Here is a 60948-nt window from a genome sequence, read left to right as displayed (position 1 = left end):
AGTTCGTACTTTAATTAGTGATCATAACCATGATTTAACAACTTCATTTATGACTTCTATGTTAAGGTCACATCGTAAAGTAACTGAAGCACATGCTGAAATAGCTGATAGCACCGACATTGCACTAAGGAAGATATACAATTTGTGCACGCATATAGATGGTGGTTGCGAAAATGTGTCATTCACACCTATAGATCTAAGAAACCACTTGAGAAAGAAGATGACAGATAATATGAAGAATGGAGAAATATGTTCTTTGGTTGATTACTTACAGAAGAAATCAAACATTGTCCCTGGTTTCTTTAGTATAATGCAACTGTATAAAAATGGATATGTTGTGAATATGTTTTGGGCAGATTCAAAGTCAAGAATTGATTATGAATGCTTTAATGATGTGCTTATTTTTTATACTACTATGAAGATTAATACTAAACAATGGTCATTTGCGGAGTTTATCGAAGTGAATCATCACTCACAGAGTTGTATATTAGGCGACACTTTTTTGTATTATCAGACTAAGGAAAGCTTTGAGTGATTGTTCATAGTATTTACATAGACAATGAATAAGAAGCAACCTGAAGTTGTACTTATAAATGGTGATCACGCAATTACGACTGCAGTGTCTCATGTATGGCCAAATGCATATCATCGCCTATGTTTGTGGCATATCTTTCAAAATGCAGCAAAAAACATAAGACACATATTTAATCAGAAGACAAGGTTTGACAAAAAGTTTACAAGGTGTGTACTTGAGAGCATAGACGAGGTCACCTTTATATTTGATTGGGGGAAAATGATTCAGATGTACGACTTTGAAGACTGAGTGTGGTTACAAAATTTATATGCAGAAAAAGAGAAGTGGGCATTGACATATGAAAGACAATACTTTTGTGCAGGTATGATAAGCGCACAAAGAGCTGAATCTATGCATGTCACACTGAAGAAAACCCTGTATTCATGCTTAACAATGTTTTGCTTCATAGAATAATATGAATTATTTGTAAACGGTCTTAGACAAAATGAGCTTGAATAAGATGTGAAATACTTCAATACACGCCCTGTAACTTTGGGCATGAAAATATTGATGCGACCTGCAGATCTATATACACTAACTATATTTGAATGGATTAAGAAGAATGTTATACATGTTATGAATTGCAACATAGAAGGACACATGCAAACCGAGAATATGCACAAATACCATATTGTATAGGAGGGCAAAGAGCATCCGAAAAGGCAAGAAGCACATGTTATGTATAATGTTGACAACAGAATAATTGAATATATATACAAAATATATGAATTCAAAAGTATTTTATGTCATCATGCATTAAAGGCACTTAATCAAGAGAAGATACAAGAAATACTTGAGTCATATTTAATGTGAAGATAGATGAGACAAACAAATATTGAACTGCTAGATACAGATAATGACAATCAATCTGGTGTTGATGAGAAATGCCATATAGCCTCCCATTATCAACAACTATGTAGGTCACTTATGCATGTTGCAGATTTGGCATCGAAAAGTGAAGAAGCCTATGTATGCATGAGAAAAGTGCCAAGGGATTTACTTGAAAATGTATAATTAATTCACCATCAGTCCGTTGCAGGTCATGAAGACTGGGCCAAGAAAATGAGAGCAAACAACGAAGGTAAAAATCATGCTTCCCTTGACACTCATGAGAAGTTGCGTCGAAGCGTAAGTATCATCTTCAACAAATCAGGAGTAAACATTGTAGATTATGATGAAAAAATTCACCTAGCGAAGAGTATCAAAAGAAAACTTGTCTTTGATCACAATTGTCAGAGGACAAATGGTGCACTAGAATTGGTTGACAAGAAAAGGTCTAAGAAACAACCAACCTCTAAGCAAAAGCAATCAAGCCCTTCTCATGAACAGATATGTAATACATTATATTGCTTTCCATGTAAATTACATTAGGTGCAGCTTATCAATATCTAACTTGTGTAATTTCCAATATGCACCAATAGCCCATAGACGTGCACTATAATGTTAAAATCTTCAATCCTCCCGATCAGTTTTTCTGGAATGATAGCTTCAGTTTTACAAGTCTTTTGGTATGCAATCAATCTATGGAGGATGTTTGCATTTCTTGTGAAACTTAATGTAGTGTCTTATATTGTTCTGTTTCATGACAGACTCAAATCAATTCGAAAGCGAGCTATGAAATACAATAATCATGCATGAATTTTGTTTAAGTCTTACCATAAAGTTAGTTGTTATGCCTCTTTGCATGACCCAATTTCCACATTGTCGAATTTGTTAAGAGTTTAACAAAGCAGGAGGTGAATATGCTTATACACTGGATGGTCTTATTAAGAAAAAGTTTTTGGATGAATCCATTTTCATGAATCGTGAGCCACAAAAATAAAATTGTTAATATTTTTGTGAATCACCGTTCATGAAAATGGCTTCATCCAAAAAGCTATGGAACACAAGAATGACGTATGAATTTTGTTTAATAATGTATCTTTCACATGTATAAATTGTTATAATATGTATCATTCACATGTATAAATCGTTGTCTTATCTAGCCTACAAAGCTATAATTTTGATACTATAGGTAAATCACTGTTGCTCAGTGTTTATACAATTAGTGAAAATCGTTGTCTCATCTAGCCTTCACATATACAAATTGTTATATATATACTGTAGTTGAATCGTTGCACAAAAACCATACTTCGTAGTTAGAAAAATATACACCTAATCTTCGATATAATTTATGACAAATATGCTACAGTCGTACGACCTGTTGACAAGAATGCTTGTTCACAGATGCGAGGAAGGGACTCTACCCCATCCGGTATCGTCCATTCACTCAATATATGCAATGTATCACAAATTGCAGTTATAGTAACATATTACTGATTTGTGAGATATTAGGCTGGAGGAGACAACGACTGTTATGTTGTTTATATTACTCCCAAACCCGAGCACACAACCTTTTTTGGGTTCAATGGTTGCAGTCACCCATGCTGCAGGATCAAAAGGCGGATGCTGAGTGGAGTCACCACCATATCACTATACTATCTACTGCTCGTATGACTCCTACAAAGTAATGATTATAGTATGAATTAAGAATTAAATGTTTATGATAATATAATTTATGGTAACTTATATATTATAATATTTATTAATATAATAAATACATATCGTTATCACTTTCGCCTTTTCTGATACAAACTCTCCTGTGCTCTTACATTTATGTGTTTCAACAAACACATCTTTGTAAGGCACAGGGCCTCATTTTTTGGCTTCCTACAAGGTTAGATGATAAAAAAATCAATTAGAAAGTATGCAGAAATACTTATAAATTTGATAATATATATATATATATATATATATATATATATATATATATATATATATATATATATATATTGATGAGTTACCATTTTCTTCTGGTGGCTTCCAAAAGTCCTAGAACCACCTACATGTAGATGAACATTGAGCATCTTTGCTCGGTTCTGTGCAGTCTTTGCTGAGCAGTTTTGAAATCCATGACTCACCCACTTGTCGCACATTGCATCCCAATAATCTGTCCTGATAGTAGAAGGGTCATGGCCCTTCCACTGCAGTGGATCATCTATCCCACCAGCTACTTTTATTGCTACAGTCTTCATATTATGAAGCATGTCGGCAAATCGACAACATCCACCTTCTGTCATACTAGCCTCGCGTCCTGCTCCTCCTTCGCAGTCGCGAAGTGATTCGAAGACTACAAATAATTTCAGAAAGTTAGTACATATGACTATAACAAAAAATTAAATATGAAACACATTAACTATGATAAATGATTGTATACTATGAATGAGGGCCATAATATGTCCAATACCTCCTTTAGGTCTATTTTCATTGAGCGACCGATCTTGGAAGATACTGAACTAGTGACTTCCTAATTTTGTGAATCACTTCTTGTGGCTCGAACCTCGTGTTGCATATGAATTGGTACACATTAACAATCGACTATCGATATACACTATTTATAAGATAAGTATTTGACAAGTGACAATGAAATACTTACGGTCGACTATCATTATATACTATTCAATGAGTCATTGTGTGTCAGACTGACAAGACCCAGCATCCGTACGACTATCTTAGACTGTTGTACAAAAATAAGAAAATCCATGTACACATTCTATCTACATGTTGAGTAAATAACTTTAATCATTATGGAACTATACATATAAACCAACGTTGACTCGTGATGTGTATGAGTAGCTGGTGTAGGTGGGTCATGTGCAGGCAAACCATTATTTATAGAACAATGAGTTAGAAATTCACACAATGCATATTTAAACTAATCAAGTATATAATTATTTAAATAATATACTTATCGAAGTTGTACGTGAAGATGAAATCTGAGTCTGGCGATCACTGAGCTGAGATTCTATAAAGATGATTAGCAAGTAACAATTTTTATATCAACATATAAACAAAAAACATAATGAATGCTTATATTTAAATATAACACAAATACATCTACCTAATGTTGTCCCATGATCTTCACTTGGTGCTCGACCACTGGGTGCTCGACCACTGCGTGCTCGACCACTGCGTGCTCGACCACTGGGTGCTCGACCACTGTTACATCCATGAACTATATTCTAACAAATAAAAATGTTATTTGGATCAGTTACATAACTCTTGATCTTAGCATGACATGCATGGACATGACATATGCATGAAATATAAAGATTTAAAGGTCATACATGAACCAGTTTTATAACTATGCATGAACTATGCTTGTACATGCTAAGTATGTATGGAATGTAACATAATATGCAAGATATAATGTTAAAATAGATGGTGCATATGAGAAACTGATGTGGAATGATATGTAAAATACATTGCACAACTTTGGTCGAATTATTTTGTAAATCACATATTCACGGTTTGCAGTCATTTTATCGTATGATGTTACGAATATTATCTTTACCAGTTAAAAGAGAATCATAATAATGTTATGATGAAGAAAAGGGGGGGGGGGGGAGGATAAAAGGGAGGCCGGAGGGCCAATTTCCTCCGATCGATGCCAAAAGAGAGAGAAAATAGGGAGGGGCCGAGCCCCTCCCCTGTCAAACGAGAAGAGGTAGAAAGCGAGGGGGGTGGGCTTGCCTGAGCCTGGCCCAGAGCAAGCGAGGGGGAGGGCAGTGATGCCCTCCCCTCTGTCGCAAACAATCAGAGAAGGAGAAGAGAGACGAGAAGAAAGAAGATGAAGAAGAAGACAACAGAGAGAGGGGAAGATATCACCTGAGAGGGCCGAATGCGGAGTGGGGGTCGCCAGCGTTGGGTGGTCGGAATACGACGAGCGGGAGAGAAGGCTCACCCGAGGTAAAGGGGCGACAGAAGGGAAACAAGCGAGGGAGAAGAAAAGGAGGTGATCGGCGAGGTCTCCGACAACCTGTAGGTCGGAGCTCGTAGGTTGGACAGGCAGGGAGCAATCACAGAGGGAGGGGGAGAGCTGCATGAGAGAGGGAGGGAGTTGTCGGATGGTGGGTCGCCGGAGAGCAGGGGCGTAGAAGGCGAGCAGCGCGGGGGCGATCGGTGGAAGAGGAGAGAGAGAGCAGGGGAAGGAGAGAATTTTGTGCCCTAAATGGGCCATTTATATAAAAAAGTAGCGACAAAAACATTTCGTCTCAAACACCGCCACAATTTAGCGACGAAAAAATTCTGTCGCTCATCCATCACAAAGTTGCGACGGAGTTTGAGATAGAATGTTTCCGTCGCTAATTAATGATAAATTTTGAGACAGAATTTTTTCGTCTCTAATTACGCAATTAGTTCCAATTTTAGAGACGATTAGTTTTCTCTAGCTAATCTGTCACAAATTTGCGACATATTATTTATGTCATAATTTTTCATCGCTAATTAACGTTTTTCTTATAGTGTTCGCTTTTCTAGATAGAGGGCATTTTTGTCCTTTTCTTGAACTATAGTTTCATAGTGAGAATGGTGGAAAAGTGTAGTTAAGTCTTTGCAATCGCACCGGACTTCGATGCTAAGTGATGCAGACACACACGGAGATACGAGCCCCACATGCTTATATACGTGGCACTCATTCAGACCCCCGAACACACACTGTAGCAAACAGTGCATTTTTGGGAGGGGGGGGGCATATAACCTGCTTTGATATTTTATAGTGTTAGGATTCCACGAGAGAGAGAGAGAGAGAGAGAGAGAGAGAGAGAGAGAGAGAGAGAGAGAGAGAGAGAGAGAGAGAGAGAGTATGGATCGGGTCCAAGTGGGTCATGGGTTGGATTCATTTGACCGTGGGTACCATAGTTTACAGCTATTAACTTTTTTTGAAGGGCAACTTATCGTCCATGAAAATCATGATATTTTAAAAATTTTGGTTTTTCTCATGTGAGAAGGAGAGAGGCTAGAGTATGATCTATATCACCATGATCATAGATCTCAGTAGCAATGTTACGCCTTATTCTTCACCTACCGTCTCCCATGAGAAACAAACGTTCATTAATATCGTGAAAATATCAGGTTAATATCAGCAGCAGCACCTGCAGAGCAGATATAGTATGACATAATATTGACCGATTTAGGTAGCCACTAAAATAAATTTTTTATAGTATTTTCAAAATATCGTAGATATTTTTCCTATATTAAGCTTATTTGTGTGAAGTATAATATCATAACATTTGGAAAATATCATAATATATTGACAGTCTTGGACAGCAAGACATTTGTCATACGATCGTTAGTGGTTTCTATTCTCATAACCGACATTAAATTTCTTTGCAAATTCTGATCGAATCGGCCCAGATGAGTTTTTTTTAATTAATTTTTTTAATATTATTTAATTTTAAATATTAGTTTAGCCCTAAGGAGGTTTGGCCAAGTAGGGTGGGGGAGCCTTGGCTGCTAGACGGGCAGTCAAGGTTCAATTCTCATGGGCATCACTTCTCTGCACAAGTCAATGCATTACATAGGCCTCGGGACAGGAGTCTTATCCTCAGAGTTTTAGGCACGACAATCGTAGGTATGGCAGGCTGAGCCAGCATAACTAGGTCTTCGTGCCGGGTTCGGTTTCTTCGGGTGATTAATTCAAAAAAATATGACACATGCAATCTAATTAGGGATGACAATGGACCAGAGAAAAACCGTCTTGCCTCATTTGGATCGGGGATGGAGGACATGAAATGGATATGGAGGTGGGGATGGAGGTTTAAATCAAAATCCGTGAAGGGATGAAAGTGGGGATGGACTTATGCTTTTCCCCGCCCTGCTCCGTTCACAATCCCTGTTAGTAAAATAACTAAAATGCTTTTAGGGATGACAGTGGACTAGGGACCCACCCGGCTTCGTCCCGTTTGAACCCAAAATGGAGGACATGAAACAAGGATGGAGGCTAGGATGAAGGTTAAAATCAAAGCCCGTGCTGAGATGGAGAGCCAAATTTTGAAACGGGGCGGGGTGAAGAGCTTGTCCCCCACCCCGATCCGGTCCACTGCCATCTCTAAATCTGATGGCAAAAACTTATCAATTGGCAAAAGTTTCGATTCTTATGTTTTTCGTGGCCTAGTTAACCGAATTTAACAACATTGATATTGGGTAGAAAGCTTCAGAACTAATGGACTTGTTTCTCAAACGCATTTATTGGTCACGATATCATTATTCAAACAATGTGAGTGCGATAAGTTTTGAGGTCCACACAATCTATATCCTTCCACAACCCAACCCACTGACACAAATAATTATTCTGACAGATATACCCTCCAGGTAGCTTCAAAAGTTTCAAGATCACCACTCACTAAAAGTGGCCTTGAGGATCAGGTGCAAATGACATTGCACATTTTTTATGTGCTGCTGCACCTGAGCACCCAACATCTTTCTCATACAGCTTGTCAACTGTGGGGCCCAACAGAAGACGGTGGGTGCTCAAGTGCAGCAGCACATTTGAAAAGAGCAATGTGATTGCACTGATCTTTTTTCCCCATATATACCAAATTCCAAAATTCAAGGAAAATATTTTGGCAATTTGATCTAAAAATTATGGTTAGTTTTTTTATCACTCATCTCCATTCCATCAAATTGCCTTGAAAGACACCCCCAAAAATGAAGGAATGGATCCCACAATTAGCAGAATGTCTTATGTGATGTCTCAGTTTGGAGGAAAGCTCAGTAGCTTCAATGGTGTCAAGATGGTAGGAAGAATTCCTCCTCTGGATGTTGGTTTTATGATTGTCACAAGCAGAAAGAGTACAATAAATGTGGAGAATGTTGGTGTTGGTTGGATGGAGAAGAAGAACAAGGGAGTAGCAGAGAAATGGGTTTCATTCTCAAGTAATGGCAGTTCACAGAAGATGAGGGTCAGAGCAGAGGGTGATTGTGTGATATCAGATGAGGATGTGAGAGTTGAGAGTGACGAGGAATGTGGGGTTCCCCTGCTGATTGAGAATGGGTGGAGGGTGAGAAGGTTGGTTCAGGAGGAGGGAGAGATGAGGAGGGTGGCTGATGTGCAGACTGAAGCTTTCTACACTCCAGTGCAGTTCTTCAATGGCTTCTTCTTTGAGCTGTTTAAGGTCAGTTTCTGCTCTCCTCTTTATCATCCTTTTTCCTTTTATCAAGAGAAATGAACCAAAACAACCTTTATAGCTGCAGAAATAAGCTTCATTGAATGAATTCTGTTCCTTAATTTGCGTCTGGATATATGTAAACGTTTATCAGGATAAATAGGAAAACTGCATCGATGGAGGAAACATAACAAAGTACGCAGTAATCCCAACAAATCCCGCTTTTCTTAACAAGAGCAGGCAAAATGACCCACAAAGGGTTCTGCAAAATAATTCCAATAGAAGAAAATATTTGTGGGAATCTTAAACCATGTATAGTCCACAAAACTCTGCGAGATTTTGAAATTTCTCGTGACCGCAAGCTGTGAAAATGCTGATAAATGGACGAGAAATTCAAAATATTCCCTATCATGATTTTTGATATTTTTTTTAATTTTGTAGAGTTTTTTTTATTTTCCTTATATTTTAATTGTAAATATTTTCAAATTTCCTGGATATTTTCTCTCTAAAAATTTAAATATAAGGCACGATTTTTTTTTTTGGTGCTGCTGACATGTTCAAGAGAACGGACTTATGATTATGTCTTAAAGGAGGCAAACTAAATAAATTAATTTAACATAATTGGTTTTCCATAACGTTGGCAATATTGTTTTGTGTCCTGCTTAAAATTCCATTGTTATGCCCTTTGTAAGCAAATACAAGTGTACAACTCTAACCCACGAATCTCAGAAGACAGAAACTTAGAAATAGGGATGGCAGTGGACTCGGGGTAAACGGGCCCCACCCCGCCTCGCCCCATTTAGACTGGGGATGAAGGACATGACAAAGGGATGGAGGCCGGGATGATGGTTAAAATCAAAACCCATGCGGGGATGGACTTACGCTTTCCCCCACCCCCGCCCCCGCCTTGCCCCGCCTCGCCCCATTTAGACTGGGGATGAAGGACATGACAAAGGGATGGAGGCCGGGATGATGGTTAAAATCAAAACCCATGCGGGGATGGACTTACGCTTTCCCCCCGCCCCTGCCCCCGCCCCGCCTCACCCTCGTTTGGATCGGAGATGGAGGATTAAAATCCAAACCGGTGCAGGGATGGAGGTTCGGATTTCTGAAATTCCTGATACAGTCCCAAGTTTTCCTGACAACTGTCAAATAAGGACCTGTTGTAACCTATCTTAATTAACCAGAATTAAATATTTTAAAAATACCAAAAACACCCCTTCACCCTTTTCTTTCCCCATCCCCATTCCCATTTTTCTTGGTCGATCTCTACTATAGAGAACGAACTGGTCCCTCCTCTCATGTTTCAAACACGGAACAATCATGTGCAGGGCTGCAGTGTCCTGCCTGCTGCACGGGATTGTTTCGCAAATCAAACACGGCCTTAGGGAATGAGACCTCCGTAATATTTGATCCACTGAAAATGAGTTAAACCTATTGATTTTCAAGTAAAAAAAAAAATGGGGCGCACTAAACCCAATTCTGGTCGAAACCCAATTCAACTGGTACTAGTGTCGGAACAAACCCAAATATATTCTGTAATGATCAAACCCAAAATTCATATATATGCTATCCAGTATGAAAATATGGGACAGATCCAGTTCTTGATTAGATTTTTAAAGATCGGTTATAGTTTTTATACCTGGGTGCAACTCAGATCTCATAATAAAGTTTTGAATTTGGTTGAAAAATGAGACCCTGTATGATACTCATGAGATCCGCTACAACGAGTTAAAAACTGTTAGGTTAGCCTGAATTTGTCCCAAATCAGCCACAGGCCCACAATACGTATTTGGTTCAATCCTCGATCCTAATAAACCTTAATATGTTTATCCTAGATCTGAACCAAAAACTGATCTACATTATCCAAAACCAAAAATCTGGGTCGGATCTATTTGATTCCAAACTCTAATCCATTTTGGTCATTCGTAAGGTTCTTTAACATGCATTATGTAAGGGTGGGTGGACGATTAGTCCTTTGTATAGGATAGCTAGGGATTTCTGTGTTTTAAAAAGGCAATCAAGTACTTATAAAAATAGAAATTTTATTGCATTTTGAAAACGTTTTGTGGGATGGGGTTAACCTAAGGTTCCACAGTTGTCAGGAAAATTTAGGTCAGGAATTTCAGAAAAGGTGATACCTGATATGTAATATCAGTTAAACGGTAGGTCCATATCAGAAAATTACCCTAACAGATATAGTCTGACAATGGCAGAAATTTTCCTCCTTGGTGACATACTGAAATTGCTTAGCCTAGAATTTAAACGCCTCTCTCTCTCTTTCTCTCTCATATATATATTCAGTCTGACCTTTTTGTTTTTTTTGAGGTTTGCCTGAAACCCGGAATATAATGTCGCCCTCAACAATAGCCGGTGAAGACTGTCGTCCCACGGCGACAATCTGTAGCTAATCGGTGGTTGTCGCCCCACGACGACTCTACCGACGCCAAATTGCCGAAACGGCCTACACAGCCACACGCAGCGGTAGCGTGGTAAGCCCATAACCCAATGTTGGGCGAAACCCTGCGAAAAGAACATGACAGGGAGCGTACCTGGATTCGCCATTGTCCATGTAGGTAGTTCAGCGTTCTCCTCAGTAGGTCGACGCCCACAATGAGCCCAAGCCTTATGTCGACGGTGAGCAGGACCCTTTCCGCAAAGTCTGAATGCGGAACAAAAATTGGTCTGGGAAGTGTTATGAATTCTCATCATCTTCGTAACCTCTAACTCCCTTATATAATGAAGGAATTGGGCAGTTACGTGAATGTGGTCTCTCCACATTCACGTAACTCCCACCCACTATCTCCATTCTCCCACCCACTATCTCCATTATTCAGCCACTCATGTGACCCACTAAGATGGTGTCAAACCGGGTCAGACTGTGGGTTGGACCCGTAACCCAAAATGTCCAACCCAAAATGTCCAACAATACTGACATTGCTTAGCCTAGAATTTAAACGCCTCTCTCTCTCTCTCTCATATATATATTCAGTCTGACGTTTTTGTCTCACACAGGCTGAAGTGCTCTCTGGTCTCATCTACAGGATCAGAAATTCAGCACCAAACAGGTAAGAATGGAAAGCATTAAAACCCTTCATGCGTCAGCGTGCTTTCCTCCTCTTTTCTTCTTATTTAGCCCTGTTATAGTAGATGACTTAGAAAAGGATTAAAATACTGTCGAGACTGCTGGCCTATGTCACAGGGACACGCAATGATGTGTGCAACCTAAAGTAAGGCTGCAAGAAAGAATTACACAGCCAAGTTGCTAAACCAAGGAACAAGTCTGTACATGGCTTGAACTATGATGACTTACGTTGTTATACAGCAAAGTTTAATATAAAAAAGTTTTACAATTGCGACTTTCAGATACCAAACAAAACTTTCACAGTTTTCAAATGATCCCTAACATCTATAATTTGAAAGTTGAAACCCCAGGATGCATCTTGTGGGCAAGCTGAAACACAAGGGAAAACTTTTCCTATGGGCAGCTGGGAGTACCCACAGAATTTTACATCAAGGGAGCCAGAACAGGGTAAGGTCAAACATACTGTAACAAGAAGTCAAGGTTTTTAGCCATTGTTGGTTTTGCTGTTTGAAACGAAGTCAGGGTGGGGATAAGCTAAAATATTTATAGCTAACTTTGGTTTACTAGGTTTGGATTTTGGAAGGTATCACGAAATTAGGAACCTTTGTGATAAAATAAATAAGACAGAAATTTCGGTGTTCATTTGAACTTCACGTTCAGCCTTTGTTTTGTGTTTCTACATTAAGGCTTTGTTTGGGAGCCAGTGTTAGAGACAAAAGGGACGATGAGAGTTGAGAGGGAAATGGGAAATGAAAGTGGAGTTATCAACAACATCCTTTCTTAGGATGGAGTTGAAATGAGAATATGGGTGGTTATGTCCGCTGTCAACTCCGTTCCCAACTTCTAAATCCAGACTACCAAACAGCAGGCAGGTAGGAGATTCATGAATTTCCTTCTCCCCACCCATCCCCATCTCAAATATGGCACTCAAACAGAGCCTAATTGCTTCCTATAGTCTCACATACTATTGGGTTTTGGGATGAGGTGTGCACAGTGAGGGAGGAGAAAACTGAGAAAGAAGAGGGAAGATGGAGATCAAGAAAACGGCCTGTGTTAAAAGAGATCTGCACTTAGATTCTTAGATTCTTTTTTCTTTTGTGTGCAGTTGCTGGGCTCTTAAAGCATCCCTTGGTGCTGTTCTCTTACCCAGTTATAACTGTTTCATTGGATTCTCAAACATGTTTGAAATCCAATGAGATGTGGGCCCACTACTTTAGTTGTGGCTCACATTTCAAGGGTTCACTACTCCGAGCCATTCCAATCTCTTAAAATAGACTCAACACATGAATCCATACTTTAGATACAATATCTAGATCCAGAATATATATCTGATATAGGTTCCATATGTGAGACCCTAGGACCACATTGGATCCAATACTAGGATCCAAACACATCTGCTAACAATAAGCACCATTGTTTCAGTTTCCTGGCCAACAGAGCTTGACATCCCATGACTGCAGGTACGCATGTTTGGTTGCTGAAACAGTGGGTGAACCCAATTCACAGGAGGAGTCACATCCTAGGCTCTGTGGTGTGGTGGATGTCACAGTTTTACAAGATGAAGCTGTTCTTCGGTTCCTCCAAGGTGCAGATGAGTATCTCTATGTTTCAGGCATAGCAGTGCTCACAGAGTTCAGGTAATTACTTGTTTCCTCCGCACCTACAGTTTCTTTTGTTTCACCAAGAGCTTCATCAAGCCTTCACCACCACTGAAACTGAACAGAAGAAGAAAGGCTGCAACAGTGCTGCTCAAAGCCTGTGACTTGATTGCCACACTATGGAAGTTCGACTATCTGGTTCTTCGAGCCTATGAGGATGACATGGGTGCACGGAAACTATACTCAAATGCAGGCTACAAGATTGTGTCCAAGGACCCGCCATGGATGACCTCTTGGATCGGTCGAAAGCGGCGTGTTTTGATGATCAAGAGGGCTCCCATACAGCATTCGGATGCTTGATGCACATCATGCATTTAGCAAATTCTTCACAAGGAATTCACCACAAATTGGATACCTGTTCCCTTTCCATAATTTATTTCGAATATAATTTCAAATAACTTGTAGAATTTACTTTAGTTTGAATACCCAACTCCATATTGAAAATTCCTTGTCCCTTAGACCAAATTATAGGACAATTGGTAAAGAGTGCCAATGGGTAGGTTTTGACCCTTACCAAACCCTATAGGGTCAGCCTTTGGATTATAATCCAGGTCAGACCTGAAGAGTCCGATTAATATAGGGAGTGGGTATTGTTTGTAAAATTTCATACCAGACCTGGGCCCAACCCGAGTTTTGACTAAGATCCATAATTTTTCAATGTTAAAATGATAAAAAAGATATTATTTTACCAGGTATGATCCAGATCTAATTCATGTAATTCTTATAATATCCAAGTATGGTTTCCCTTACCAAACCCGAAGCGTCGACACTCCTAACAATTGGTACTTGAAAGCATCCACGAGATTACCACTTTATCGAATGGTTTAATCATATCGGGGTATTTCAGCGTATCATGGCAGTGTTGAAACAAACAGGGCAATATCATAGTACTTAGAATATGGCACAGTTTCATATATCTGCAATCCAAATATACAATTCACGACAATATCATTATAATCTATCAAGGCTAAGTTGAGGCGGAACATCACAACATTTTGATTTTTGAAGGTCCACCAAACTTTAATTCACTTCATAAGTGTTCCATATATCTAACAGTGTTATACCGCAACCAACATTCCAATCTCACAAGAAAGAAAAAGGGGAGGAAAATCCCAGCCATGTTAAGTGCCCACCACTGCTTCACCAAAGTCCAGTAAATTTGTCAGTCCTCGTGCATTCACCATTCGCGCATGCAAGATCCAAGTGTAACAGAAGCCAAATTTAGAAATAGCATTCAACCATTGAACATTCAAGGCCATTACATAATGAGTCTCTGGGTCACCCACCGGTTTCACAGCCATTAGTGGGTTACATTAGTGGCCACATAATGGGGTTAGTGGGTGGGAGTTACATGAATGTGGAGAGACGTAACTGCCTATTTCTCTGGGTAGGATGCTACGGTCCTACCCAAATCTCACATCCAGTTTACTCGGTATAGGGTCCTAGGGTCCTTCTCATCGTCGACCTAAGGCCGGGGCTCATTGTAGGCGTCGACCAGTTGAGAAGAACACCGAATTCCCTACGCCTGTGTTTGTTTTACAAAAAACACCAACATTGGGTTATGGGCCCACGTTCCACGCATTCTATTGGGCGTGCTGTCGCGTAAGGCCTTCCAATGTTTTGCTGCCATTGTCGCCCTGGGTGACTTAACTTGCAGGTTGATGGCGATAGCCACAGTGAGGCGACTGTTAATTATTCCCGACAAATTGTCGCCATGAAGCGACAGAGTTTCCGGCATACTGTCATCGTGGGGCGACAACCTTCATTGGAAACAGTCATTCTAGTTGATGATCACCCGTTGCCATATATATATATATATATATATATATATATATATATATATATATATATATATATATGTGTGTGTGTGTGTGTGTGTAGAGGGTCAAGGGTTTAACCTGCGTCGTTGGGTAGCAAGATAGCCTGTCGGCCTTACCTGTTGCGCCGGACGCTGGAAAAAGCAAGGTTGAAAAACCTCTTTTCACCAAAACCTTTCAGTCGTCGAGCTGGGGATTTCGGCCGGTGGGTTTTCGCCGAAGAAGTGAAGGGGTAGTGGCGGCCTTGCCGGCACCGTCGGTTGCCCGACGGCATCGTCGATTTACCGACGGTTCCGATGGCAGATCCATAAACAAAAAATAGTAACCCTTACCTGTCGTCGGGGGTGAGTTCGCCGATGGATCAGGCTGATCGTCGTGGGGCGATATGCCGGCAGGGGCGATCGTCGATCACTGATGGCTTTGTTGGCGCCGCTGGGGTGACGTTGGGGGGCATTAGTGCTCCTCTGGTGCACCAACTGTCGTCGCCATATGGATTTGCCGGTGTCGGGGGTGTCGTCGCCGAGGGAGGGGACTGTCGTCGGATGGTCACCGGTGTCGATCGTCGTACAACAACGTGGGTCGTCGTACGATGTGGGTCGTCGTGGGGCGACGAAGAGGAGAAACCCTTCGGTTTCTCAGTAAAATGAAAATGAAAACAAAAACCCTCGCTTTCTGTTTTTCGTTTTTAAGTTGTTAGGGCCAGACCCAGGTCCCTATTTGACCCAGGACCACCAGGTCCAACCCGGGTTCACTTAGAATCGGGTCAGACCCGGGTCCCTTGTTCGGATTGGGTCAGACTCGGGTCCCTGTTCGACCCAGGGCCACCGGGTCCAACCCGGGTTCACTTAGGATCAGGTCAGACCCGGGTCCCTTGTTCGGACCGGGACTACCTGGTCCACTTAAGACCGGGTCAAACCCGAGTCCTTGTTCAGACCGGGTCCAATCCGGGTCCACTTAGGACCCGATCAGACCCAGGTCCCTTTTCAGATCGGGTCCAACCTGGGTCCACTTTGGACCGAGTCGGACCTGGGTCTATTTTAGATCGGGTTAGACCCGAACCCTATTTGGACCGGATTGGATCCATACTTTTGCAGGATTCATGCACTATTTGGCCTGAACCAGATCATGTACTAATTCGACCATTTTTGGGACCGGTTCAGAGTCATTTTGACCAATTTCTTGTAGTTTTTCACTGGTTTCGAGATGCTAAAACCCTATTTTCATAAAGATAAAGAGGTACAAGGATTTTGGCATACAGTTATAGGGTTTTATGAACTTTTGTTCATATTTGGTACCGATTCATAAGGTTCAGAATCGATTCAGACTCTTAAATGACCGGTTCAGGGCCGTTTCAGACTGGTTCAAAGTGTTTTCAAATCGGTTCCTACTTGAGGACCCTGGGTTTTACCCATATGAGCATGCTTTTGTTATTTTTCATGCTTTATAAAGTGTTTATTTTAAATAATGCATGACTTGTACATGTAAATTCATGTATTTTGTATTGGTTAAGTTGTGTATGATAGTTTTAAGCATGAATTGTAACTAAATTCATGACAGTTAGTTTATTTATATTAGTTGAAGCATGAACTTGTATTATGTCATGAACATACATGCATTAAAACGTGTGCATGGGCGTGCTCCATAATACGAATAGGTTTTCGATAAAAGATATTGATTGACCGATTCATGTAATCACCAAAGTGATTTGAGTCATGTTGATTAAGGATTCGTTGGACCGTATTAAGATTCGTTATTATGATTATATGTGAATTTATGAAACATCGATTCTACCCAAAGGTAGGTCATTGTATTCCAAATTTAACATGGTGTAATAGTAGATGTGTATTCCAGCCCATGAAGCATGTTCGTACCCAAAGGTACAATGTTGAATTGCCTTTAAATACATGATCTACCAGTTTCACCAACTGAAGTCAATTTCTTGAGAATTGAAGAGACAAAGCAACTATAAGTATTGTCGTTTTCACCAAAGTGAAACGATAATGCTCAACTATGCTTGTTTCAGAAAATGTGAAAATAAAAGGTCTCACTTTTACCTTTTTAACACGAGTCTCGTCTGAGCAATAATAGTAATGTCTTTCCATTTTTTGTTCCTTATTTTATCAGGTTCTTTTCTTATCGACGGTTCTAGTAATATCCCCCTTTTAAACGGATCTAGCTTTTCAAATTGGAAAGAAATCGTATTATTCATTTTGGGCTATATGGATTTAGAGCTGACCCTTAGAATTGGCGAACCTCCCGCTCTTACAGAGCATAGTACAACTGATCAGAAGGCTGCCTCTGAGAAGTGGGAGCACTCGAATAGACTTAGCCGGTTGCTTTTGCAATCTCGGGTAGCTAAGAATATTCGAGGCGTCATTCCTCACTGCAGGACAGTGAAAAAATTTCTGAAAGCCATTAAGGCTCAATTCATCACTTCTAATAAGGCAAGGGCCAGTACGCTCATGTCCAAATTGGTGTCTATGAAATATGCTGGTGACAGTCACATCCGACGGCACATTTTGAAAATGAAAAATATCGTGACTCAATTGAATGAGATGAAGTTCACAATCTCTAACTCCTTCTTGGTTCATCTGATCTTAACCTCATTACCTACTGAGTATGGACCCTTCAAAATCTCCTACAACATACATAATGAGTGGTTTTTTAATGACCTCTTGACCAAGTGTGTTGAAGAAGAGGAGAGATTGAAGAGTGAGAGGGTGTCAAGTGCACATATGATCTCTCATAAGAATAAACAGAGGTTGAGGCCAAAGAAAAACTCCTTCAAAAAAGAAGAATAAGAAGAAAGTCACTGATGAGAGTTAAAACTCTCAGGCGAAAGCTAAATCCCAGTCAGAAGGCTCTTCTATAAAGTGTTTCTTTGGCAAGAAGAAGGTGCATAAGAAAGTGGACTGTTTGAAGTACAAGAAGTGACTCGAAAATAAAGGTAATAAGTCATTTGTTTCTTATGAGTATAATTTAATCCATGCTCTATTGCATAGTTGGTGGATTGATTCTTGTGTCACGGTACCTATTACCAACTCTTTGCAGGTATTTCTGAACAAGAGGGAACCAACATAGTATGAGAAAATCATCTTTTCTCGAAATAGGATGCGTTCGCATGTCAAGAATGTTGAGACCTGTAAAATTGTGTTGGAGTCAGAATTCATATTGGATTTAGTCGATACATTCTATGTTTCATCCTATAGTAGGAATCTGATTTCAATTTCAAAACTTGATAAGTTTGACTTTGTATTTAAATTTGAAAATTCCAAACTTATTATTATGAAAAATTCAATGAATATAGGTTTTGCATATATGTGTGATGGTTTGTATCGATTAAGAACCAAATTCTAAATTCGGGAATCTCACTCTATTGAGAACACAATGATTGACAATAAACGTGGCCTAAAGGATGATCAATCCTATCTGCTTTGGCATCGGATGTTAGGACATATCTCGAACGAGAGAGTCCAAAGACTCGTGAAAGAGAGAATCCTCGAATCCCTTGATTTTATGAATATAGAGCAATGTGTTGATTGCAATAAGGCTAAGCAATCTAACACGTATAAGAAAGACGTCAAACACAGCAATGAAAAGTTAAAAATAGTGCATCCGAATATGTGCGACCCTTTTTCACCATGTTTTACGAGTAAAAAAATATTGTCACATTTATAGACGATTACTCACGGTATATGTATCTCTACTTATTATCTGAAACCAGAGGTCTTTAAGGTTTTTAAGAACTTCAAGAAAGAAGTAGAGAAACAAACCGATGAAGTTATTAAGGTTGTCAAGTCTGATAGAGGTGGCGAATATTATGATCGCTTCACTGAGATGGGACAAAAGGAAGGTCAATTAGCGCGATTTCTAAAGAGGAATGCATTGTACCTCAGTATACCATGCCTGATAGTGTTTACGAGAATGATGTAGCTGAAAGAAGAAACCGTACGCTTAAAGAAATGGTTCAAGCGATGTTGAATCACTCAAACCTTCATTTGACCTTGTGGGGTGAAGCTCTTAGGACAACAATACATATTTTGAATAAGGTTCCTACAAAGGTTGTTCAAAAGACTCCTTACGAGTTATGGACAAGTAGAAAATCTTCTTTGTCATATATGCGCATATGAAAATGTCCAACAGAAACTAAATTGTATAACCCACATATAAACGCTTTTGATCCTAGGACAACTAGTGATTTCTTCATTGGTTATCAGGTCAAAAGGCTTTAGGTTTTATTGTCCATCTCATACATCACAGATAGTAGAAACATATAAAGTAAGATTTATTGAAAATGGTTCTGTTGAGACAGATGCGTCTCAAAATATTAATTTTGAGGAAATGCAGGATTCAGGTTTCACACCTGCTAAGGATAAAGACCCAATTTTTTCTATCATTGTCCCTTCAGGTAATATAAGAGAAAGTCCCATCAATGAACACCAATCCCAACTAGATTCGGTTGTTGATGAAGATATACAACAAGATACAAAAGCTCATTTTGAGCCAAGTGTATGGAGGCCCACCAGAATCAGGAAATCTGCTATCCATCCAGACTACGTGGTGTATTTACAAGAGTCAAATGATTTCATAGACATTGATGAAGATCCCTTTACATTTGCATAAGCCATTGAAAGCGAAAGATCAACACATTGGATCAATGTCATGAAAGAAGAGCTTGACTCTATGGCAAAGAACCAAGTGTGAGATCTTGTACCTCGACCTGATGGAGTTAGACCTGTTGGTTGTAAATAAGTTTATAAGACCAAAACAAACTTTAAAGGTCAGGTAGAGAAGTACAAGGCTAAGCTTTTGCAAAAGGTTTCACACAGATAGAGAGCATTAATTAAAATAAGACTTTTTCTTCTGTCTCAACTAAGGAATCATTGAGGATAACCATGACCCTCGTAGCTCATTTTGATTTAGAGCTACATCAGATGGATGTAAAAAATGCCTTCCTGAATGGGGATCTAGATGAGAAGGTACACATGCAACAACCTTATGGTTTCAATATAGATGACTCGAATAACTTAGTTTGCAAATTAAATAAGTCAATCTATGGACTTAAACAAGTCTTCCGCCAGTGGTATAAAAAGTTCAATAAGGTAATTATAAACTTTAGATTCACTGAAAATATTATTGATCAGTGTATTTACATTAAGACTAGTGGGAGTAAGTTTATAATTTTGGTTTTATATGTTGACGATATTCTTCTTGCAACTAATAATTTGAGTCTATTACATGAAACAAAAGATTTTTTTTTCCTCTCATTTCGATATGAAGGACATGGATGAGGTCACTTATGTCCTTGGAATCGAGATTCGTCGCAACAGAACTAAGGGTGTCATTGGCCTCTCTCAGAAATCCTATATCATTAAGGTTCTTAAAAGATATGGGATGAAGAATTATTCTCCTGGTTCAACACCTATAGTGAAGGGAGATAAATTGAGTTTAAAGGACTATCCTCATGATGATATTGTGAAGGCTCAGATAGATGTTGTTCTATATGCTTTATCAGTTGAAAGTTTGCAGTACGCACAGACCTGATATATCATTTGTTGTGAAAATGCTTGGTAAATATCAGTCAAATTCAAACATTACGCACTGAAAGGCAGCGAAGAAGGTCATGCACTATTTACAAAAAACAAAAGACTATATATTAACCTACAGAAAAACTGCCCACCTAGAGGTCGTTGGATACTCTGATACAGACTTAAGTGGGTGTATTGGTAGTAAAAAATTCACTACCGGATACATTTTCCTACTAGCGAGTGTTGTCTCATAAAGAAGTGAAAAGTAGTCTACCACTGTTGCTCATACCATGGAGGCAGAATTTATTGCTTTATACGAGACTTCGTCACAGGCCATTTGGATAAAAAAACTTCGTTATAGGTCTTTGTATTGTGGACTCTATTGAGAGACCACTAAAGATCTTTTGTGATAATAAAGCAGTCGTGTCCTTTTCAAATAACAAGAGCTCAACATCGTGTCGACACATGGAATACAAATATTTTGTTGTTAAAAAAAAAACTGAGAATCATCTGGTATGTATTGATACAATTGAGATGAAAGAAATAACTGTGGATCCCCTTAATTTGGATAAAAAAACTTCGTTATAGGTCTTTGTATTGTGGACTCTATTGAGAGACCACTAAAGATCTTTTGTGATAATAAAGCAGTCGTGTCCTTTTCAAATAACAAGAGCTCAACATCGTGTCGACACATGGAATACAAATATTTTGTTGTTAAAAAAAAAACTGAGAATCATCTGGTATGTATTGATACAATTGAGATGAAAGAAATAACTGTGGATCCCCTTACTAAAGAGCTAATACCGAGATTGTATTCCCAACATGTAAATAAGATGGGTCTTTTTTACTCCTTCTGATGTATGACAATACATTAAATGATCACATTTGTATATATGAATTTGATTCTCTATGACTTTGTATATTATTGATTTTTCATAAAGAATCTCTCATATAGGTAAAAGAGAATAACAGAATAACAGAATAACAATATTAAAAAACCAATAGAACATGTGAGAGACCAACCTATTCATAAAGATAATTTTCTACATGCCTAAACACTGAAGGTGAATTGTAGTGTAATACATGAAAATATGACATTTCATAAAAGAGTGTTCATAACCATGACTCATAATTCATCCTTGTGATAAAGGGTAGCAGTGAACCCACATGAAGAATTAAATCGAGATAACGATATACACCTCGATTTAGTACACTTTTGGTGTCAATGGGTCAAGTGGGAGAATGTTGGACATAATGAGTCGGGGTCCAACCCACAAGGTGACCTGATTTGACAGTCAGTGGGTCACATTAGTGGCCACATAATGGGGTTAGTGAGTGGGAGTTACATGAATGTGAAAAAACTGCATTCACGTAACTGCCTATTTCTCTCGTTATATAAAAAGGTAGGATGCTACAAAGATGATGAGAGATTCGTAGCTGTAATCCTACCCAAATCCCTCATCCAGTTTACATGATATAGGGTCCTACTCACCGTCTACCTAAGGCTTGGGCTCATTGTGGGCGTCAACCGACTGAGAAGAACATCAAATTCCCTGCACACGCTCTATGGCGATTAAAGGTACGCTTTCTGTGTTTGTTTTACAGAAAACACCAACATTCTCTTCATTTAAACATGAAACCACAAATCAGTGTTGAGTTGATCAGGATTGTAACAGGCAACACTTAGATTGTTGATCTTAAATGGGCATGGTTAAGGGTTTCCAGCTATACTAGTCACAAGCATTCAAATCGTGGTTACTCTGTTGACAAGCAAAGGAAAATACTACAAAAGCAAAAGGAGATACAACAAACCTCAAGCACAGCTTCCAAGTGCACCCACTACCAGTTTTTTGGGGACCTCGTTAATGGCGGCAGGAAAAACAAAGAGAAAAAAGAAACTTTACAGATCTCACAATACCAAAGTTGTACTTGTTGCTAGGCTACGGCACACGGATACTCCATTTTGACTCCCGTTCCGTCCCCTTATATATTAGACATGATTGAAACTTCATAAAATTGACTGTAACCCTGTATCCTCAGCCATATCCATGTGACATAGCTGCTAGGTGTGCAAGGCCATAAACAAATTTTGTTTTCTTGCATGCTCCGGGATAAGCCGCTCGAGGATGTCTGATGGAATGCCGGTTAGTTCTGTCCATAGAAGAAGAAATGTAAGAAAAAACTTATCAGAAGACTCGGTGGTTCCTAGGCTGAACTGTCAGTTGCCATTGGGTCTTGTGATTCTTTCAACTGGAATTAGCATTGCCACCTCTTTCGATGGTACAAGTCCTGGGAAAGTGCAAGGTGTAGAACCCACATGACAATACAATTCTCATATTCTAGACTGGAATGACAATTCAGTCTTACCACCAATTTGACATCACCAAGGCATGCTCTTAGAAGAAATTGTTTAGGTCAACAACCACATAGCCAACTAAAATTTTCAAGTTCAACACTAAAACTCAGCTATGAAAAAAATAATCCTGAAAACAAGAAAAAAGACAATGGCTATCTTTACCTTGAGGTTTGAAATTGAATAGCGGCGGGAGAGGGCGACCATTAGGAAGGCGAGTGTTTGGGTCCCGCAACTCATCAAAGAAAGGATGGATACAAGCGTCCAACTGTAGGAGGCCCACAAGAGTCAGGAAGATATTCAAGGAAACAGCAAAATATGGAAATCCAAATTGCATGACCATGCTTACAGCTGCACATCGCAGATTTGGTGAGTACTGTAAAAATCTGGAGACCAAGTCAACTGCTTCTGGTGGAAGCCTTTTCTGGAAAACCTGCTCCACCGTGAAACTGACATCAGTGATGTACATAAAACAGCACAAGGGTCAAGAGGGTCAGCACACAAATTCATCAAGAATTTTACTCAGTTTATTTTTATTTAAATAGATTTCACTGATTTTTAGAATTCCACCTCCCCACAGTCTGATTTTCTGTTGCCATAGTTGACAAGCAAAGGCAAGCTGCTCCAAACCAGGTTTGGCTGTTTTCTTTAAACTGTGTTTGGTTTAAAGTTTAAACACCAAACAACTGAACCTGCAAAGTGAATTGATTTATTGGGCCAAACAACTGAGATTATAGTATCTCCTTGGTAGGGTCGCATGACTTAAACCAACCCATCAATCTAAGCTGTCCTAAGCAGCAGCTTGTGTCAGCTGACTGCATAGCCTTTTCAAATATAAGGTGGAAAAAAAAAAGATGCTTGAAGCTTGAAATAAGCAATCAATGTAGAAACGCAATGATAGGATAGGGACATCTGAGTGGAAACAGAGGCAGTTTGCCATCTGACAACTTTTTGTTTTTTACTGCAAAATTTAGGACTTAAAGTTATTTAGACGGTAAAAAAGAACATTATTAGTTGATGACATAAAGCATGCAGAAAAAGTGAAATGATGCATGTAAAACCCGTAAGGAAATAAAGGATAAATCTCCCAGAAAAATCCTAAACAAAACAAACAAAATTTTCATGCTGGTATAGGTCTGAGAGAACGTAAGCTTTCCAAGGGAACAAAAGACTAGAGATGCTTGCACGTGAACACAATGTTGCGTGACTAATCAAGCTTGTTATGCAACTTATGAATATTGGAAACAAGCAGGGGTAGGCAACTGGTCAGGAAGCTTGCGGGCCGCAAGCTGCCCAGCTGGTTGGGCCGAGCCTGGACCAGGTATCTGGAGTCCATGCCAGCCCATCAATGTAATGGGTTTTGTCCAACTTTTCACTAGGAGCACAACAGAGATGCCAGTAGTGACTGCTTCAGACTGACCTGATCTAGATCTAATTTTCCTCATAGACGTATAAGTGGCGTCCGTGTGTGTGTGTGTGAGTGGGCAGTGTTTGCATGAGAGAGAGAGAGAGAGAGAGAGAGAGAGAGAGAGAGAGAGAGAGAGAGATGATGTAAGTCCAAATCCAGCAGTAGTTTCACAGAAGTGACCCTAATACTGCCAGTTGAAATGCTAAGTTAGGCCACTCGCAGCACAAAATCACACTTCATACATCTTTCGTAATGTAATTCTGGGGAGCACTCAGGCATGGTAGTGAAGCACAAATTATAGGAGAGAAGGAAAAACCCAAAAGGTAACTACCATAATCACCGAGGAAGAATTTTGAATTAAACTGAAAGAAACAGAAGGAAACAAAACCCCAAAAGGTAACTACCATAATCACTGAGGAAGAATTTTGAATTAAACTGAAAGAAACAGAAGGAAACGAACAACAAATGAATACCAACATAGAAGATGGCATTAATAGTTCACCCTACCTTGTGCCATGGATGAGCTTTTATCTGTGGGAATTTAAACTCTGTATAATTTGGATTCATGCACTTAATTTCCTCTCTTGTGGGTGTTCCTAGAACCTGCAACAATTTTTCACCATAATAAAACGCTGTTCAAGCTCTTTGCTTTTTGGAAAGGCAAAACAGCCAAATTTAAACTGGTTGAATTTATAATATAAGACTCCCTCTACAACCTTAATGATCTCAACCAATTGATCAACTCCACTTTCTCCTGGAAATAAGGGCTGCATAGACAACACAGAGGAAATTTCAAAGAGAAACTCAGCAGACATCCGACATGCATCTAAAGGTTTTAAAAGTCCAAGAGAACATGAATTATGGTTGTTTCTGAAGCAATGAGTAACCTGCCCAAGGAGTAATTCAGCCATCACACAGCCAGTGGACCACATATCAATTGCAGTTGTGTATTCAGTTGCACCAAATATTAGCTCAGGAGCGCGATAGTATCTTGAACAAATGTAAGAAATATTGGGCTCTCCTTTAACCTGGATTAAGAGGAAGAATCAGCCTCAGTGATAAACAAAATGTAAACTAGATACAACATAACATGCACATTATAACTCACCAAAACTTTTGCACTACCAAAATCACACAATTTCAACTGGTGTGTATGGGGGTTCACCTGCAATAGCACATACAAACTCATTAAAAAGTGCAAGGAACACAAAGAACTGATAAATCTTTGAACAGAATTTACATCAATGTTTAAGGAAAAGGCCACTGGAAAAACACAATGGAAATGCAATGATAGTTCAACAGATATTGGCACCATTATCATTCAGAAAAGTGGTTATACAACTGATGCAAATTTTGGAGAAGTTATAAGTTTTCATCAGCAAGAATTCCCAACAGATCATCATCAAAGATGATTCACATTGAAATTATTAGCACTTTTCAGGATTCACAAAGAGGGGGCATATCTGCATAAAAACTCGGTTAAGATATGCTAAAAAAATTACATATTGTGTAAGTAATGGCCACAAACATTAGAAGATATACTGACAGTATTCAGAAAAGCTAGAAAGCAGTAAAGGAAACAAAGTCCTATATGCTATAATACATCAGATTACCTCTAAAACCAAAATTGCAGAAATTTATACTTTAAATAGACCTTGCTTATGTGGCCTTGGGATCGATACCTTAAAAAAGCAAGAATTTAATATCCAAAAGCCGATACATAATAAACCCACCCAGGTAAAGATCATTTTATGCAGCTAGTAATTACCAGCAAGTTCTGGGGCTTGATATCACGATGGCATATGCCAACACAATTATGAATGTACGCTAGAGCCCTGCATATCTGCATTGAAGAGGAAATGAATCAGAACTTTAAGAAATGAAATTGTTCAAAACCGGAGTACTACATATGAATGCCCAAGATGCAAAATGCCATTAACTTCTCATTTTAAGGACATTAGTGGAAGCTTTTCCATTTTTCAAAAGATAAGTGTAGGTTCTTTTTAAAAACAAGACTTGACACCTTCCCAAACAATAACAGAAGGGGAAAAACAAAGTGGAATTATATTTCAACCACCTCTTCACACTGAAGTGAAAAATATCCTTACATAATCTTGACTTAATTTACATCTAACACTAGATTATGAAAGTTCTAGTGAAGAATATGGCTGAATTACACCAAAAGAATCCATTAGATATGCAAACACCTAATGATACTCCACCTGCTAATCTGCTACCAACCCTGCAATAAGAAGATGACAAGTACTCTGGCATTCATGTGCACAAGGTCTACGTTTGCAATTTGATGCATTCAAGCACTGAACTATCTAAATACAGAATGGGAGGCAGTGACCAAGAAACAAGATAACTAGTGCAATTACATTATGAAGTCCTTGTGTGACTTCACACATAATCACAATGATGAGATTATACAAACCTGATAGGTGTACAGCTTCACATATATAAGTGGAATTCTCTGGTTAATTCTGTTATAGTGCTTTGCTATACGGTTAACAGTTTCAGGTACAAACTCAAGAACAAGATTTAGATATAGCTCCTCTTTGTCTGTTGTAGAGAAAAAACAGTGCTTGAGGGCAACAATATTTGGATGATCCAGCATGTGCATAATCTGTAACTCCCTGTTCTTGTAACGTTTATCTTGGAGAACCTTCTTTATGGCCACAATTTCTCCAGTTTCCCTGCATTTTGCCTGAAATAAAGCAATGCACAAAATTGAATCAAGAATACCAACAGAACAGAGAAAAAGAACTCTGAACGATGCCATCAAGAATGAAAAAAGATTAACCACCACTGTACCTGAAACACAATACCAAAAGAACCTGTGCCAACCACATGTTCGGTAATGTAGCTGATTGTCTGATGATTCACAAAAGAACAAAGTCAGGAATATACTTACAAAAGCACACTGCATTTTCAATGCATTGTAACATAAAGCAAAAAGCATTAAGAGATTGATTTTCCAAGGACCTGCTTCGGCTGGCCATTTCTACCACCAATAGTTGTAGCTATTATGTGTCCTGCCTCAGCACCCATGCCATCAATTACATCTGGTTCGATATCCTATTATACCAGAATTGTGATGCATTATAGAACCATTCCCAGGTCGCAAAGCCAACGTCTCATTCAAAACAGAAAAGCAGCTTACCTTGTCAGCATCGTGATCAAGCTTACGGTCCCTAATTCTCATTTCAAGCATTTCTCTCCCAAGCCTATCAACCGAATGAGACGATCCCTTAGAACTACTAATTGTCCTAGAGCTCCCTACACCCCCATGTCCCAAGCTGGCAGATGCCATAAATGTGTCCAGTCAGCAGCACAAATGCTGATGAAGCCTGAATTCTATCTTGTTAGCAGTCCTCTCTTCATCTCATCTAGGAAGCTGACCTCCTACTGAAACAATAGCCACATATATTTCTTAAAGAACCACCAAAAGGGAAAAGTAATGAATCCATTCAAAATTGAAAAACATAGCACGAAAAGATCAATGTAGTGACACTTCTGTGAGAAGAAAACATTAAAAAAACTTCAGAAACCTTGGAAATATTTCAGGACCAAAGCTTTAAGTGTGACAGTGCGGCACTGAAACTCACAAAAAGCAACTGACGTAAAAGTGTCGATATTCTTAACGACTCCTGTGGCATTAGTAGCATAAAAAGAAAAGATATTCTTTTCTTCTTCATTTTCCTCGGCAATGATCTAGTTTTTCTTGTTTTCAAAAGATGTTGGTAATTATTAAAAAGAAAGAGACTTAACGATCGAAAGAAATCGAAAAAAAATCCAAAAACGGAAAGAAAACAAATGAATCTGAAAAATAAAAAAAGAAATAGAATTAATTCGACAAGCAAATTTGTAAAGGAACAGTATTTAGCCCAAAGAAAGTAAAACTGAATGACGCTTCAGGGAAATGACAGAATTTTTACATAAAAGAACAAAGAAAAACTAGTGTCTGAAAAAGAATATGCAATTTCCCACACTAAAAAAAAAGAATCCAGGAAACGATCACTCTAGAAAACTACTCGCATTTTAACAAACCGTCATATAAATAGAAAAATAAACTCTTCTCTAAAATCTTTTACAGGAAATTCCGGTAAAGATAGTCATATAATTATTCAAAGCGAAAGGCGAAAAAAAATGAGAGTGAAAATATCCTCTTCCGTGTGGCTCAAATTTCTTCACTTCCTCTCATAAAAATCCGGATCGAGAAATGAAGCTCAGAAACCTAACACTTCAAACGCTCCTCCGATCACCTAAAGAACGACGGAATACAGCAAAACGCTTCATTTTCTCGAAATTCCGATGAAAATATCAGGAAAAACTCGGGTTCAGACAAAGAAAGTCCGCAAACTAACACTCGTTCGGTTTCTACTCCAAACGCTCGTCCTATCACCTAAAGAACGTCAGAATATAGCAAAACGCTTCATTTTCTCGAATTTCCGATGCAAATATCACGAAAAATTCGGGTCCAGACAAAGAAAGCCCGCAAACTAACATTCGTTCGGTTTCTACTCCAAACGCTCCTCCGATCACCTAAAGAACGACAGAATACAGCAAAACGCTTCTTTTTCTCGAATTTCCGATGCAAATATCACGAAAAACTCGGATGCAGACAAAGAAAGCCCGCAAACTAACATTCGTTCGGTTTCTACTCCAAACGCTCCTCTGATCACCTAAAGAAAAAAAAAATAAATACGGGAAAAAACGTTTCATCTCCTCGATTTTCCAAGACAAATGTGACGAAAAACTCGGCTTTTGGAAAACCTAAATCCAGAAGCTCAAGTGTTGACTCATAAAAGACAATTTCCGCTCAAAAAAATCCACCCGATCACCTCAAGATCCCTCGATTTTCTCCACTTCTCGAAGCTAACCGGCGTAAACCACGGAGAAACACAGATCGGGAGCGAAAACCCGGAAATCGAAGGCGCGATCGGGGAGATTTCTACTGACCTGAAGAAGAGCGAGCGGCGAACTCGCGCATCGCGATCCTTCAAAGGCAAAGGGAGGGAGTGTAATGAGAGAGAGAGAGAGAGAGAGAGAGAGAGAGAGAGAGTTCCTTTCCCTGGTAGAGTGAAGAGAGACGCTTCACTGGTCGCTCTGCTTCCAGATTTTAGTTTTTGGCTTCCGAACCCTCCTCTTTCCTTTCTCTCTCTCTCTCTCTCTGCTTTTCCTTTTTCTTTTTTTTTCCTCAAATTTTCTTGTCAACGATTGACGCACAGAGCGGAAGGGACATTGACGCCCTGGCGACGGAAGGTATCATAAGCCAACGACGCCCCACGCGTCAGCTCCGCAACGATTATTTGTATTTCCAGAAATTGTTAAATGCCCCATTCTATCTCTTAATTACGCTAGTGCCATATCTATTTTACTTAAAAAACGGGGGTTAAATTTACAAAAATAACCAACATACTTTTAGTCTTGACTAATATACGTACTAAACTTCTTATTTTTTTCAAAAACACCCGAAATTTTCAACATTGGTTAAGCAAATGACAAATACATGCATGATTCCAACCTCGATTGGATCTGATAAGATCCGGGTCCGAACTTTGTGGTATAGGTTTGAGTAGATGATCGGGTCGGATCCCACGAGATTCAAGTACTATATGGACCAAAATATGGTTTAGAAACTTTTATCTCCAAAATCCTGTTCGATCCAATTTTCAATTAAGATATGTTATTTTTTCGTGTAAAAACTATAGAAAATTTGAAAAATGTGATAGGACGTGGCCTCTGCTATTTGGACCTAGTTTTGGTCGCATGTAAGCTAGGACCAGTCAGACCCGAACCCAGACCTGCTACTAACTGCTAAACGTTGGATATGGGTCTAAATCCATTTGGTTTGGTGTAGGTTTGACCCACTAACAGCCCTAAATGAAATGATTAGTGTATCTTCCTAAAAAAAACTAATGTTCCTAAGATTTTTTTTTTCATGATGAAGGGGGCTACTTAATGGGGCCACCTCCTTGCTATGTAAAACTTCAATTTATTTATTTTTTAAAAGGCACGCTGGGGTTAGACATACAACTATAATATTTGGGTTTTGAACCTACAACATCCCAACACAAGGTGACATGCACTAGCTGCTCCTACCGGACAATCGGAGCCGCCTCCGTTGGTAAAAGGCTCAAGTTGCATGATAAAGCAATTGCAGCCCCATGCATCAACGAGATTTGATCCTGGGCCTTCAGCTTGACACATGACACCGCGGACCGTATGGGTAACCACTGTAGTGATATAAGATTTTTTTTAAGCTTTAAAATCTATTGATAAATCAAAGATAAAAAACTATTGACACCTGATGACGATAAAAAATTGGCATTTTCAAAAGTAAAAAAAAAACGTTTAAATACATATTGAAAATAAAGAAAAAAATGTATACAAGTTTTCATGGGAGAGAACGTGATAATTTTAAACATAAAATCAACCTTGACTAAGCTAAAGGTGGTAGGGAAACGGGGGTTTGTGTTTAAAGGTGACAAAAGTGTGGGGCCAATTTGAAAAGTGAAAGTGTATTAGTTTTGATAACAAAAATTAACGGGTATTTGAAAGTAACTTTAAAAATGTATTCTTTACAGGATAGTTGAGTTGACAAATAATGAATTTTATATGAACTTTTCCCCAAATATCTGCATGGTATCATGGGTTTTAAGATAACCTAGAAACATGACAAGGGCATTTAACACGATATAAACACATTTAATATGATACTAGAGTTTTGTCAAACCAAGACCCGGAAAACACACACACACACACACACATATATATATATATATATATATCAATGGCCTTTAGCTGTAAAGACCGCCACTAAAAGCCCTTTCAGCTGTGTCGGATGCTATTAGATGTTTAGGCCATCTGACAGTATATATATATAGGTGATAGTTACTTACCATCTTCTCAACTAGAGCTGAATGCACGGCATCGCAAAAAGGACCTTTATCAAGAACCGCTACTAAAGGCTATTAGACGCAAGCAGAAAACGCCGCTAAAGAATCTTTGACCCTTTAATGTGTGTGCACCGTCCAGTCCATCGTGCATGCGTCCACTGCCAGATGAGTGGTAGGCATCTAACACTCTCTCTCTCTCTATATATATATATAATGATGGTGCTGGGGGAGCACCAATCCCACATACTAGAGATCAGGTTATATCTTATCAATTAGACTTTAGATGTATTCATCATAGTTTATTAGATAAGAATTATGCTTTGGATCATATTTTTTAACATAAAAATGAGATTTTTTAGGCCAAGAATTTTTGGTAGATTGTGATCCCTTGATTTTTGAAGATCTTAAAAAACCTATATGTGTCATAATCACATCATTAAATTTTTTTTTCTACTAAACAATGCTTGTAGATCGTGTCTATATGGTCTGGTCAACAAAAAAAGTTTGAGAAGTTTGAAAATTTAAAGTTTTTATTAGGTGGGCGCAGGTGCTCCTGGCACACCTGATATATATATATATATATATATATATATATATATATATATATATATATATATATATATATATATATATATATATATATATATATATATATATATATATATATATATATATATATATATGTGTGTGTGTGTGTGAGAGAGAGAGAGAGAGAGAAATATGTTTGTTACAACTATTTGTTTGTATAATCTAGTTGACATATTATGATGCAAGTCATTTTGAATTGTGTTTTACATTAAAAAAATGATTTTTGAGCAACAATTCAAACTTGTTATGATTAAAAACATCAATAAATATAGCAAAAAATATTTATATTATGATCAATGATAGATTTAAAGAGAAAAGCACACTAGAGAATATAAAATAAATAATTAACCATAAAAAATAAATAAAATTAAAGGCATAGTGCTAACACTATCCATGAATTAGTCATATATGTGTCTAATGTCATGTCTGATGTCATGATATATTAACACAAGACACTAAAGACGATACATATGATACATATTTGTTATAGTTGTTTGCACCTATAATCTAGTTGAGATCTCATTATACAAGTAGTTTTGACTCAATGTAACCTCATTTGTGTGTTTAGTAATGCTGATTTAATATGAATCATCGTTTGGAACATGTTTATAAATGAAAAAATATATTTGTTTGGAATGAAACGAATCAGTGCAGTCATGGCCGTTGATTTTTGCATCATCAGAAGCGCTCGAGCAAAGCTTGAATAGCCATAGCTCGGGATCGGCTCGAGCACGACTCAATGGTGAGATTTGAGCTCATGCCACTTCCACTACAACAGAGCAGTAGATTAGCGACGACCACCTTTCGTCGCTAATCCGTCGCTAATCCGTCGCTAACCATGTTAGCGACGGATTAGCGACAACGCGGCGACAGTATGCTTACGTCGCGAATATTTCGACGCTAACTGGCGACGGAATTATTCCGTCGCCAAGTCCGTCGCTAATTGTGACGGAATAACGAGCGCTATATTCCGTCGCCAATCCGCCGGTACTAAACGGCGACCACGGCGTGGCGACGGATTTAATTCCGTCGCTAAGCCGTCGCTAGATTAATATGAATAGCGACGGAATCATCCGTCGCTAATCCGTCGCAAAAATGAAAAAAAATCAAAAAAAATTTATTTAAAAATTAATTACGGAGAACTGTACAATTTATATTTCCTGTACAATTTATATTTCCTGTAAATAAAAAACAAACCACACAAAAAAATTCATATAACAAGTATCTATAATAATTAATCGTTCCACCTTAAAACTAAAAAGTTTAATTATTTACAATTCAACAATTACAATTAGGAAAAATAAAAAAAATAGAACTTCTTCAACACAGTCCTCTAATCATCGCCAAGATTTTGTGCGTCTTCTTGTTCATTGTCTTTATCTGTCCCTTCAGCTCCACTACCCTGATTATCGCTAGCAGCCTACACAAGAAAAGAACAGTCAGTATTGATAAACAAAATATAATGAAATAAATTACACACTATATGTGATTCTATCATGTGCTCATGTGTGATCTAAGGCAATAAAAAAACTCTATATGTGATTCTATCATGCTCATATGTGTGCTAAGGCAGTCAAAAAATTGAATATGTGATTATAGCATGTTCATATGTGTTCTAAGGCATATAAAAAAACTCTATATGTGATTCTACCATGCTCAGATGTGCTTTAAGGCAAGCAAAAAACTATATATGTGATTCGATCATGCTCGTATGTGTGCTAAGGCAGTAAAAAAATTGAATATGTGAATATAGCATGCTCATATGTGCTCTAAGGCAGGCAAAGCCAAAAATTTTATATGTGATTCTATCATAAATGATATATAACATGTTCATATGTGTTCTAAGGCAGTTAAAAAACTCTATATGTTATTATAGCATGTTCATATGTGTGCTAAGGCAGTCAAAAAACAGAATATGTGATTATAATATGCTCATATGTGTTCTTAGGCAGTAAAAAAACTGAATATGTGATTATAGCATGCTTATGTGTTCTAATGCAATAAAAAAAACTTTATATGTGATTCTATCATGCTCATATGTGCTCTAAGACAGACAAAAAGTTAAATATATATATATGTGATTCTATCATGCTCATATGTGTGCTAAGGCAGTAAAAAAATTGAATATGTGATTATAGCATGTTCATATGTGTTCTAAGGCATCTAGAAAAACTCTATATGTGATTCTACCATGCTCAGATGTGCTTTAAGATAGTCAAAAAAACTATATATGTGATTATACCTGAGAGGGACCTGGAATCGAAGATCCCCTATCCTGAACAGCGGCCTTGATCTCATTTCGGAGAAAGGGGGCGACGGTGTATTGGAAGTAGTTATTCAGTGATTCATTAATGATCTCGCGTACATCATCACCGGAAAGAATAGTCGGCTGCTTGGAGCTTATGTCGGCGCAAGAAGTTGGTGAGCCGTAACTGGAAGAACCAATAACTGGTGAAGTGTTCATATTACTCCCAAACCCGAACACGCGACCTTTTTTGGGTTCACCTGCTGCAGTCACCCATGCTGTAGGATCAAATGATGGATGCTGAGTAGCGTCTTCACCATATCGCTCTACCATTTGTTGCTCATATGCCTCCTACAAAATAATGTTTAAAGTATTCATTAATAATTAATGATAACATTATGATGACTTGCATATATATTGCAATGATTATTAATAGAATTAATACATACCGTTGTCGTTCTCGCCTTCTCTGATACGAAGACTCCCGTGGTCTTCCGTTTATGTGTTTCTACAAACACATCCTTATATGGTACACTGCCTCCTTTTTCTGCTTCCTGCGAAGTTAAATGACAAAAGATTTAGTACACAAATTTGCAACTATACTTATAAAATTAATATTATATATTGATGAGTTACCATTTTCTTTAGGTGACTCCCAAATGTCTTAGATCCACCTGTGTGTAGATGGGCTTCGGGCATCTTCGATTGATTTTGTGAAGCCTTCGCAGAGCGATTTTTAAATGCATCTCCCGCCCACATATCGCACATTTCATCCCAGTAATCTCTCCTGATAGTAATAGGACCATGGCCCTTCCACAGTAATGGATCATCTACTACGCCAGATGCTTTTTTTGCTGCAGTCTTCATAGTGTGCAGCATGTCTGCAAATCGATTGGCAGCCACCTTCTGCCACACCTTCCTTGCATCATTTTCTTCCACCGTAGTTGCAAAGCGATTCGAAGCCTACAAATATTTTCAGAAAGTTAGTAGACATTGCTTAAATAAATTAAATATGAAACACATTAACTATGAGGAACAACTGTATACCATGAATGAGGACCACAATCTGTCTAATACCTCCTTTGGGTACTCTTTCCATTGAGCAACTGGTCCTGGTAGATGTTGAAGAAGTGAATTCCTAATCTCCCGTACTACTTCTTGTGGCTCAAACCTCGTGCTGCACATGAATTGTTACACAGTAAATATCAATATAAAATATTTAAAAGATATGCAATAATTGAAAACAAAATACTTACGGTCGATTATCGATATACACTATTCGAATGAGTCTTCTTGTGCCAGCCTGTGAAGACCCTGTTTCCTGTGTTGGCTGTTGACTTGTGCGATCAACTGGTGTAGGTGGGTCGTATACAGGCGCAACATCATCTGTAAAAAAATACACACCAAGTTCTCAGAATGTGCATTTGAACTAATCAAGCATCTAATTAGTTATATGATATACCTATCACAGGAGCCCGTGAAGATGAAGGTTGAGCCTGGCTACTACTGGATGAGCGACCACTATAACCTCCACGAACCATATTCTAACAAATAACATATGTCATACAATACATTCAAATAATTCACATCAAGTATTACAATGCATTCAAGTCATTCACATCAAGCATTGCAATGCATTCAAATAATTCAAATCATTGACATCAAGTATTGCACTAATTCAAATCATTCGTTAATTGCATAAATTATAATACATTCAGATAAATTACAATGCATTCGAATCATTCGTATCAAGTATTACAATACATTGAAATAAAATTTTTAATCATTCACACCAAGTATTGCAATACAACTCACATCAAGTATTACAATGCATTTAAATAGAGGTTTGTAGTATAAGATTTTTTTCACTAGCTTGAGAATTCTTCCTCGTCACTAGTTTGACTTTCTTCTTCTTCTTCTTCTTCTTCTTCTTCTTCTTCTTCTTCTTCTTCATTGTTTGCCCATCCACTTGGTACATCATTTGGATCACATTCCTCTATGAATGTTTCATCAGCCAATGGAGATATGACATGCATATCATGCGCAACATCGTGACCATAAGCGAAGTCACAGACATCATCTGATTGATAGTAATCACTGTCTTCAGCTAACTCATCTTCTTGTAACTGATCATACTCGGGGTATAGTTTGGATTTCACCTTGCAAACTGCCCACCATTCATTTCTATCTGACTTTTTTATACTCGGATATGAAGTATAATAAACTTGTTGAGCTTGCGAGGCTAATATGAATGGTTCATATGTTCCAAACCTGGATTTATGATTCACCTCCACAATGCCTGAAGCTTTGTCGAGTCTTGTTGCAGTTGGATCAAACCAATGACACTTGAATACCGTAACCCTGTTATTCATGCCTAAGTAAGTCAACTCCATTATTTCCTCTATAACACCGTAGTAATCATGTTCATTTTCACCGTAGCTGCTACCCTTGACACACACGCCACTATTTATCGTTGATTTGTTTATACCGTAGTCTTTTGTATGGAATCGATAACCATTTACGATATACCCGTTGTAGCATTGCACAACTTTGGTCGGACCATTTTCTAAATCACATATTCCTTGATCTTTAACATCACCATGGCGAACCTACGCACAGACATAAACAATTATTGTGATCACGATCAATTAAGTAACTTAGTGTTGTTTATAAGTACAAAATTTATGTTAGCTTCTTTACCAACTGTTTCAACCACTCCACAAACTTAGTTTCACGTTCTTTTTGTACTTCTGCATTAGTGAGATGTGAAACTTTGCTTTGCAACTCCAGATCAAATCGTCTGCAAACCACAAATACTTATATTACCGAGCCATGTATCCACATATAGAACATAAAAGGATTTATAATTGAGTTGCATATACATATACTTACTCGATGTATGGGTCGATCGCTGAACAATTAAAAAGAATATAGATGTGTGTTGCATCTTGCTCTCGATCTGTCAATAGCCTTGATCGGCAACTACCAAATGCATGCCCAAGTCGTTGAAATATCGACAGCTTGTCAGCTACAGTTACTTGTTCTCCATCATCGTTACGGGGCGGGCATGTGTAACGTGTTGAAATATGAGGTTCGAAGTACATAGATGAGAAATTTGAAATCTCTTCTAAAGTGTACGCCTCACAAATAGAGCCTTCTACTCTTGCTTTATTACGAACCTTTTTTTTTAGGTCGAACATGCATCTGACAAGAATATACATTTCAAATTTTAAATATCTGTCATTAAAGAGACAAATATAAAAAAACATATACCTTTCAAATGGGTACATCCATCGATATTGCACAGGGCCACCAACCCTTAGTTCATATGGCAGATGTATGATCAAATGTTCCATAACATCGAAAATGCTGGCGTAAATATCTTTTCTAACAGACAAACAGTGGTGATGACAGAGTCCTCGAGATTCTTTACATCTGATACAATGACCTCCGATGCGCACAATGTTCTGAAAAATCCGCTCAACTCAGACAATACCCCCCATATAGGTTTGTCTAACATATCATGGAATGCTAGGGGTATCAATCGTTGCATAAAGATATGACAATCATGGCTCTTCAACCCATATAACTGTCCATCGTCAATCTTCACAGCCCGAGCAATGTTAGAGACATATCCATCTGGAAATCTCAGTTGTCTCAACCATTGACATACATGTTTTATTTGATCAGGTCCGAGCACGTACTTCGCCTTTGGTTTCAGTACTTTGCCATTATACTCTTTGAGTTCCAATTCTGGTCTTTTACATATTAATTTTAAATCCATACGGGCCTTCGGATTATCCTTCGTTTTTCCTTTAATATTCATTACTGTATTGAACACATTATCAAACACATTTTTCTCTACATGCATCACATCCAAATTATGTCGTATCAATAGGGTCGGCCAATACGGTAGTTCCCAAAAAATAGATTTTTTCGTCCAATTGTGTTCCTTCCCAAATCCACGGAAGGGTGTAGGACTGCGGGCATCTGTTAATACATCTGGAAAGTATCGCAATCTTCTTAAAATCTCTATGCCAGACAATCTTGAGGATGGACCTTCCATTTCAGTTGTGCCTGCTGTAAATGCATTCTTTTGACGTCGGAACGGATGATCGCTGGGTAGAAATCGACGATGGCAATCAAACCAGCAAGGCTTCCTTCCATGCCTCAATCTAAAAGCTTTGGAATCCTCCATGCAGTACGGACAAGCCAACCTCCCATGTGTGCTCCAACCAGATAACATACCATATGCAGGGAAGTCACTGATTGTCCATAGAACAGCGGCCTTCATGTTGAAATTTTGTTTTTTGTGGGCATCATACGTGGTAACACCGTCATCCCACAGTACTTTTAATTCATCAATCAATGGCCTTAGATATACATCAAGATTTTGGCCAGGTGAGGTCGGACCAGGGATCAACAGAGACAAGAAAAGATTTGGACGTTTCATACACAAGCTTGGTGGAAGGTTGTATGGAGTTACAAATACTGGCCAGCATGAGTATGGAGTTGATCTACCCCCAAATGGATTAAATCCATCTGTACATAGACCGAGTCTAACATTTCGCACTTCCATTGCGAAGTTCTGATGAGTACGATCAAAGTGCTTCCAAGCTTCAGCGTCAACAGGATGCGTGATCTTGTTTTCATCGTGTCGAACTTTATTTGCATGCCATCTCATGTGTTTAGCTGTCTTTGAAGACATATACAATCGCTGCAATCTAGGAGTGATAGGAAAGTAGCGGAGCGACTTGTATGAAACTTCCTTTGATCTCGTGCTACCATTGCCTCTTGTCTTTGGCTTGAACCGAGGATGCCCACATGACGGGCATGATATGTCGTTTTTCTGCTCCTTGAAATACAACATGCAGTGATTTGGACAAGCATCAATCTTTTTGTAACCCATACCTAGAGCGTTGACCATAACTTTCGCACGATAGAAATTTTGTGGCAATTTCTCATCTTTAGGCAACATACTCTTCACAATCATGCACAAACGGTCAAAACATGATTGACTCAAATTATACTCGGACTTCAAATTCATTAGTTGAAGAACTGCAGACAAGATAGTGTGACTCTCACAACCGTTCCAAAGTGGCTCATCAGCATCTCTAAGTAAATCATAAAATCTACTAGTTGCATCGTTTGGTGATTCTTCATCTACGACAGTTCTTACATCACTAGAACTCATAGCAGAACCCAGTTCTGTTCCTGCAGCATCAAATATCAAATTCGTATATGGATTATCGTGCACCACATTCACCCGTGCATCAAAATCGTTTCTAAATTCTTCTCCATGAAACGTCCAGTTCTGATAATCACTCACAAAACCCTTCCTGTATAGGTGATGTCTAACGCCATGAGGTTCTACAAATCGATTATTCTTACAAATCTTGCAGGGACACCTAATCCGACCTGTGGGATCTACCGTACTGACACTTGCCGTTGCAAATTCAATAAAACTGTCGACACCATCCATATATTCATGCGATAACTCATTGTCTACTATCCTACGGTACATCCATTCACGGTTTGCAGTCATTCTGTCGTATGATGTTACGAATAGTATCCTAACCAGTTAAAAGAGAACCATCAGAATACTATGATGAAGAAAATATCAAATTTATCATGCAATATATGATGTCATACAATCACAAGAATTATGATGCATGCATTGATAACTTAATATTTTCATGTGCAAACTATTCATGACACGATACATTCATTTGAAGCATGCTTTCAGTATACAATTTCACATGGAAGACATAATCAAATTGAAAGTAACTACATGTAAGCATGGATACAATCACATCAAACATTGCAATACATCGAAATAATTCATATCAAACAAATATCAAACATGTACCTGCAGCAAACACACTTCAATATCCCACTAACTACTACCATGCATAGCATGGACTCCGTACTCCAAAAATAAGAACACTTCCATATTCATACATTAAAATCATGCTCAGCATGATCTCCGAACTCCAACAAAGTAGTCATAGATATCAACAACTAAGTGAGTGTGTGAACAATAAAGTGTTATATTCAATAAATTAAATAACATGTGATGCGCTTGCATCACTTACTCACCACGGGTATTTACCCGATTTGCATTGTTTTTGTCACTTACTTACCACGGGTGGCGGGGCACAAGCAAGTTCTGTTGAGAAATCTGCAAAAAAAAATGATGTTTTAAAATGAAGTCACCATGAAATTATTCGACCATATTAAATCATAAAACCTTAAAATACAAGAAAATAAATTATAAATAAACCAAAACATCATAAACTATAAGAAAAATAAACCATAAAATTAAATAAAAAAGCCACAATTTAAACCTTAATCAAACAAGGAAAAAACCTGCCAAAATCAAATACAAAAAAATCCTTCATCAAATTAACTAAAAAGTATTAATTAAAAAAATGTGATTTAAATCCCTAATTATAGAAAATAAAAATAAAAACTCTAAATAAATAAAAAAAACCTAATCAAATTAACTATAAAAGCCTTAATTAAAAAATTTTGATTTAAAGTCCTAACCAAATTAACTAAAAATCCTTAATTAAAAAAATTATGATTCAAATCCCTAATCATAGAAAATAAAAATAAAAGCTCTAATCAAATCCAAGAAAACCCTAATCAAATTAACTATAAAATGCCCTAATTTTTAAATTTTGATTCAAAGCCCTAATAAAACAAAATCAAATAAAAAACCCTAATTAAATTAACTACAAATAGCCTTAATTTAAGAAATTTGATTCAATTTCTTAATAAATGAAAATCAAAATAAAAAATCCTAATCAATGAAAATCAAAGAAAACTAAACAATAAAAATAAAATAAAAACCCTAATTTCTGAAAAAAGAAAAAAAAGAGCAAGAAACCAGGGGGTCGACCCCCGGCCGGACACGGCAGGGGGTCGACCCCCGGCCGGACATCAAAAGGGGTTGACCCCCTGCCGGACAAGGCAGGGGGTTGACCCCTGGCCGGAGACGGCAAGGGGGTCGACCCCGGCCGGACAAGGCAGGGGGTTGACCCCCTGCCGGACATCAAAAGGGGTTGACCCCCTGCCGGGTTTGACCCCCTGCCGGACACGGCGGGGGGTCGACCCCCGGCCGGACATGGCGGGGGGTCGACCCCCCCCCCCCGGCCGGACACGGCAGGGGGTCGACCCCCTACCAGGGTTGACCCCCGGCCGGACACGGCAGAGGGTCGACCACCTACCGGGGTCGACCGCCTGGCAGAGTCGACCCCCTGCCGGAAAACGCAGGGGGTCGACCGCCTGGCAGAGTCGACCCCCTGCCGGAAAAAGCAGGGGGTCGACCTCCAATCCATTTACGTACCTGCGGTTGCTCCGGGCAGCGACGGCGGCAGCGGAAGGTTGACGGAAGGAAGAGGGCGGCAGGAGGGAGAGGGCGGCGGGCGGGAGCAGCGAAAGGAGAAAGGAAAAAGAGGGCTGGGATTAGGGGTAATGCGACATATAGCGACGGCTTAGCGACGGATTAATTCCGTCGCTAAGCCATCGTAATTCAAAAAACAAAAAAGGCGACAGAAAATATTTCGTCGCCTAGGCCGTCGCTATGTTGCGACGGAATCTTAGCCGTCGCAATTCCGTCGCTAACTGTCGTATTTATTGCGACAAAACATTCTCTCGCAAAATCCGTCGCTACTTAGCGACGGATTTTGCGAGGGAATGTTTTCTGTCGCTAGTTTCGTAAAATTCTACAAATATAGCGATGGATTCATTTCTCTCGTTAATCTGTCGCTAAGTAGCGACGATATAACTCCGTCGCTAAATTCCGTCGCTAATCAACTATTTTTTTGTAGTGTTCCAAAGATGACCACTAACTTACCCATTACAGTAAGAACAAAATACTTGCATATATAAATCTATTTTTTTATTACTATGTGAGCTGAGCTTAATTGGGTTTACCAAGCTTATTCGAGCTGGATTGCCTGTTCAAGCTTGGCTCGTTTACATGTACAGAACCTGAACTTTTGTTCAAGCTGGGCTCACTTATTTTTTGGTGAGCTTAAACGGGTCAAGCTCAAGCTAGCTCGGTTTGAATTTCAGTGATCCAAAAACTGGTTCCCACTTAAAAAGGTACACCTACCATTTTAGATTTACAAAAAAGAAAAGAAAAGAAAAGAGTTTTGCAAAGTCAAATTTAACCCTATAAGTCCAAAGGATAACTCTTATGAACTTGACCTTTCAATTCAATTCTTTCCTTTTTCACGAGCATAGTGACAAAAGTGAAAAAAACGGTGCGACTGCACAAACTAGCAATATATATATATATATATATATATATATATATATATATATATATATATATATATATATATATATATATATATATATATATATATATATATATATATATATTTGTAAATTTTGCATTTTTTTGGAAAAATCTTGGCAATACAAATAAAGTAAAAAATATAAAAATATTTTTTAAAATAATAAAAATAAAACACAATATTTTTATGATAAATAGCCGATAAAAGCATTAATATCACATTTAAAACATGGTATTTATGTTATTTATAAAAAAAATCATTAGAAATTGAAAATATTGTGAGAAATTGACGTTTTTAACTTTCAAGCAATTTCTCGCAATATTGTAGCTAGATTTTCATAATTCTAGCAATATTTGTCACTATGCCTAATGATTATGATGCCCTTGTGCCTTAATAATATACCAATAGATGACCTATAAAATTCTACGTTATATGATCAAGGGCTGGAAATGGATTGCATTCAGTAGGGCCTCTCATCCAAACTCAAGACATTATCTTTGGATATGGACCTTCAAATAAGATTTGAATGTGCCTTTGGATTGGATTCAAGTTTACTTGGTCAAACAATTTTTGTATTTACATTGGTAATTTATGTCGGGTCTACACTCAGATCCGATAAAATCAATTAGTTTGCATTTTTCACATGCAAAACCCTCATTTTCAAATTTTTTGTTGGATCTAGTATTATCATTTAAAACTCAAATCCGGATTCAACTCCACTATCGTATCCATTACAATTACGGATTCAGAACGGACTTGCTATTGTCCAACCAGTCGGCACTTGGCAGCCCTACGGTAACTTAAATGATAGCCACTGTCTTGAGTGTTTATTGCGATGCTGCCATTAATTTGGAGGCAGGAGGGGAGGGAATTTTGGCAAAAAGAGAAGATTAATTTGGTATTCTGGATCTGTAATAATGACATGGCACGTGTAGACTTTTCTGAATTTGGGGACATGATAGTGGTTGGATTGGGTTGGAACTTGGTCCAGATCCAGTATAACCTAACAGGATCCAGGTTCTTTAACTCAAGTTGGGAAAACATCGAACGGGAGCTCGGTCTGGCCTTATTGGAGTTGGCTCTATTGTATTTGGATCTATTTCAAGTTTAAGTTTGAAAAACTATTGAAGGATTTGCTCACTTATCAGATTGGATCTCGTATGGATCCATCAAAATCAATTAAATAATCATGTCCTGCTCAGATATTTTACATCCACACTCATCTATCTATCTTATTTTGGCATGTCCAAACCCTACCTTGGCTCTTATTGGTTATTCTAAACTCTAAAATTATCCTTACCTTCATAAATTGTGAGCCATTGAAAATTGGATATTATGAAAATAGCAATGATGAAATCTTCCAACATAATAAACAAAATAATGTGAATCCATATATGTATGATTCAGATGTGACGTTTGGCTGCGGCAAAAAAATAAGATGTCTGTGCGGACACAAAAGTGCATATGAAGCATGACTAAAAACCCAAAAGAATGTTACTCTAACAAACGTTGGACAGGGCGGACACGCAAAATGTTATTCATGGCATTGGCGTCCATATTAAGGTGAAATTTGTGTTTCATCTCTGTTAACAAAATAAGGGAGAACCAAATATATATATATATATATATATATATATATATATATATATATATATATGCATCCACGGGTGCACCCATCTCTCGCTTTCTCTCTCAACGGACGTGCCTGCCTCAACACTCTCCTCTTCTTCTTGTCTCTTCAGGCAGTTTCTCTGAGGGATCAGAAATGGCCGGCGGTGAATTGGTCAACACCGGCGAGGTGAAGAACTACACCGGGAAGGTGACCCTGTTCGTCGTCTTCACGTGCATCATCGCCGCCACGGGCGGTCTCATCTTCGGATATGATATCGGGATTTTCGGTAGATTATCCTGATTTTTCGGTGGCTCAGCTTCTCTGATTTTTGTTGAGAAAAAGAAAAAGGAAATTTGATCTCTCGAATGCATAGATCCGATTTCATGTCAAGATTTGCGATGATCGGGAGTTTTCCTTTCTTTTCTTTGTGAGATTTTTGTAAATATTCTGGATTTGTTATTTTCGGAGCAATGTGGAGAAGAAATCCGTTTTGGTTTCTAGTTTGTAGTTGCGAAGAACAACTATTTGTAAAGAATAGTGATTTATGCTTTTAATTTTGATCTCATTGATTTTTAATCTCTAAGGAGTCAAAAAAATTGCTTTTCCGTTCTTTTTCAACATATTAATGAAAGATCAAAAGCTTTTTTGTTATATCTTTTTCAGCATCCTTTTTTTTTTTTTGCTAATTTTCTATATTTTAGGTGATGAAGCTAGAAATTTTATTAATCTTCTTTAAATTTTCTTTTTCTTATAAAGTATAACTTTTTTTTGGGGGGGGGGGGGGAGGGGGGCGGATTTTAGGTGGAGTGACGTCCATGGAACCGTTCCAAAAACGGTTCTTCGTGTCGGTGTACTGAAAAAATGAAGGCTGATAGTAACCAGAACCAGTACTGTAAGCTGGAGAGCCAGCTCATGACAACGTTCATGTCATTGCTCTACGTCGTCGGATTCATGGCTTCTTTTTTTGCATCAGTATATTTGGACAAAAATATGCTCTTAGGCGGACTCACCTTTCTCGTTAGAAATACAACATCCGAGAACAATCCAAACAAAGGTTGAACTTAGTACAAATGTTAGAAGAACCTTAATTTGTTCCGTCTTTTTTTAGTTCATTTCATTGAATCCTTAACAAACCATCAAACATATCTTTATTGTCAAGGTTCATAACCCCAAGAAGGTTTTGTTGAAATGCATGTATGTCTGTACATGTGTATTACTTTTGATTAAATATATTAAAAAAAATAAGATTGCCATTAGTTATCTAATAAGGTAGTTGAATGGTTAGGTCACACGTGTAAGTTCATATGGTCATAAGTGATTGTTGGAGTGGTTATTTCAACCGTCACGTTCCAAGAGAAGTGTATCTTGAAATTAAAAGTTAGTTCAAGAGACACATTTTAAGATAAGAGTCTTTTGAGGGATGAAATGATTTCTTTCAAAGATTGTGTCCCAAAGCTTGAACTCTCTTCATAATCTATAAAGGCAAGTGAAACAGTGTATGAAAGAACAACACATGATACACACCAATTCATAACATTAAAAAAGGAAGAGAGTTGAGAGTTCAGACTCCCTGACGTTTTTTAGCGTAACTGTGAGGCCTTCATCCTACTGCAATTTTCACCTCGTGCAAGGTAGCTTCCTTACAGTGATATCAAAGCGAGGTTCAACAGAACCCCTATCAGTGAACGTGTGTGCCAGTCGAAATCGTCTGCATCTCTACAAAATAAAAAAAACCAAACCAAAGAGCAGAATCAAACATAAAATTAGCAAAAAAAAAAGGCCAGTCTTTATTTTTGTTCTGTTTTAGGCAAATTGGTGAACCAAGGTTCCCGATTGCAAAAACTCAATTTTTTTTGGGTTATCTATGTTTACACTCGCCAGAACCGACGTCGGTGGTAGGCTGATAAGAAGCGTTGCACGACAAGCTCTTTGCTGAAAACTACGACAGTCAGTTCTGTGAAGGGCTCAAACCACTGACCACCCGTGGAGTAAATTCTTCGTCGGAAAGGGTGAAAGGGACGAATCACAGAAACTTGAGGATTTTAGAAACACCCCAGAAAAAAAAATTTAAGGGTTTCCTGGGCATCACCGAAACTGGTGGTGCTGCCAGACCACCCCATTCAATCAACAATGGTCATTTAAGGAAAAGAGAGGAAAACCATAGTTGGCGTGTTAGCAGCTGAACAACCCCTTCACTGAGATCTTTTCATTTGTTCGGCCTCTGAGTTTCTGAAAATCACCTCCTGTCACCCAGTCTTTTCGAAGCCCTTAAAACCCTCATCGACGGAGGTCTTCAAACAGGCGGCCATTGGTCACCCAGTCTGTTGTGGCATCTTGCCGCCAACTAAAAGACGGGTTCAGTGTGGTTGGATAGGCCTGAGGAAGACGCCGGAGGCGGGCGCCGTGAGTTGCCGCCTGACTGACGCCTTGGTCCATCTGCAGTGGCAAAAAAAAAAAGAGGTGGAAGAAGAAAGGGGAAAGGTAGAGACTTACTTGCGTGTCACTGGACGGGCCGAAGGAAGTTGTCGAAGGAACCCCTGTCGTAGATTCCAACACCGCTCCGGCGGACTCCCTCTGCTTCCTAAAAAAAAAAATGTTTTAACAAAAGGGAACCCTAATCGGGTTCCCCTTCATTTATAAGGTTTAAATTAAAAAAAATCATTTAAGACCATATATTTTAGTTAATTCCATTAAGGACCCCTTGGAAATTCTGTTCAAGGATTTATTTTCTAGAAATTCCAGAAAAAGGCTTATTTACTAATCTTTTATAAAATAAGTCTTTGCTTATCGATTTTTTTTTTTGAAGAAACAAGCTTCTGTTTTTCAGAAAGGTGCTTCTTCTTTTTTGATAAACTCAAAAATTTTAGAAATTGCTCTGTTTTATTGAATTATTGCAGAACAAGGCATCTGGTCTTTTCTAATATTATAGAAAGAGGGTCAAAACTTTCTGATTAAATAAAAAAATTACAGAAATAGGTTTCTGTGTTTTGTTTACACAGAACCCCTCTTAAATATTTCTAAAATTGCAGAAAAGCGGTTCTGAGTTTCAGAAAACCACCTGTTACTTATCTTTGTCAAAAAATGTTTAAATTTAACAATTTTTGTGAGTTTCTTGCATACTTAAAGATCATATTGCATGATAAACTAGTTTAGAAAGATTAAAACTAATTTTAATTATAAATATTAGTTGGAATATACTCTATTAATTCTTATATTTGTTCATAATTAGGAAAATGGCAAATCGAATAGTCATGACTGAGTTGTCCAAAATCGAAAAACTCAATGGGATGAATTTTGGAATGTGGAGAAGAAAAATAGAATATCTATTGACACATGACAAGACTCTATATGTATTGAACAATGTGAATCTTCATTAACTGATAAATCAACTGAAGAAGAGAAGAAAGATTACAACAAGTTTATTGAAGACGATCAACTTATTCAAGCAACTCTTCTAACATTTATGCAAGATGATCTCATCCGAGTATTTGAAGATTTTGACACTGCAAAGAGGATGATGGAAGAAGTCAAGAAAAAATATGATATGACTTCAGAAACCCATATTCAACTTCTTCTAGAGCAGTACAACTCTTGCAGAATGAAAGAGTTAGATAACGTAGTCGATCATGTGAATCGAATGCTGGTAATGGCTAAGGACTTAGCCATAGCAGGAAATGATATTCCCGAGCGCATGCAAATTTTTCTATATTAAATAGTCTTCCTCCAATATGAAAGATGGTATCGATTGCCATGAAGTTAAACCAGAAAAGCCTTACTCTAACAGAGCTCCCTCTTCAATTAACTCTTGAACAAGAGCACATGTCAAAAGACAAAAAAAGAGAAGTTATGAATACTCAAGAATCTTTTTCAGCAAATTCTCACAAGTTCAAGCCTAAAGACACATTCTTCAAGAAATTTAAGAAGAATAAATTCAACAAGAAGCATCCAGTGCAAACCAAGAACTCCAAGACAGCAATCAGGGGAGCATGTTTCTCTTGTGGAAAAGTTGAGCATTTAAAAAATAATTGCCTAAATAGAACCAAGAAAGAGACTTCAGAAAAGCAAGTAAATAGAGAACAATAATTAGTATGCACTGTATCTAAATCATTGATCGCAGATAGTGATCTCCCAGGGTGGTGGATAGATTCATGGGCAATGCGACATGTGTCTAAGACAAAGGAAGGACTTGTGGAAATGAAGGAATTGAAACTTGAAGATCATAAGGTGTGTATGAGAAATGACACTTATAGTGATGTGGTTGGGATAGGGACGTATAGGCTTCAGGTAGAAGGGACCAGTCTCTTATTAACAAATGTACTTTATGTACCTTTTATGAGAAGAAATCTTTTAGTAGTGGAAGATTTTGTTAAAAAAGGCTTCAAAATCCGCTTTTGGGGTAACAAGGTTACTATTGAGAAAGATGAAAAAGTGAAGCTCAGGGGTCGCTATGATGCTGACCATGGTTTTTTTCGTCTTAATGTAACTCCTACAAGTAATGTAATGAATATTTTTTGTTATATTGATTGTGCATTTAATGTAAATGCATATTTATGGCATTTAAGGTTAGGGCATGTAAATATCAATAAAATAAAAAGAATAATTCGCATGGATTTATTACCTTCCCTTAAAAATATAGAATTTGAAAAGTGTGAACCATGCATATTAGGAAAAATGAAAAGAAAACATTTTCCTAAGGGAAGTAGATCTGTGATTTGTTAGTTCTGGTATATACAGATATTTATGGACCTTTAACCGTAGAAACACATGAAAGAAAATCATATATTATCATATTTATAGATGATTACTCTAGGTATGGATACATATACCTAATTTCTAAGAAATCAGAAGCTCTAAAAAAGTTTAAGGCATACAAACATGAAGTTGAAAGATTATTAGGAAGAAAAATCCAGGTTATCAGATCAGATAGAAGAGGTGAATACAACTCTGATGAGTTTAAGACCTTCTGCACTAATAATAATATAACTCATCATACAACGATGCCTTATACGCCACAACAGAATGGTATAGCAGAACGAAGGAATAGAACCTTAATGGATATGACAAGATCCATGTTGGTCTATGCAAATCTTCCCAAGAAATTCTGGGGAGAAGCAATTTGCACTGCCATGCATATCCTGAATAAGGTTCTTTCTAAAGCTGTAGAGCTTACTTCCCATGAATTATGAACTGGTAGGAAGCCAGACTTGAGTCATTTATGAAAGTAGGGGTCACCTGCTCATGTGTTAATTCATAGTCAAATGAGAGACAAGTTAGATAGTAAAACTATCAAATGCAACTTCATGGGATACCCAAAGGGATATCATCTATATAGTCCTGAAAAATGATTTATAGAGAGTAGCGAGGTAGAATTCTTGGAAACTCAAGAAAGCATTTTCCACTACAAGAAACTTGTGGATTAGCGATGACCTAAATCCATCGTTAATCCGACGCTAATCTGTTTAGCGACGGATTAGCGTCGGATTAGTGACGAATTACTTTCATCGCGATTTTTTCGACGCTAATTAGTGCCAAAACTTATTTGCCACTGCTTTCATCGCTAATTTGCGATGGATTAGCGACAAACATGATCCATCGCGAGTCCTTCGCTATTTTAAATTAGCAATGGATAATATCCGTCGCTAATCCACCATTAAATTAAAAAATAAAATAAAAAAATTACTCTCTGCTGGCGCGTTCTCTAGCAGAGAGCAAATTTTTTTTGCACAGAACCGGTGGGTTCCGGCATCGGGACGCTCTTCCGCAGCGAGCCAGTCACGACGGACGCAAACATGAGTTGATCTTTGGGGACCGATGCCATTGTCATGCCAGAAGAGGTCGATCCCCACAGAGGAGGAGACACAGATGGGCCTGAGCACGAGCTTGGCGAGCCTCGCACAGAGGCCCATAGCGAAGCTGAGGAGGAAGAGCAGGCCCTCGACGAAGACGACAGCCAGGGTGCTCTTGTAGGGGATGTTACCGGAGCTGTGGAACCTGACGACGGTGTAGGCGAAGTGTTGGTGCCCATGCCGGGTGCGAGGGCCAGGGGGAGGTTGGCAAGTGTCCCCATGATGAGGCAACTGACGAGCGACGAAGCGACGATGGCGACAATGAGGTCCTTCCTTATGCGGTCAAGGCAGGCGGTGTAGCCAGGGTTGACGGGGGAGAACTTGCAGGAGGCGTCGGGATAGACGACGATGCAGAGGATAGAGGTAGGGATGGTAGTGGACCAGGGGAAAGCGGGGCCCCGCCCCGCCTCGCCCCGTTTGGACCGGGGATGAAGGGTATGAAACGGGGATGGAGGCTGGGACGAAGGTTAAAATCCATCCCCGTCCGGGGGTGGAGGAGGGGATGGACATGCACTTTTCCCCGCCCTGCCCCGTCCCCGCCTCATCCCCGCCCCGACCACTTTTCCCCGCAATATCCCCGCCTTGCCCCACCTCATCTCCATTTGAACCAGGGATGGAGGACATGAAACGAGGATGAACGCGGGGGTAGAGGATAAAATCCATCCCCGCCGCGGAGGCAGGGCAGGGGTGGAGGATAAAATTTTGAGGCGGGGCGGGGGAGGAGACATTGTCCCTCGCCCCGCCCCGCCCCACTCCCATCCCTAGATGGAGGTGCCATTGGTGCCTGAGCAGGAGGAGATGGGGACGAAGGGATCGCTGCAATGCGACACACAATCCGAGATGGAGTAGGGCCCGCCAGAGTCAGTAAGGATGCTGGCATTAACGGCGAGGATGTAGGCCATGGTGAGGAACATGGCCATCCCCGCCCTAATCTCGGTGGTGAAGCTGGACATGTGCTCCTCGTGCTTGAAGTAGCAGCCCACCCTGCTCCTATCCACACTGTGGTTTAGTTGGCTCAACGCCCTCTTCCAACTTCCCTCTGTGGTGCGAGAGGCCGTTGCGCATTGTCAGAGGAAGGGTGGGGCTTCTGCCATCCTGAGAAGCGCCTCAGGTGGAGACAGTTTAAATCGAACGGGGGGAGGAAAAAATGGAGGGAGGGAAAAATTTGTGCCTCAAGTGGGACGGTTTAAATCGAAAATTAGCGAAGGAATTTTGCCGTCGCTAATTAGCAACAGATTAACGATGGCAAAATTATCTCACTAATTAGCATTTTTTTGTAGTGTTTTGTCGACAAAAAAATGTTGTCGCTAATCCATCTTTAATTAGCGACGGATTTAGCGATGGAGATATGTCTGTTGCTAATTTTGCAAATATTCTGAATGTTAGCGACAAATAGTTTTCTCTCGCTAATCCGTCGTAAATTTATGATGAAAAAAATCCATCGTAAATTACCGTCGCTAATTAGCAGTTTTCTTGTAGTGTTCGATCCTAAAGATGATGATGTCTTTCTGGATATCATAAATGATCCTGGGATACCCATTCAAGATCTAGAGCATAACGATCTAGTTGTAAATAATAAACAAACTTCACAACCAATAACTGGACAGAAAAGAACAATAACTCGTCCATCATATTTGAATGATTATTATATATTCTTGGGTGAGGAATTATGTTATTCCATGAATTTGGACGAAACTCTTGATAACTTGAGTTTTGAAGATGCGATTGCTTCTAATGAGTCTGAACTCTGGATGAAAGCAATGAAAGATGAGTTGGACTTCATAGAAAAGAATGGAGTTTGGGAACTAGCTACCTTGCCTAATCGATATAGAGAAATTGATAGTAAATGGGTTCTCAAGAAAAAACTTAAGGTAGATGGATCTATTGATAGATTCAAGGCCAACGTAGTAGCAAAAGGCTATACTCAATGAGAAGAGATTGATTATGAAGAAACTTACTCTCTTGTAGATAAACTAACATCTATTCGTATTATTTTGGCATTGGTAGCTTATTTTGACCTTGACCTATATCAAATGGATATGAAAACAACCTTCTTAAATGGTGAATTAAATGAAATTATTTTTATGCAGCAATCAGAAGGTTTTGAAATTAAAGGTTAAGAAGATAATGTATACAAGTTAAACAAATCCTTGTATGCACTTAAGCAGTCACTAAGACAGTGGTATTTGACCTCTCATAACGCTATAACCAAATTGGGTTATGAGGCAAATAGTCTGGATCACTGTGTATATGACAAGAAAAGTGAGAGTAAGTTTATTGTGTTATCTCTCTATGTTGATGATGTAAATTTCAAGGAATGATATATGCATGATAAGTTTGACTAAATCATGGTTAAGTTCTTGATTTGAAATGAAGAATATGAGTGATGCTTCATATATTCTTAGAATTAAAATCCACAGAGATAGAAAATCAAGATTGCTATGTCTGAGTCAAGGAAGATATTTTGACTATATTCTAAAGAAATTTAAATTGGAAAGTATCAAGGCAAAAGGTACTCCTGTAGTAAAAGGCCAAAAACTAAGTAAGAATGATTGTCTAAAAGATGAACAAGAAAAGTTGAATGTTCCCTATGCTCAGGCAATTGAAAGCCTGATGTATGCAATGCTTTGCACTAGACCTGACTTAAGCTTTGCTGTAAGTCAAGTAGATATCAAAGTAATCCTAGGCTCTCTCACTAGGAAGCATTGAAAGAGAATTTTTCGATATATAAAGGAAACTAAGAAACTTAAGCTATGCTATCAATTGGATAGTTTAAAGCTTGTAGGATACTCAGATGCTGACTTTCTTGGTGATAGGGATAAAGCAAAGTCCACCTCTGGTTATATATTTATGTCAGGAGGTGGGGCAAATGCATGGTCTTGCAAAAAACAAGGGTGTATGACACAACATACCCAGGAAGCTGAGTATATAGCTTGTAATATGGTGGTCATATTTGGTGTATAGATAAATTATTTCTTAAATGAGTTGAAATTGGACATTCTAAAAGATCCCGTTCAACTATATTGTGACAATAAAATTGCTATAAGACTAATACAAACAAGAGCAAATAGCTCTAAAAGTAAGCATATTGAAGTTAAGTATCAATATATTCATGATATGCTTATGAAAAAGAAAATAACAGTGGACTATGTTCCTTCAAGTGACATGGTAGTAGACCCGCTAACCAAGGCAGTCACTGAGGATGTTTTCACTAGACATGTAAGACAGATGGGACTCAGATATATCTAAGTAGTAAATGAATAAAGATTACTCAAAAAATATGTATGCAAGGTTTCGGTTGAGAACAAGTATATAAACACAGAGGTGAGTAAAGATTACTCAGAAAGTGTGTATGCAAGGTTCCGATTGAGAACAAGCATATAAACACAAGAAGTCCCTTATGGCCAAGTGAGAGATGTAAGTTCATATGACCATAAGTGATTGTTGGAGTGGTTATTCCAACAGTCACGTTCCAAGAGAAGTGTCTCTTGAGATTGAAAGTCATTTCAACATTCAAGAGAAGAGTCTCTTGAGGGACGAAGGGATTTCTCCTAAGGTTTCTGTCCCAAAGCTTGAACTCTTTTCATAGTCTATAAATGCAAGTGAAACGGTATATGGAAGAACAACACATAATACACAAAAATTCATAACATTCAAAAAGGAAGAGAGTTGAGAGTTCGAACTCCCTGGCGATTTCGAGTGTAACTGGGAGGCCTTCATCCCGCTGCAATTTCGGCCCCATGCAAAATAGCTTTCTTACAACACTATCATAACCAAGGGGTCATAGGTTTGAATGTAGGCCTGTCGACAGGTTTGGTTTGTATCGGGTACCCAATCTGACCCGAGCCCAAATTCTCGAGTATGGCCATGAAATGGAAAGTGCAGACCTGAATAATATTCAAGTTGATTTGAACTCGGCCTACGCAATATGAGGATGGGGTTTAGGTCATGATTCTTTCTGAGTACACAATCTGACCCGACATTTTTTTCGGGGATCCAACTTGAGTATTTTACATGTATTTTAATAAAAATAAAATTTTAAAATAATGTGTGGCTGGGTTTGAGATTCCATTTTTATGACTTGACAAAACCCAAAGGGAGAAATTTGTTCTTTGGGTGCGGGTTCAGGTATACCATGATGGATCGGGTTGAAAGATGAAAAATCTCAAACGTGATATAGAAGTCCTTTAATAGCTGATAATTACATCATTCAATAGGTATCCTCTTTTTTTTAATAGCAAGCTGGGGTTAGGCAGAGCCCTACTTGAAGAACAGCCGCCCCATGCGGCAGAAAGATTTGATCCTGAGCCTTCAGCTTGACACAGGACCCCGCTTACCACATGGGATACCACCTACCCCATGTTTAGAGCATGTTGACATCTATGAAGTTTGATTGAGTTAAAACAACCCGCACTATGCATTTATAATTTTAGCTCATTCAGGACTTAATGACCAAATGTAATATATATATATATATATATATATATATATATATATATATATATATATATATATATATATATATATAGAGAGAGAGAGAGAGAGAGAGAGAGAGAGAGAGAGAGAGAGAGAGAGAGAGAGAGAGAGGCACTTTTGTAGCTAACCAGGCTTTCAAAGTTTTTTTTTCATGTTTTTCTTAAATCTGATATTAAAGTGTGTTCTACATACTTGATTTTTATAAGAATCAACTATTGGAACATCCAAATTTGATACACAGGCATGTTTTTATAAGGTTTAAAAATTGATGGTCTAAGACTTTTCCTAAATATTCAAGGCTTAAAAATCATATTTTTATCAAAAAAATAAGATTCAAATGTCTTTCCCTAGTAAATTGTCCATGTTAAACACATCTGTATGGCCAGATTTAAGAAAAACATAGAAAAACCCTTAAAAAACCCAATTAACTAGAAAAATGGTTAGCAACTACCACCTTCTAGATATAAAAGATTCATAGATATTGGTGATATTTTCAAAATATCATGATATTATCAGTGTCAAATCAAAAAGGGATTTTACAGGTAAAATCTTGTGATATTTTAAAAATACCGAGAATTTAAATGTATTACAATAATATCAGAAAAAATACAAGAATTTATATTTATATATGATGTTCATTTTTTATTGCTTATTTGCTTAACATATTTTTTCTTAGTTTTATATTTATGTTCAGATTTTATTGCTTCTTTGCTTAGCATGTATTTTTTCTTATCTTTTAACATTTTTATAAAGATTTTTAAAAGTTTTTCTCAATATTTTTCAAAAAAAATAATAATATCCCAATATTTTTTCCTTGAGTTATACCTAAGATATATATATATATATATATATATATATATATATATATATATATATATATATATATATATATATATATATATATATATATATATATATATATATATATATATATATATATATATAAGACTAGTGTATCATCAAACACACAAAGCGTTCGATGAAAATTGATCACTTTTCCGTCGTTGATCACGCAAGATCAGCGGTGTAATGTTTTTCTTTTTTGAAAAAAGAGGATTTAGTGGTGGCCACAACCACTGCCAAATCCTATTCTTCTGCCCAGACCTTTAGCAGCAGTCACGACTACCACTAAAGGTAAAAAAACACTGGAAAAATATATACAAAGATGCGCTGAGCGCCGCCCTGCACATATATGTATATAAATTGATAGTTGCTCAATCCATAGATGCCCTACCACAACTCATTCATGTTAACGGTCCATCGTGCACGCGTTATGGGCAGTCAACATGCAAAAATATTTTTTTGTGTTTTTACCCTTTAGTGGTTGGGACATTTAGTGGCACTTCAAAACACCATTAAAATTCAAGTGCGGACACACACAACATTCTATTTTTTGTGCTTTTAGCGGTGCTTTGAAAGCATCACTAAAAGCTCTTTTGCCAGTTTTTGCATTCTTTGCACAATTTTTTTGTTTTTACATGCTGACCGTCCATCACGCTTGTGCTTGAGCTCAGGTTGAGCACCTAACAATCACTATATATATATATAAGAGAGAGAGATTGCTATAATTGTTTGAATATTCAAATTACTTGAGTTCAACATAGCTCACATGCCATAATCCAGATGTCCAGACAACGATCCACTTTCAAGGGACCATTTAGATTACTTTTATAGTGTAAAAAATGTAAGAAAGACAAAAAGTGAAAAAAAAGATTTTGCTAATTTGTTTACACATTCAAAAAATTGTAGCAATATATATATATATATATATATATATATATATATATATATATATATATATATATATATGTGTGTGTGTGTGTGTGTGTGTGTGTGTGCAATGTTTCAGTATCGGTGCATATCGGCCGATATGCATCGTATCAGCATAAAATCAATATACTTCAACCTGAAAAGGCTATTTTTTTTAATAAATACAAAAACATTAAAAATTATTTTTTAATATTATCTTAATGATTTTAACACATGTTATGATTGACACATAATATTTTTTAATTATTTTATGGTCGATACAAAACCATTCACTTTAGTATCAATATCAGCTGATACAACTAAATCAGTGGCCCAAACGATTTAGGGCCGATGCCGATGCCGATGCCGATGCCAATGCCGATGCCGATACTGATACAGAAAACAATGTGTGTGTGTGTGGGTATATGATAAATATTTGCTACTATTAAAAGGAGAAGGGGGGATGCTACTACCTTTTTTTTCGTTAGGCCCGGTTAGGACTCAAAAAACTATACTTTCAAGTATTTTTTGCTTGATATGAACCGCTAGATGTGTTTATCATTGCTTATTTACTAAGGAACAATTTTTTTTCAAATTAATTTGATGTAAAAATATAAATATTTTATCATCAAATTTAATGTAATACCAACCATTAATTTTTTTACCTCTTTATAATACACATTTGAGCAACAAAAATCTTAATCAAATATATGTTCTCTATTGAGTAAACATAGATAAATACATCTTACGGTTTAGATAAAGCAAAAAATACTTGAAAGTGTGATTTTTGAAGAGTCCTTAGTGCGCCTAAAGAAAAAGGGGTAGGACCGTTCCCCTTCTCTATTAAAAGTATGTACAATCCAATACAAAACATCAAATGCCATGTAAGTGTGATATACATTGGTTGTTTAGAGAAACATATTTTGGATCACGTGATTTTGCCATGTGAGTGGCTAGTTTCACAATGCCCTAGATTTTCAAAACTCACAAAAACATGTTTAACCTTGAAATGACACAATCCCTAACAAATAAACCATGCTGATGCATTTAAAAGATTGACTAAACAAGGCCTGAACATATTATTTTATCTAGATAGTATGGGTTTCGAACTTGTGATGTCTCCTTAACTTGGTGACATTCACAAATCGCCTCTGCCAGATGACTAGACCTCTTGTAGGCGTTAATACTTGTATTTCTAACCATAGTTGTCAAAGATGAAGACGGGGACGGGGACCGGTATGCAAAGCCCTTAAAAGTTTCGGGTATATTTTAATTGAAACATGCCTCCAAATGTTTTGATACTAGAAAAAAACTAGTTTTAAAAATAAAAATATCACAGTTTCACCATATATATATATATTGCTATATATTGCTATATATATATATATATATATATATATATATATATATATATATATATATATATATATATAGCAATGGACCGACATCTCAAACTATATTCAAATGCAAGAGGTTTTCAGTTAATAACCGAAAAAAGAAGAAGTGTAGAACAGATGCAGTTGAGGGTGACTATTAGTTGAAGGTGGTGGAAGCAGGAGCGGATGCTGCTGATCACGTTGTTGGTGTTTGAAAGAGGAGAAAACTTAGATTTACTTTTACATTTACAACTTTAGATAAGTAAAACCCAAATGTGCATTTTGATCGGATTCAGATATGTTCAATCAGATTGGATTATTTTCAAGTTGGGGCGGGATTCAGTTGATCAGTATTTTAAGTCGGATTTATAATTGATCCAAATCAAAATCCAACCCAATTGCATTTTTTACATGTAAATAACATGTCTTTGTTCTATTTTTTTTCCGATCCAGTATTACCACATTTATTTTGGATTGGGACTCAACTTTTCCTTATCGGATCTGGATTCTAATCTACTATTTATATTTTGGATTTGGATATGAATCTAACAAGATCCAGCCCTAATCTGACATGCCACCAATCTTGTTCACATGAAAATCACTTGAAAGGAAAAATCTCACAATATTTTAGAAAATCTAGTTTCTCTCTGCCCTCGAGAAAATATCAGCACACATAATATAACAACATAAAATATAAAAAATTATTACAAAAACTGTTTTTTATTGCATTGTTATCCTGATAAAAATGAAAAGCTGACGAACAAACAAACAAATGGTGAGAGACAGTTCAATTGCACAAATTGAAATCCCCACCTCACACAAATAATACACCAGTTTTGGGTTGTTAGTTATACTCCCATCGAGAGAAGCTACTTTCTCTTGAAAGGGATACCTAGGAGGGAAAGTGCTTTCCAATGGGGAAGTGTGAACTCATTTGAACAGAAAAGCTGCTTTTCCGCATTTTATTATGTGGACCCCACCACATATTTCTCATAAAGATGTTTGTTTCACTTTTGTTAGAGAAGAGACCATTTTCCCAATGTTGTCAGTATCAGTCGGCCCGATACAATACTAACCCGAATAGACTATTTTTTAATAAATATAAAAAAATGCTTAGAATTATTTTTTTATATTTTTTAATGATTTTAACACGTGTCACGTTTCGATAGCCGATATTATTTTGACAACATTGCCCTTTCCTATATATTTCACAGTAGAGAGCATTAAAACAAACACTCCCTGTAAGATAGATTTGCTATTTGGAATAGGTTTATTCTTCTTCCCCCATCTCAAAGAAAATAGTCTTTGCTTCTTAATGTTACCTTCCTTACAAAACCTATAAAAATCAATTGTACGCTGTATACAGATTTGACAAAATCCCCCTTAAATCTCATTCCATTTAACAGTAGTAGGGGGCGACCAAGGGACAGCAGTGGACCTTGGGGAAACGGGCCCCACCCCACCTCGCTCCGTTTGGATCGGGGATGGAGGATATGAAACAGAGATGGAGGTTAAAATCAAAACCCGTGTGGGATGGACTTACGTTTTCTCCCGCCCCGCCCAATCCCCGTTCTCATCTTTGATCCCCTCCCTGCGTCGCCCCGTTTGGACCGGAGATGGAGGACATGAAACAGGGATGGAGGTTAAAATCAAAACCCATGCGAGAATAGAGGCAGGGATGGAGGGTAGGATTTTGAGATGGGGCGGGGATGGTCAGCGGGTTGGATTCTGACCAAAATGAGTGGGTCCAGACCCAGATTTGGCTAAAAGTTGCTGGCATCCTGTCCAGCCAAATCTTTCATAAGAAAAACCATACTCGACCTGACAAAAATTATATAAATCAGACCCATCCACATATGGTAAAACAATATTTTTTCAAGTTGTTTACATTGAAAAATTGCGGAGAACTCGGGTCAGACCCAGGTTTAGTATAAAACTTCATAAACTTTACCCGGCCCACATAATAACCGGACCTCATGGGTTCCACCAGGATAGTTAATCCGACCCTTTCCTTTGTCACCAAATCCTGAACCTATCCGATCGGGTACCGGTCAGGATCGAGTCATACTGGACCTATTAACACCCTAAAGAGTACCATCGTCTTTGCCAATTTCCACAGCTTACAAAAACTTCCGATAGGAAAGTTGGTTGTTGTTAAGCTCAGATTCCGCCGTTGGTTTGGAACTTGTTACCCTTGGTACGGAACCTAAGGAGGAGGGCAAATAAGGGTTAAAAAATGGATGGGATGAGTTAAAAAGGAAAAAAAAACTTGCTAAGGACCAAACAATCTTTTAACCTTACTAACCTTTTTTAAACAACTTGATAAATTGGTCCCACATGCCTCTTTGATATATATATATATATATATATATATATATATATATATATATATATATATATATATATATATATATATATATATATATATGAAAAGGTAGGTGCCACACCCTTTTTGTGCCTAGAGCCTGAATAGGGGGTTTCATGTTGTTTTTTAAAAATATGACTGACCGATTTTACTAAGGAAAACACACTTGGATTATGTTTTTTGAGAAAAAATGTTTTTAAGTATTGATTATTTTTAAAAATTATAGACGGTTGATTTTTTAATCTTATAAAAAACTAACTTAGTGTTGGAATCAGATGATCCAAAAGTCCATACTCACAAAATAAGTATAGTCAGATTTTAGAAAAAATGAAAACAATCTTTTCAAAGCTCGGTAGGCACTTACTTTTCTCTCTCTCTCTCTCAATCTATATCTATATATATATATATAAGCTACCCACCAAAAACCATGCCAAACCTACCCACTATTTTTTTTTTGTTTTTTTTCAAAATTCTAACCATGCAGATGTGTTCAACATGATTGATTTACTAGAAAATAGACACTTGGATCTTGAATTTTGAATATAAAAAAAGGCATTTGGAGCCTAAAAAAATTATGAAAATTATATTACTTTGATTTTTGAAACTTATGAAAACCTATCCATGCCCTGTTGGACATTATGGGTTACGGGTCCAACCCGCAGTCTGACCCGGTTTGACACCCTGTTAGTGGGTCACGTAAGTGACTGAATAATGGAGGTAGTGGGTGGGAGTTACGTGAATGTGGAGAGACCACATTCACGTACGTGAATGTGGAGAGACCACATTCACGTAACTGCCCAATTCTCCATTATATAAAGAGGTTTGGGGCTACGAAAATGATGAGATTTCGTAACAATTCCCTGCCATAATATTGTTCTGCATTCAGGCGCAGCAGAACGGGTCCTGCTCGCCGTCGACATTAGGCCTGGGCTCATTGTGGGCATCGACCGGCTGAGGAGAACGCCGAACTTCCTACACGATCAATGGCGAATCCAGGTACGCTCCCTGTCTTGTTGTATTTACAGGGTTTCGCCCAACAATGGGTTATGGGCCCACAGACACCATGCAT

General features: G+C 38.0%; 3 protein-coding genes across 4 annotated transcripts; 1 reads left to right on the top strand and 2 right to left on the bottom strand.

The window, feature by feature from the left end:
* The first annotated feature begins 8078 nt into the window (after positions 1–8078).
* Positions 8079–13746, top strand: LOC149838180 (Acyl-CoA N-acyltransferases (NAT) superfamily protein). The gene is made up of 4 exons (XM_090007612.1): positions 8079–8568; positions 11575–11627; positions 13105–13281; positions 13368–13746. Exons 1-4 carry the CDS (start codon positions 8110–8112, stop codon positions 13600–13602), a joined length of 924 nt encoding a protein of 307 aa, XP_089863738.1. The 5' UTR covers positions 8079–8109; the 3' UTR covers positions 13603–13746.
* An 8571-nt stretch (positions 13747–22317) lies between these two features.
* Positions 22318–29648, bottom strand: LOC149838179 (shaggy-related protein kinase kappa-like). 2 transcript variants are annotated; one of them, XM_090006423.1, is made up of 13 exons: positions 29374–29648; positions 27575–27819; positions 27397–27489; positions 27226–27285; positions 26846–27118; positions 26177–26251; positions 25517–25573; positions 25296–25436; positions 25125–25175; positions 24916–25011; positions 23350–23433; positions 23166–23268; positions 22318–22798 (listed from the first exon to the last, which is right to left on the bottom strand). In XM_090006423.1, the coding sequence occupies exons 2-13, from the start codon at positions 27722–27724 to the stop codon at positions 22710–22712; spliced, it is 1272 nt and encodes a 423-aa protein (XP_089862549.1). In that variant the 5' UTR covers positions 27725–27819; positions 29374–29648; the 3' UTR covers positions 22318–22709. The 2 variants fall into 2 exon arrangements, with proteins under 2 accessions (XP_089862549.1, XP_089862550.1); XM_090006424.1 differs by having other exon boundaries at positions 27575–27816; positions 29374–29646.
* A 3369-nt stretch (positions 29649–33017) lies between these two features.
* On the bottom strand, positions 33018–34374 carry LOC149838178 (uncharacterized). Its single transcript, XM_090006422.1, has 2 exons — positions 34144–34374; positions 33018–33321 (listed from the first exon to the last, which is right to left on the bottom strand). Exons 1-2 carry the CDS (start codon positions 34363–34365, stop codon positions 33235–33237), a joined length of 309 nt encoding a protein of 102 aa, XP_089862548.1. The 5' UTR covers positions 34366–34374; the 3' UTR covers positions 33018–33234.
* Between the last annotated feature and the right edge of the window lie 26574 nt (positions 34375–60948).

The sequence above is a fragment of the Nuphar pumila genome, chromosome 5, assembly GCF_984573655.1.
Source record: "Nuphar pumila chromosome 5, dmNupPumi1.hap1.1, whole genome shotgun sequence".
NCBI lineage: Eukaryota > Viridiplantae > Streptophyta > Magnoliopsida > Nymphaeales > Nymphaeaceae > Nuphar > Nuphar pumila.
The sequence above is the reverse complement of the archived record's forward strand: the minus strand, read 5'-3'. Positions and strand labels throughout refer to the sequence as shown.

Coding starts and splice junctions, on each gene's coding strand:
- LOC149838180 (XM_090007612.1), top strand. CDS start 8,110: ATGGATCCCACAATTAGCAGAATGTCTTATGTGATGTCTCAGTTTGGA. Junction 11,628..13,104: donor AGAAATTCAGCACCAAACAG/GTAAGAATGGAA, acceptor CCATGACTGCAG/GTACGCATGTTTGGTTGCTG. Junction 13,282..13,367: donor GCAGTGCTCACAGAGTTCAG/GTAATTACTTGT, acceptor GAAACTGAACAG/AAGAAGAAAGGCTGCAACAG.
- LOC149838179 (XM_090006423.1), bottom strand. CDS start 27,724: ATGGCATCTGCCAGCTTGGGACATGGGGGTGTAGGGAGCTCTAGGACA. Junction 23,434..24,915: donor AAGCTCATCCATGGCACAAG/GTAGGGTGAACT, acceptor ACGGTGGAGCAG/GTTTTCCAGAAAAGGCTTCC. Junction 22,799..23,165: donor ATTCAATTTCAAACCTCAAG/GTAAAGATAGCC, acceptor TTCTATGGACAG/AACTAACCGGCATTCCATCA.
- LOC149838178 (XM_090006422.1), bottom strand. CDS start 34,365: ATGAACACTTCACCAGTTATTGGTTCTTCCAGTTACGGCTCACCAACT. Junction 33,322..34,143: donor CGATTCCAGGTCCCTCTCAG/GTATAATCACAT, acceptor TTTCTTGTGTAG/GCTGCTAGCGATAATCAGGG.